Here is a 72,089-nt window from a genome sequence, read left to right on the forward strand (position 1 = left end):
AGCCGCAGTCAAACGACCACCCCTCATCACTGTCAAACGCTCCCTAAAACACTTCTGTGAGCAGGCCTTTCTAATCGACCTGGCCCGTGTATCCTGGAAGGACATTGACCTCATCCCGTCAGTTGAGGATGCCTGGTCATTCTTTAAAAGTAACTTCCTCACCATTTTAGATAAGCATGCTCCGTTCAAAAAATGCAGAACCAAGAACAGATACAGCCCTTGGTTCACTCCAGACCTGACTGCCCTCGACCAGCACAAAAACATCCTGTGGCGGACTGCAATAGCATCGAATAGCCCCCGTGATATGCAACTGTTCAGGGAAGTCAGGAACCAATACACGCAGTCAGTCAGGAAAGCTAAGGCCAGCTTCTTCAGGCAGAAGTTTGCATCCTCCAACTCCAAAAAGTTCTGGGACACTGTGAAGTCCATGGAGAACAAGAGCACCTCCTCCCAGCTGCCCACTGCACTGAGGCTAGGAAACACGGTCTCCACCGATAAATCCATGATTATCGAAAACTTCAATAAGCACTTCTCAACGGCTGGCCATGCCTTCCGCCTGGCTACTCCAACCTCGGCCAACAGCTCCGCCCCCGTAGTTCCTCACCCAAGCCCCTCTCCAGGTTCTCCTTTACCCAAATCCAGATAGCAGATGTTCTGAAAGAGCTGCAAAACCTGGACCCGTACAAATCAGCTGGGCTTGACAATCTGGACCCGCTATTTCTGAAACTATCTGCCGCCATTGTCGCAACCCCTATTACCAGCCTGTTCAACCTCTCTTTCATATCGTCTGAGATCCCCAAGGATTGAAAGCTGCCGCAGTCATCCCCCTCTTCAAAGGGGGAGACACCCTGGACCCAAACTGCTATAGACCTATATCCATCCTGCCCTGCCTATCTAAGGTCTTCGAAAGCCAAGTCAACAAACAGGTCACTGACCATCTCGAATCCCACCGTACCTTCTCCGCTGTGCAATCTGGTTTCCGAGCCGGTCACGGGTGCACCTCAGCCACACTCAAGGTACTAAATGATATCATAACCGCCATCGATAAAAGACAGTACTGTGCAGCTGTCTTCATCGACCTCGCCAAGGCTTTCGACTCTGTCAATCACCAAATTCTTATCGGCAGACTCAACAGCCTCGGTTTTTCGGATGACTGCCTTGCCTGGTTCACCAATTACTTTGCAGACAGAGTTCAGTGTGTCAAATCGGAGGGCATGCTGTCCGGTCCTCTGGCAGTCTCTATGGGGGTGCCACAGGGTTCAATTCTCGGGCCGACTCTTTTCTCTGTATATATCAATGATGTTGCTCTTGCTGCGGGCGATTCCCTGATCCACCTCTACGCAGACGACACCATTCTATATACTTTCGGCCCGTCATTGGACACTGTGCTATCAAACCTCCAAACGAGCTTCAATGCCATACAGCACTCCTTCCGTGGCCTCCAACTGCTCTTAAACGCGAGTAAAACCAAATGCATGCTTTTCAACCGATCGCTGCCTGCACCCGCATGCCCGACTAGCATCACCACCCTGGATGGTTCCGACCTTGAATATGTGGACATCTATAAGTACCTAGGTGTCTGGCTAGACTGCAAACTCTCCTTCCAGACTCACATCAAACATCTCCAATCAAAAATCAAATCCAGAGTCGGCTTTCTATTCCGCAACAAAGCCTCCTTCACTCACGCTGCCAAGCTTACCCTAGTAAAACTGACTATCCTACCGATCCTCGACTTCGGCGATGTCATCTACAAAATGGCTTCCAACACTCTACTCAGCAAACTGGATGCAGTCTATCACAGTGCCATCCGTTTTGTCACTAAAGCACCTTATACCACCCACCACTGCGACTTGTATGCTCTAGTCGGCTGGCCCTCACTACATATTCGTCGCCAGACCCACTGGCTCCAGGTCATCTACAAGTCCATGCTAGGTAAAGCTCCGCCTTATCTCAGTTCACTGGTCACGATGGCAACACCCATCCGTAGCACGCGCTCCAGCAGGTGTATCTCACTGATCATCCCTAAAGCCAACACCTCATTTGGCCGCCTTTCGTTCCAGTACTCTGCTGCCTGTGACTGGAACGAATTGCAAAAATCGCTGAAGTTGGAGACTTTTATCTCCCTCACCAACTTCAAACATCAGCTATCCGAGCAGCTAACCGATCGCTGCAGCTGTACATAGTCTATAGGTAAATAGCTCACCCATTTTCACCTACCTCATTCCCATACTGTTTTTATACTGTTTTTATTTATTTACTTTTCTGCTCTTTTGCACACCAATATCTCTACCTGTACATGCCCATCTGATCATTTATCACTCCAGTGTTAATCTGCAAAAATTGTATTATTCGCCTACCTCCTCATGCCTTTTGCACACATTGTATATAGACTGCCCATTTTTTTCTACTGTGTTATTGACTTGCTAATTGTTTACTCCATGTGTAACTCTGTGTTGTCTGTTCACACTGCTATGCTTTATCTTGGCCAGGTCGCAGTTGCAAATGAGAACTTGTTCTCAACTAGCCTACCTGGTTAAATAAAGGTGAAATAAAAATAAAATAAAATAAACTAGGGTTCTGAGTTCAATTCCCATGGGGACCAGTATGAAAATGTATGCATTCACTACTGTTAATTGCTCTGGACAAGAGCTATGACACATGTAAATTACAATGCCTTGCTGTTGAATGAGCACTGATACACTGTTCTACATAGACCTGTGTTCAGGTAGCCACAATAGTGGAATTTGCAGTTCGCTTTCAAAATAAAAGTCCTCCATTACAAGTAATTAACATAGTTAAAATAGAATCATGCCATATTGGGATGTTGTTATATAACAACCATTAGTTGAAATTTCAGTGTGGATTTATTAGAATTGCATTGGGGGCATACTTATATGCACTGTTGGTTCTGTGAATTGTGGTATCAGCCTACCTGGTGACACCAACAGATTACAGTTCTGAAGAGTTTACACAAATATTAGCGTCGTAGCTCAGATTAGGGAACTTTAACTATGGGCGTTTTGGACTTCTACCACCTTTTAAACACTGTGTGTTGAGCTGCAGAAGGGTCGTACTATTGGATTCATCAATTTCTTCTGCATCCTTAAATACAAACCATTAGTCTGTGTGATTAACGGGGGCTGAGCTAGGGTGGTGTTGTGAGACAAGGGAGGATCCCGAAGGGGCCCAGGGACGGGTCTTTTCCAAATGGGTTGAGCTACAAACTATTGAGAAAAAAAGTGGGACTAAAATTAAATCAAATTGTATTAGTCAAATGTGTTGAATTTCAACAGGTGTATTAGACCTTACAGCGAAATGCTTACTTACGAGCCCCTAACCAGCAATGCAGTTTAAAAAAATAATACAAATAACAGAAAAGAGAGAAATAAGTAACAAGTAATTAAAGAGCAGCAGTAAAATTACAATAACGAGACTATATACAGGGGGGTACTGGTACAGTCAATGTGTGGGGGCACCGGTTATTCGAGGTAATTGAGGTAATATGTACATGTAGGTAGAGTTATTAAAGGGACTATGAATAGATGATAACAGCAGAGAGTAGCAGTAGAATCCGCACACTGCTCTTGATATTATCACTGCTCTTTAATAAGCTTTAAGTATCGGCCTCACGGCCTTCGTGAAATCTCTGACGAAGGCTGTGAGGCCGATACATACAGCTTATTAAAGAGCAGTAATGCTATCAAGAGCAGTGTGCGGGTTCCTTCTTTTTTTCTCATTTTATTCAACTGTTACCATGCACCTGCAAAACATGATAGCTCAGATGTGCGAGTGGCTTTTGAATTTTGAGCTTCAAACGATTAAAAGCTATCTATGAAAAACAGAGACTCTCATGAACATGTGCATGTAACATAGCCACCCTTGTTTCTAGGAAACCATCAATAAAATCTATAATTTAACCAAATATTTAGGAAGAGGTCATAATTCCATGGAGTCTGTGAAGGAAGACACTATAACACTATATTAAAAAGGTGGTAGGCAAAACAAATAGATGTTTACCATGTCAAATGAATGTATTATGTTGGTAGTTTCATTATGCTTGTATCTAAACCAAGGTAGATTTATTTTTATAGAATTTGGAGATTGTTGTGACGCACTAAAGCGTAGTGGGTGTGGAGTCAGGCTCAGAAGGCAGTAAGTACTGAGTAGTGCTTTATTTAGGCACGGTGAAAAATCGTGCGTGCCAAAACTCACGGGCGCATCAAACACGATACCCAAAACCAGGACCTAACAAGTCCAGAGGGAAAAAACCCAAAACGAAACACGCTACCAATACGCTACCACACACCAACACAGTGGGAAAAATAAGACCGCACAAAGAGCAGGCGGGCCAACCAGTTTAAATATCCCAACTAACCGTAAACAAGAAACAGGTGTAACAAATAAGACAAAACCAACAGAAAAGGGATCGGTGGCAGCTGGTAGACCGGTGACGACGACCGCCCAAACAGGAAGATGAGCCACCTTCGGTAGGTGTCGTGACAATTGTTCTACACATCAGTTGGGGTCAAAATGAGTAAGCTATGAGTAATATGAGTAAGCTTCAATATGAGGCCCTAAACCTAGCATGAAAGTGCATCCTTGTACCCATGTGGGCTAATATAGTCAAAATGTTTGCCTTGGGGTAAGTTGAACCAATGGCCATGGGGTAAATTGAGCCAAAGGTTGAGCCAATGGCAAGTTGAGAAATGTAACGTTTTGGGCTACCGGACCAAATTAACATAGAAATGTGAGTTATAGATCTGTCATTCTCATTTAAAGCTAGTCTAAGCAGTAGATATTTTCTATGTGGACTATTTCTATGCTTCCGGTTCTTAACTGTCCATATTTGTGGTTATTGAAAAGATATTTCACAGCAGTTTAGATGGTACAATGATTCTCTACACTGTACATTGATTGTTTTGCCACATACTTAAATTAGGTGTTTACTTATATTATAATTTTAGCAACCAGGAGATGGCAGAGTTTTCTGCATATTGCACCTTTAATGCATGGCATTATTGCTGGGATGTAAGATAAGGCAGTAAGTACATTGCAGTATGAACGTTCAATACATAGTTGGTTTACTGGTGAGCTTAATGTGTCTCATTTCACACCAGTTTCAAAGTCTACCAATAAGTGCTAGGATGCTAATATCTGTGAAAACTCTTCACAGTAGTGTTCTGTGGGTGTCACTAAGTGGGCTGATACCCCATTTCATGGACCTTTTATTTTATTTTATTTCACCTTTATTTAACCAGGTAGGCTAGTTGAGAACAAGTTCTCATTTGCAACTGCGACCTGGCCAAGATAAAGCATAGCAGTGTGAACAGACAACACAGAGTTACACATGGAGTAAACAATTAGCAAGTCAATAACACAGTAGAAAAAATGGGCAGTCTATATACAATGTGTGCAAAAGGCATGAGGAGGTAGGCGAATAATACAATTTTGCAGATTACCACTGGAGTGATAAATGATCAGATGGGCATGTACAGGTAGAGATATTGGTGTGCAAAAGAGCAGAAAAGTAAATAAATAAAAACAGTATAAAAACAGTATGGGAATGAGGTAGGTCAAAAAGGGTGAGCTATTTACCTATAGACTATGTACAGCTGCAGCGATCGGTTAGCTGCTCGGATAGCTGATGTTTGAAGTTGGTGAGGGAGATAAAAGTCTCCAACTTCAGCGATTTTGCAATTCGTTCCAGTCACAGGCAGCAGAGTACTGGAACGAAAGGCGGCCAAATGAGGTGTTGGCTTTAGGGATGATCAGTGAGATACATCTGCTGGAGCGCGTGCTACGGATGGGTGTTGCCATCGTGACCAGTGAACTGAGATAAGGCGGAGCTTTACCTAGCATGGACTTGTAGATGACCTGGAGCCAGTGGGTCTGGCGACGAATATGTAGTGAGGGCCAGCCGACTAGAGCATACAAGTCGCAGTGGTGGGTGGTATAAGGTGCTTTAGTGACAAAACGGATGGCACTGTGATAGACTGCATCCAGTTTGCTGAGTAGAGTGTTGGAAGCCATTTTGTAGATGACATCGCCGAAGTCGAGGATCGGTAGGATAGTCAGTTTTACTAGGGTAAGCTTGGCAGCGTTAGTGAAGGAGGCTTTGTTGCGGAATAGAAAGCCGACTCTGGATTTGATTTTTGATTGGAGATGTTTGATGTGAGTCTGGAAGGAGAGTTTGCAGTCTAGCCAGACACCTAGGTACTTATAGATGTCCACATATTCAAGGTTGGAACCATCCAGGGTGGTGATGCTAGTCGGGCATGCGGGTGCAGGCAGCGATCGGTTGAAAAGCATGCATTTGGTTTTACTCGTGTTTAAGAGCAGTTGGAGGCCACGGAAGGAGTGCTGTATGGCATTGAAGCTCGTTTGGAGGTTTGATAGCACAGTGTCCAATGACGGGCCGAAAGTATATAGAATGGTGTCGTCTGCGTAGAGGTGGATCAGGGAATCGCCCGCAGCAAGAGCAACATCATTGATATATACAGAGAAAAGAGTCGGCCCGAGAATTGAACCCTGTGGCACCCCATAGAGACTGCCAGAGGACCGGACAGCATGCCCTCTGATTTGACACACTGAACTCTGTCTGCAAAGTAATTGGTGAACCAGGCAAGGCAGTGATTCCGAAAAACCGAGGCTGTTGAGTCTGCCGATAAGAATTTGGTGATTAACAGAGTCGAAAGCCTTGGCGAGGTCGATGAAGACGGCTGCACAGTACTGTCTTTTATCGATGGCGGTTATGATATCATTTAGTACCTTGAGTGTGGCTGAGGTGCACCCATGACCGGCTCGGAAACCAGATTGCACAGCGGAGAAGGTACGGTGGGATTCGAGATGGTCAGTGACCTGTTTGTTGACTTGGCTTTCGAAGACCCTAGATAGGCAGGGCAGGATGGATATAGGTCTATAGCAGTTTGGGTCCAGGGTGTCTCCCCTTTGTAGAGGGGGATGACTGCGGCAGCTTTCCAATCCTTGGGGATCTCAGACGAAATGAAAGAGAGGTTGAACAGGCTGGTAATAGGGGTTGCGACAATGGCGGCAGATAGTTTCAGAAATAGCGGGTCCAGATTGTCAAGCCCAGCTGATTTGTACGGGTCCAGGTTTTGCAGCTCTTTCAGAACATCTGCTATCTGGATTTGGGTAAAGGAGAACCTGGAGAGGCTTGGGTGAGGAACTACGGGGGGCGGAGCTGTTGGCCGAGGTTGGAGTAGCCAGGCGGAAGGCATGGCCAGCCGTTGAGAAGTGCTTATTGAAGTTTTCGATAATCATGGATTTATCGGTGGAGACCGTGTTTCCTAGCCTCAGTGCAGTGGGCAGCTGGGAGGAGGTGCTCTTGTTCTCCATGGACTTCACAGTGTCCCAGAACTTTTTGGAGTTGGAGCTACAGGATGCAAACTTCTGCCTGAAGAAGCTGGCCTTAGCTTTCCTGACTGACTGCGTGTATTGGTTCCTGACTTCCCTGAACAGTTGCATATCACGGGGCTATTCGATGCTATTGCAGTCCGCCACAGGATGTTTTTGTGCTGGTCGAGGGCAGTCAGGTCTGGAGTGAACCAAGGGCTGTATCTGTTCTTGGTTCTGCATTTTTTGAACGGAGCATGCTTATCTAAAATGGTGAGGAAGTTACTTTTAAAGAATGACCAGGCATCCTCAACTGACGGGATGAGGTCAATGTCCTTCCAGGATACACGGGCCAGGTCGATTAGAAAGGCCTGCTCACAGAAGTGTTTTAGGGAGCGTTTGACAGTGATGAGGGGTGGTCGTTTGACTGCGGCTCCGTGGCGGATACAGGCGATGAGGCAGTGATCGCTGAGATCCTGGTTGAAGACAGCGGAGGTATATTTGGAGGGCCAGTTGGTCAGGATGACGTCTATGAGGGTGCCCTTGTTTACAGAGTTAGGGTTGTACCTGGTGGGTTCCTTGATGATTTGAGTGAGATTGAGGGCATCTAGCTTAGATTGTAGGACTGCCGGGGTGTTAAGCATATCCCAGTTTAGGTCACCTAACAGAACAAACTCTGAAGCTAGATGGGGGGCGATCAATTCACAAATGGTGTCCAGGGCACAGCTGGGAGCTGACGGGGGTCGGTAGCAGGCGGCAACAGTGAGAGACTTGTTTCTGGAGAGAGTAATTTTCAAAATTAGTAGTTCAAACTGACCTAAGATCTATAGGTAAGCCTGTACATTTCATATACAGTGCATTCTGAAAGTATTCAGACACCTTCACTTTTTCCACATTTTGTGACATTACAGCCTTATTCTAAAATTAATTCCAATATTTTTTTTAGCCATCAATCTACACACAATACCCCATAATGACAAAGCAAAAACAGCACCTTTGGCAGCAATTACAGCCTTGAGTCTTCTTGGCTATGATGCTACAAGCTTGGCATTTGGGGCATTTGGGGAGATTCTATCATTCTTCTCTGTAGAACCTCTCAAGCTCTGTCAGGTTGAATTGGGAGCGTCGTTGCACAGCTATTTTAAGGCCTCTCCAGAGATGGTCGAGCGGGTTCAAGTCTGGGCTCTGGCTGGGCCACTCAAGGACATTCAGGGACATGTCCCAAAACAATTCCTGCATTGTCTTGGCTGTCTGCTTAGGGTCGTTGTCCTGTTGGAAGGTGAACCTTCTCCCCAGTCTGAGGCCCTGAATGCTCTGGAGCAGGGTTTCATCAAGGATCTCTCTGTACTTTGCTCTGTTCATCTTTCCCTTGATCCTAACTTGTCTCCCAGTCCCTGCCGCTGAAAAACATCCCTACAGCATGTTGCTGCCCACCACCATGCTTCACCGTAGTGTGTTAATTATTTTTATTTAACCTTTATTTAACCAGGAAGGGCTCATTGAGATTTTAAATCTGTTGGTATTGGCCAGGTGATGAGCGGTGCCTGGTTTCCTCCAGATTTGACGCTTGGTTTCATTAGACCAGAGAATCTTGTTTCTCATGGTCAGAGAGTCCTTCAGGTGCCTTTTGGAAAACTCAAAGTGGGCTGTCATTTGCCTTTTACTGAGAGGTGGCTTCCGTTTTGCCACTCTACCATAAAGGCCTGATTGGTGGAGTGCTGTCCTTCTGGAAGGTTCTCCCATCTCCACAGACGAACTCTGTCAGAGTGACCATAGGATTCTTGGTCACCTCCCTGACCAAGGCCCTCCTCCCCCGATTGCTCAGTTTGGCCGGGTGGCCAGCTCTAGGACGAATCTTGGTGGTTAGAAATGTCTTCCATTTAAAAATGGAGGATACTGTGCTCTTGGGGACCTTCAATGCTGCAGAAATGTGTAGGTACCCTTCCCCAGATCTGTGCCTCGAAACAATCCTGTCACAGAACTCTACAGACAATTCCTTTGACCTCATGGCTTGGTTTTTTTCTCTGACATGCACTGTTAACTGTGGGACCTTATACAGACAGGTGTGTGTGCCTTTCCAAATCATGTCCAATCAATTGAATTTACCACAGGTGGACTCCAATCAAGTTGTAGAAACATTTCAAGGATCATCAATGGAAACAGGATGCACCTGAGCTCAATTTCGAGTCTCATAGCAAAGGGTCTGAATCCTTTGCAAACATTTCTAAAAACCTGTTTGCGCTTTGTCATTGTGTGGTATTGTGTTTATATTGATGAGATAAAAAGTATATATTTTAGAATAAGGCTGCAATGTAACAAAATGTGGAAAATATGAAGGGGTCTGAACCATTTCAATTGCACTCTAAGTATGGCCCCCATGCAATACTAAAGTCTAATATATTCACAGTGAGATTTCAACTGCAATTAACTCATTTGTATTTTGTTGAATTTATATAACATCCCGACCGTGTTAGCATTATCTAGTCCAAATATGGCATGATTCCACTATTTGTATCCGTTTAAATCGCTTTCAATGAGATACTTTTTTATTCTGAAGCAAAACAGCAATCATCGTTATTGTGGCTAGCTTCAAACAGATTCCGCGCAGATAGGCTACCTACTTTTATAGCCAGTGCTTAATCATTTCTAAATCGGGACGGTCCAGAACAAAAAAAGTGAGCGCAGAATCCTTTTTAATACCGCACAAATAAATGATCGAAATGTCAGACTACTTTGATATTGACAAACTGAGATTAATAAAACGAACTGGTCTTGAATGCATCAATAGCCTAGTCCTACGTGTGGAGACATATTGTTGGCTACAATATGACGAGAAATTATAGTCCTAAAAATGCTTTTCACGTTCACTGACTCACCCAATGATGCGCAGCTCACTTGCTGGTGATGGATGCGCTCGTACAAAAAGCCTATATCTCTTGTTTTACTTTATAACACTATATTTGGAAGTCGATCTAATATTTTGGTAACCCACAGCATAGTCTTCTCTTTTCAGCAGGAGCCATTTGCTTTCCAACCTGTGTTTTCCCTCGATTGTATTTGACAAATGGCTAAAGGCCTGTTTTGTCTGCATGCTGTTTTTTCGCTGAAAGATTTGCCTCGCGTTCCCGACTGTAGGCTATTCCTTGTTATTTGGCTACAATCCACAGCTAGGCTATTTAAAAAAAGAAGCTATAGATCCTCTGTGGCTAAAGTATAGGCCTTCCCATGGTGTAGTAGGCTATTCTGAATTATTTCATTTGTTTCTGAACAGACAGTGGTAATTATATAACTTTGGCAAATGCATATACACTCATCAGGCAGGGGTGCTGCAGTTAAGATCCCTTCGCGCGATTCTATAAGGAAATACATATAGTGCAACACTGGAGAGTTGCAGGCTCATGTCTATCAGAGCAGAGAGGGAGATATCATATGAAGTTAATCTCATTCTAGTTATGTGAGGGATACTGGCACGCTTCTCACACAGCCACCGCCACACGTTGGTCTCAAACATAGGTTACAATGTTGAGCAAATCATAAATCCGACCCAGCCCACCCCGAATCAACTCTTAGAATATTAGGCCCGGGCTGAAAAGCAACTTTTTCATATTACGTTTTTTTGTGGGGGCAGGAGAATTAACGAATTGGCAACTCGAATGAACTTTGATCACTTTTCTTAGAATTTTTACATAGCAAAAAGTGTGAGAATAAAAATGAATGCCTATATGTCAATTCCCTGGCTATTGAGCGCTGCTGGTGCACGATATTAAATGTTGGAGGACCGCGCGTGCGGGCTCCCAATTGCGCATTCGTGGATGGCGTCAGTAACCAAAGAGGGTCGCGGTGTAGAGTAGATCTATATGATATATATCACCTCCTCCGCCCCGCTCAAACCTCGACCAGGGAACGAAACACCGGTACATGAGCGGGAGGACACCATTCAGAAAACCAACCCACAACTGACAGCTTTATCGCCGTTGAGAACACAGGTGAGGAAATGCTGCGAGTTTATTCACCGACGGTCGTTATAATATTGTACATTAGAAATAATTTCACTTTCCGTGAGGTGTGAATTTTTGCAACGGAACAAATACATTGAATGTGCGGGAATCCAAATGAATGGCTTGCTGCTGCAGGTGGTCTTGGAACCATTTCCTTCCATTCTCCTTACATTCACAGCATTATGTTTTAGCCTACTGAAATGACTCTAATTGTCTTGAAATTGAGACATTATTATTTTAATTAACCCAAGATCGTAACCTGCTGACGACAGTTTCCCCTGAAAATGATCGTCCCTGGTCTTGTCTCATGGTCCTGATCATTGTGCATTTAACGAAGATCGGAGTTCTGCATCCGTTCCATAGTGATTTATATAGAGTTCCTGTGCAGGCGGCTATTTAGATTGTCACTGGTTAACTAGCAGGGAGAGGAAAGCTTCAACCCCCCCTCTCATCCTCCCTTCCCCTCATCCCTTCATCCACTATCCTCCCATTCTTATAGCCTGGCTGTGTGTTTCTGTTGTAATGACTTATTTGACCCATTCTCTAATGAGAGCAGCATTCAGAGCAGTCCTGTAAAGCAGGGTTTCCCCAAACACGGTCCTGGGGCCCCACCTGGGTGCACATTTTGCTTGATGATGAGTTGGTTATTTGAATCAGCTGTGTAGTGCTAGGGAAATAAACCAAACCCAGTGTTGGGGAAGCTACACTGTAAAACATTCCCCTGTAAATTTACAGCATTGTACTGGCAGCAGAGTTGCCAGCTAAATTATGTGATTTTACTTGACAGCAGGGATGCTGTAAAAACATTTACAGTAAGAAAAACAGTACTGCATTAAACAATACAGCATTATACATATAGACTCAATGGTTGCAAAAATGGGAAGAGGTCTGTCCATGATAGGGTGTTGCTCTGCCTTCTTGACACCTCAGTTGACCAGATAGGTCCTAAAGGCCCTAGTTTTGTTGCACCTGGACTACTGCCCGCCTGTGTGGTCATGTGTAGTTGCACCTGGACTACTGCCCGGCTGTGTGGTCATGTGTAGTTGCACCTGGACTACTGCCCGGCTGTGTGGTCATGTGTAGTTGCACCTGGACTACTGCCCGGCTGTGTGGTCATGTGTAGTTGCACCTGGACTACTGCCCAGCTGTGTGGTCATGTGTAGTTGCACCTGGACTACTGCCCAGCTGTGTGGTCATGCACCTGGTAGTTGCACCTGGACTACTGCCCAGCTGTGTGGTCATGTGTAGTTGCACCTGGACTACTGCCCAGCTGCTGTGTGGTCATGTGTAGTTGCACCTGGACTACTGCCCAGCTGTGTGGTCATGTGTAGTTGCACCTGGACTACTGCCCAGCTGTGTGGTCATGTGTAGTTGCACCTGGACTACTGCCCAGCTGTGTGGTCATGTGTAGTTGCACCTGGACTACTGCCCAGCTGTGTGGTCATGTGTAGTTGCACCTGGACTACTGCCCAGCTGTGTGGTCATGTAGTTGCACCTGGACTACTGCCCACCTGGTGCACCTACTGCCCAGCTGTGTGGTCATGTGTAGTTGCACCTGGACTACTGCCCAGCTGTGTGGTCATGTGTAGTTGCACCTGGACTACTGCCCAGCTGTGTGGTCATGTGTAGTTGCACCTGGACTACTGCCCAGCTGTGTGGTCATGTGTAGTTGCACCTGGACTACTGCCCAGCTGTGTGGTCATGTGTAGTTGCACCTGGACTACTGCCCAGCTGTGTGGTCATGTGTAGTTGCACCTGGACTACTGCCCAGCTGTGTGGTCATGTGTAGTTGCACCTGGACTACTGCCCAGCTGTGTGGTCATGTGTGCCCAGCTGTGTGGTTGCACCTGGACTACTGCCCAGCTGTGTGGTCATGTGTAGTTGCACCTGGACTACTGCCCAGCTGTGTGGTCATGTGTAGTTGCACCTGGACTACTGCCCAGCTGTGTGGTCATGTGTAGTTGCACCTGGACTACTGCCCAGCTGTGTGGTCATGTGTAGTTGCACCTGGACTACTGCCCAGCTGTGTGGTCATGTGTAGGCAACTAGCCCAGCTGTGTGGTCATAAGCCCAGCTGTGTGGTCATGTGTAGTTGCAAATTGCCCAGCTGTGTGGTTGGTGCACCTGGAAACAAGTTGCAGACATCACTGTGTGGTCTTAGCACCTGGACTACTGCCCAGCGGAGTTGCACCTGGGCCCAGTGGTCAGTGCACATTCATGTCAGTCTCTTCTTGCTCAAAGTTGAGGAGAGATTGACTGCATCATTATTGGTCTTTGTGTGAGGTATTGATGTGATGAAGGTACGGAACTGTCTGCTCAAGCCGTTGGCACACAGTCCAGACACTCATCAGTACAACACAAGACATGCAACCAGAGGTCTCTTCACAGTCCCTAGGTCCAGAGACTGGGAAGCGCACAGTATTAAATATCGGCATGACTACATGGAACTCTGCCACCCCAGGTAACTCAAGCTAGCAATAAAACCAGATTTAAAATACAGATAAAAGAACACCTTACTGCACAAAGGGGACTGTGAAGACACACAGCCATTTTATATATATATATATATATATATATAGCAATAAAACCAGATTTTAAAATACAGATAAAAGAAACACTGCACAAAGGGGACTGTGAAGACACACAGCCATTTTATATATATATATATATTGTATTGTAATAGGCACTGAATTATATATTAGACCTAGATATTGTGTGTACATACTGATATGTAGGCTATGTGTGACATTTTAAATGTACAGCATGTATTTCAGTCCTTGACTAATAGTCAAATCAAATTTTTATTTGTCACATGTGCCGAATACAACAGATGTAGGTAGACCTTACTGTGAAACTTTTTTTACGAGCCCTTAACCAACAATGCAGTTCAAGAAATAGGGTTAATAAAATATTTACTAAATAAACTAAAGTAAAAACCCAGATTTGTCCTTTGGACTGCCAAATGGTGAAATGTGATTCATCACTCCAGAGAATGCGTTTCCACTGTTCGAGAGCCCAATGGCGGTGAGCTTTACACCACTCCAGCCGACGTGGGATTGCACATGGTGACCTTAGGCTTGTGTGCAGCTGCTCGGCCATTGAAACCCATTTCATAAATCTCCCAACGAACAGTTATTGTGCTGATGTTGCTTCCAGAGGCAGTTTAGAACTGAGTAGGGAGTGTTGCAACCGAGGACAGACCGTTTTTACGTGCTACGCGCTTCAGCCCTCGGGGGTCCCATTCTGTGAGCTTGTGTGGCCTACCACTTCGCAGCTGAGCCATTGTTGCGCATAGACTTTTGCACTTCACAAAAATGGCACTTACAGTTGACCAGGACACCTCTAGCAGGGCAGAAATGTGATTAACTGATTTGTTGGAAAGGTGGCATCGTATGATGGTGCCACGTTGAAAGTTACTGAGGTGTTCAGTGAGGCCATTCTACTGCCAATGTTTGTCAATAGAGATTGCATGGCTGTGTGCTCGATTTTATATACCTGTCAGCAACTGATGTAGCTGAAATTACAGAATCAACTCATTTGAAGGGTTGTCCACATGCATTTGTATATGTATATGTATATGTATATGTATATGTGTATGTGTAATTACAGTGCCTTCGGAAAGTATTGAGACCCCTTGACTCTCAACATTTTGTTACGTTACGGCCTTATTCTAAAATTGATTAAATAAAAAATATATCTATTTACGCATAATATCCCATAATGACAAAGCCAAAACAGGTTGATAGATTTTTTTGCAAATGTATTAAATATATAAACTGAGATGCCTTATTTACATAAGTATTGAGACCCTTTTCTATGAGACTCAGAATTGAGCCTAGGTGCATCCTGTTTCCATTGATCATCCTTCAGATGTTTCTACAACTTGATTTGCGTCCACCTGTGGTAAATTCAATTGATTGGACATGATTTGCATGTCAGAGCAAAAACCAGGCCATGAGGTCAAAGGAATTGTCTGTTGAGCTCCAATACAGGATTTGTGTCGAGGGACAGATCTGGGGAAGGATACCAAAAAATGTCCGCAGCATTGGAGGTCCACAAGAACACAGTAGCCTCAATCATTCTTAAATATAAGTTTGGAACCACCACAACTCTTCCTAGAGCTGGCACCCAGCCAAACAGAGCAAATGGAGAAGAGCCTTGGTCAGGGAGGTGACCAAGAAACCGACTGTCACTCTGACAGAACTCCAGAGTTCCTCTGTGGAGATGGAAGAACCTTCCAGAAGGACAACCATCTCTGCAGCACTCCACCAATAAGGCCTTTATCATAGAGTGGCCAAACGGAAGCCGCTCCCCAGTAAAAGGCACATGACAGCCCGCTTGGAGTTTGCCAAAAGGCACCTGAAGAACTCTGAACATGAGAAACAAAATTCTCTGGTTTAATGAAACAAAGATTGAACTGTTTGGCCTGGATGTCAGGTGTCACGTCTGGAGGAAACCAGGCACCATCCCTACTGTGAAGCATGGTGGTGGCAGTATAATGCTGTGGGGATGTTTTTCAGTGGCAGGACTGGGAGACTGGTCAGGGTTGAGGGAAAAATGAACGGAGCAATGTACAGAGATCCTTGATGAAAACCCTATTTCCAGAGCGCTCAGGGCCTCAGACTGGGGAGAAGGTTCACCTTCCAACAGGACAACAACCCTAAGCACACAGCCAAGACAACATGGGAGTGGCTTTGGGACAAGTCTCAATGTCCTTGAGTGGCCCAGCCAGAGCCTGTACTTGAACCCAATCTAATATCTCTGGAGAGACCTGAGCAGCGACGATCCCAATCCAACCTGACAGAGCTTGGGAGGATCTGCAGAGAAGAATGGGAGAAACTCTCCAAATACAGGTGTGCTAAGATTGTAGCTTCATACCCAAGAAGACTTGAGACTGTAATCGCTGCCAAAGGTGCTTTAACAAAGTACAGAGTAAAGGGTCTGAATACTTACCGTAATTGCTGGACTATTAAGCGCACCTGAATATAAACCGCACCCACTGAATTATTAAAAAATATGTATTTTGTACATAAATAAGCCGCACATGTCTATAAGCCACAGGTGCCTACCGGTACATTGAAACAAATGAACTTTACACAGCCTTTAAATGAAACATGGCTTGTAACAAAAATTAAACTGTAGCCTACCAGTAAAGTCATTGGTCACTATCTTCCTCCTCTGTGCACTGAAACCACTGAAGCCATCTCCTTCGGTGTCGGAGTTGAATAGCCTCAGAATTGCTTCATCCGATGTTGGATCGTTTTCATTGTCGCTCTCGTCACTTTCATCCTGAGGCAAATACCCCGCTGAGCTCATGCTGCCCCTTCAACACGCAGCAGTCCAGCCGCCCCTTCCAGCCTTCAACACGCAGCAGTGCCCCTTCAACACGCAGCAGTGCCCCTTCAACAAAGTCCAGCCGCCCCTTCAACACGCAGCAGTCCATCAACACGCAGCAGTCCAGCCGCCCCTTCAACACGGTCCAGCCGCCCCTTCAACACGCAGCAGTCCAGCCGCCCCTTCAACACGCAGCAGTCCAGCCGCCCCTTCAACACGCAGCAGTCCAGCCCCTTCAACACGCAGCAGTCCAGCGCCTTCAACACGCAGCAGTCCAGCCGCCCCTTCAACACGCAGCAGTCAGCCGCCCCTTCAACACGCAGCAGTCCACTTCAACACGCAGCAGTCCAGCCGCCCCTTCAACACGCAGCAGTCCAGCCGCCCCTTCAACACGCAGCAGTCCAGCCGCCCCTTCAACACGCAGCAGCCGCCCCTTCAACACGCAGCAGTTGCCCTTCAACACGCAGCAGTCCAGCCTTCAGCAGTTGCTTCAACACGCAGCAGTCCAGCCGCCCCTTCAACACGCAGCAGTCCAGCCGCCCTTCAACACGCAGCAGTCCAGCCGCCCCTTCAACACGCAGCAGTCCAGCCGCCTTCAACACGCAGCAGTCATCCAGCCGCCCCTTCAACACGCAGCAGTCCAGCCGCCCTTCAACACGCAGCAGTCCAGCCGCCCCTTCAACACGCAGCAGTCCAGCCGCTCAACACGCAGCAGTCCAGCCGCCCCTTCAACACGCAGCAGTCCAGCCGCCTCTTCAACACGCAGCAGTCCAGCCGCCCCTTCAACACGCAGCAGTCCAGCCGCCCCTTCAACTAGCAGCAGTCCAGCCGCCCCTTCAACACGCAGCAGTCCAGCCGCCCCTTCAACTAGCAGCAGTCCAGCCTTTCCAAACCCGTTGATAGTGGATTTTTTGACAATGCTCCACGTTGTCAGGACCCACTGGCAGACTTTACCATAAGTTGCTCTTCGCATGCGGCCCGTTTTAGTGAAGGATTTCTCCCCACTTGTCATCCAAGACTCCCACTGAACACTGAGCACCACCTTAAATGCACGATTTACACTGATGTCGAGTGGCTGCAAATACTTTGGGCCATCTGCTTTTCTTCCCTCTGAAAGGTTTGTCTTTTTGCACTGAGTCAGTTCCTCACGCTGCTGTTTACAAAATCTTATAATCGACTCATTAAGGCCAAGCTCCCATGCAGCAGCTCTATTTCCTTTTCCAACAGCCAGATCGATAGCCTTCAACTTGAAAGCTGCATCATATGCATTTCTCTGTGTCTTTGCCATGATGAGGGTGACAAAATTACTACTGTAATCAGAATGAATGGAAGTTTGAGCACGCTCTATTTACGTCACATTATGTGACGGTGCTCAGTTTTTCGCCGGCATGAATCTTGTGAAAGCGGGAAAAATCCATAAATTAGCCGTGTCATTGTATAAACCGCGAGGTTCAAAGTGTGGGAATAAAGTTTTATATAAATAAATAAATAAAGGCTTATAGTCCGGAAATTACGGTATATAAAAAAATATATATATAAATTGGCAAACTTCTAAAACCTATTTTTGCTTTGTCATTATGGGGTAGTGTGAGGGGAAAAGACAATTTTTAATAAATGTTTTAATAAAGCTGTAACATAACAAAATGTGAAAAAATGAAGGGCTCTGAATACTTTTCGAATGCACTGTATACAGTGACTACGGTTTTATTTTTTTTATTTAACCAGGTAGGCTAGTTGAGAACAAGTTCTCATTTGCAACTGCGACCTGGCCAAGATAAAGCATAGCAGTGTGAACAGACAACACAGAGTTACACATGGAGTAAACAATTAACAAGTCAATAACACAGTAGAAAAAAAGGGGAGTCTATATACATTGTGTGCAAAAGGCATGAGGAGGTAGGCGAATTACAATTTTGCAGATTAACACTGGAGTGATAAATGATCAGATGGTCATGTACAGGTGGAGATATTGGTGTGCAAAAGAGCAGAAAAGTAAATAAATAAAAACAGTGTGGGGATGAGGTAGGTGAAAATGGGTGGGCTATTTACCAATAGACTATGTACAGCTGCAGCGATCGGTTAGCTGCTCAGATAGCTGATGTTTGAAGTTGGTGAGGGAGATAAGTCTCCAACTTCAGCGAAAATTATTATTATTTTTTTTTCTTTCCCATTTCGTTCCAGTCACAGGCAGCAGAGTACTGGAACGAAAGGCGGCCAAATGAGGTGTTGGCTTTAGGGATGATCAGTGAGATGCGCGTGCTACGGATGGGTGTTGCCATCGTGACCAGTGAACTGAGATAAGGCGGAGCTTTACCTAGCATGGACTTGTAGATGACCTGGAGCCTGTGGGTCTGGCGACGAATATGTAGCGAGGGCTAGCCGACTAGAGCATACAAGTCGCAGTGGTGGGTGGTATAAGGTGCTTTAGTGACAACGGATGTCACTGTGATAAACTGCATCCAGTTTGCTGAGTAGAGTGTTGGAAGCAATTTTGTAGATGACATCGCCGAAGTCGAGGATCGGTAGGATAGTCAGTTTTACTAGGATAAGCTTGGCGGCGTGAGTGAAGGAGGCTTTGTTGCGGAATAGAAAGCCGACTCTTGATTTTCGATTGGAGATGTTTGATATGAGTCTGGAAGGAGAGTTTGCAGTCTAACCAGACACCTAGGTACTTATAGATGTCCACATATTCAAGGTCGGAACCATCCAGGGTGGTGATGCTAGTCGGGCATGCGGGTGCAGGCTGCGATCGGTTGAAAAGCATGCATTTGGTTTTACTAGCGTTTTAAGAGCAGTTGGAGGCCACGGAAGGCCACGAAGGAGTGTTGTATGGCATTGAAGCTTGTTTGGAGGTTAGATAGCACAGTGTCCAATGACTGTGTCCAGTGCCAAACAGACCAAGGTAATGAATGGCAAGTAATCAACCATTCATTTGTTTTTTCCTAAAATCATTACAGTTGAAAATGGTCAACAATTAAAAATTCTATCCATTCTCCCCACATTCCAAATAATAAACAATTCAAACAATAAGTAATCAATCATTTCAAATTAGGCAAACCAAATAGTCATCCAATAAAACAAAAACAAAGGCAATCAAGCAGCCAATCAATCAAAAAAAGAATCCCAAAAATGTCAGTCTATTCATACAGTCCGTCAGTCTTGCTGCCACTCCAATCTGTCCCCTATACACATGTGATCGTAGTGCTCCAACAATTAAATATCAGTTAAACTCTCACTCACGGGTGCAACAAATGTAGCCTCTTACAAGGCACGCCTCAGAATATGTTAGAGACAGAAACAACAATACCATGCACCCACTAATGGCCAATGTTTTTGGCTCTAAAAAGTCAGTTGTACAACTAAAATGTGTCTTCCGCACCCCTCTGAATCAGAGTGGTGCGGGGGCTTCCTTAAATGACATCCACGGCGCCCGGGGAACAGATTTTCACCTAGTCAGCTCAGGGATTCAATCCCGCAACCTTTTAAGTTACTGGCCCAACACTAACCACTAGGCTATACTGTATTCTGTGTGGTGGAATTAAATTACATAGTAAAAAACGTAACTTGTTTTTGCGGTAACTTACTGGCAACCAGTTAACTAAGTTACTGTAAGAAAAGGTACAGTATGTTACTGTAAATTCCAAATAAATTTTGGTTTAACAGTACATTGCTGTAACGAAAACACTTCTTTACGGTAATGTACTGTTAAACCAAAGTTTCTTTGAAATCAATATTTGAAATTGCCTGAACAGCACCAGAACATCAGTCTTAAATGTATTTAGAATTTTGTTTCAGCAATATACCGCATTAAAACTAAAAGCAGATTTACCTAGCTCGGTGTACACCCTAGGAACCTCTAGAGGTAGCTATTCCTGTGAACGGGTTAGGCAAAGTCAGGTGTCCATACTTCAACATCAAAGTTAGATAAGTTTATGACGTAGGGCCTTGTAAACAAAAAGGGAGTAATGTAGAGATCTACGAGTCTTTAGCGAGGTCCAGCCAACCATTTGATACAGGATACAGTGATGAGTACCAAAACTGCACTATGGTAGATGGCATCCAAAGGTTTAAGAGTAGGAGCAGCTGCACTTTGATGAATAATATCACCATAATCAAAAACGAATAAAAAGTTTGACTGAATAATCTGCTTCTTTCTGCTTAGAGAAAGGCACAATCTGTTTCTGTAGAAAAAGCTAATTTAACTAAATCAAATCAAATCAAATCAAATTTAATCTAATTTAACTAAAATCCATATCAATCAAAATACCTAAGTATTTTATGTGGGAACACATTCGATTGGAGAACCACCTAATGAGTGAACATGTAGTTTAATCTGAAACATTCTTACAAGAGTTTGAAAATAACATGTATTTCATTTTGCCTATATTAAGCACAATTTTTAAAATCAAGGGATTCCTGCATGGCTATAAAATCTGACACTAGTTTTTACACAGCCAGATCAACAGTCGGGGCAATGGCATCCCTAATACTATTATTCGCATATAGATGAAGTTTACAGTTTAACAGCTTGACCAATGGTGTTTATATAAATGGCGAAGAGAACTGGTCCCAAAATTGACCCCTGTGGTACACCTTTATGTACCTTTATGAAATTCAGACTAAACCCCATCAATCACAAATGGCCTGAGTTCTGTCAACCATGAACAGGTGTCAGAGCTCAGGCCTATCGAGGACAACTTATTCAATAAAATATCATGATCAACAGTTTCAAAAGCTTTTGACAGGTCCACAAACAAAGCAGCACATTTCATTTTAGCGTCTAAAGCTTTGACAAGCTCGTTAACAACTAAAGTGATTGCTGTAATAGTACTATGCCCAGGGCTATACACTCACTGGTTTACATCCAAAATACATTTCTCTGATAAAAGAAGAGCAAAATTGTACATTTTAACAATGATTCTAAAATCCTTGCTTGACAAGGAAGCCTTGAAATGGATCGATATTTATTAAAATCACTACTATCCTCGCCCTTATGGAGTGACAGCCCATTAGCTGCTTTCCATACTTTTTGAATATTTCCTGATAATGTTAAATACAAACGGTGGGTTTTTGAGCCAACAATGATGGGCACTGCACACGTAAGTTAATACTTTGTAGCGCCACCTTTTGCTGCGATTACAGCTGTAAGTCGCTTGGGGTATGTCTCTATCAGTTTTGCACATCGAGAGACTGACATTTTTTTCCCATTCCTCCTTGCAAAACAGCTCGAGCTCAGTGAGGTTGGATGGAGAGCATTTGTGAACAGCAGTTTTCAGTTCTTTCCACAGATTCTCGATTGGATTTTTTTGAACCATTCCATTGTAGATTTTGCTTTGTTTTGGATCATTGTCTTGTTGGAAGACACATCTCCGTCCCAGTCTCAGGTCTTTTGCAGACTCCATCAGGTTATTCCAGAATGGTCACGTATTTGGCTCCATCCATCTTCCCATCAGTTTTAACCATCTTCCCTGTCCCTGCTGAAGAAAAGCAAGCCCAACATGATGCTGCCACCACCATGTTTGACAGTGGGGATGGTGTGTTCAGGGTGATGAGCTGTGTTGCTTTTACGCCAAACATAATGTTTTGCATTGTTGCCAAAAAGTTCAATTTTGGTTTCATCTGACCAGAGCACCTTCTTCCACATGTTTGGTGTGTCTCCCAGGTGGCTTGTGGCAAACTTTAAACAACACTTTTTACGGATATCTTTAAGAAATGGCTTTCTTCTTGCCACTCTTCCATAAAGGCCAGATTTGTGCAATATACTACTGATTGTTGTCCTATGGACAGTCTCCCACCTCAGCTGTAGATCTCTGCACTTCATCCAGAGTGATCATGGGACTCTTGGCTCCATCTCTGATCAGTCTTCTCCTTGTATGAGCTGAAAGTTTAGAGGGACGGCCAGGTCTTGGTAGATTTGCAGTGGTCTGATACTCCTTCCATTTCAATAGTATCGCTTGCACAGTGCTCCTTGGGATGTTTAAAGCTTGGGAAATCTTTTTGTATCCAAATCCGGCTTTAAACTTCTTCACAACAGTATCTCGGACCTGCCTGGTGTGTTCCTTGTTCTTCATGATGCTCTCTGCGCTTTTAACGGACCTCTGAGACTATCACAGTGCAGGTGCATTTATACGGAAACTTGATTACACACGGGTGGATTGTATTTATCATCATTAGTCATTTAGGTCAACATTGGATCATTCAGAGATCCTCACTGAACATCTGGAGAGAGTTTGCTGCACTGAAAGTGAAGGGGCTGAATAATTTTGCAAGCCCAATTTTTCCGTTTTTGATTTGTTAAAAAAGTTTGAAATATCCAATAAATGTCGTTCCACTTCATGATTGTGTCCCACTTGTTGTTGATTCTTCACAAAAAAATACAGTTTTATATCTTTTTGTTTTGAAGCCTGAAATGTGGCAAAAGGTCGCTAAAGGTCGCAATGTTCAAGGGGGCCGAATACTTTCGCAAGGCACTGTAATAGTATTGTAATCAGATTTAGCCTTTCTGATTTGTCCCACAGTGATTCTTCAGTTGCTTAAAAGCTTGCCAGTCTGGGCTTAAGCCTGTGTTTCTGGACTTGACCCAAGCATCATCTCTTTGATGAATGACTTCTGACAATTCTGGAGTGTACCAGGCATTCAATCTACCTTTTAACCCTTATGTTGTTTTAAGGAAGCATGATTATCCACGATAGTATTGAAGACGTCTGCAAAATCAATGTCACTAAAATAAAAAATGTAAAAAAGCCTGGTCAGTTAAACTTTTAAAGTTCCTCTCGGTGATTACACTAGGCTTTGATTTTTGTATTCTCACATCTCTAACACAAACAACTGGGAAAGGGTCACTAATGTCTTGGGCGAAGACACCAGTAGAACTCTGGTGTATTCATTAAAATAAGATCAGAGTTGACTTTGAAGGATCTTTAGGGTTGGGCCGTGTAGGCTAAGTCACCAGCTGGGTTAGGTTTAGATCATTTACACATACATTTTAGATTGGGAAATGCAGGATTCAGACAATCATAATTTAGGTCACCCAGGATAAGGAAAAGAAGACGAATCAGTTAACTCCCTGAGTGCACAAAGGTAAGCCGAGGCACGACAGTAGACCCCTTACCAGCTTCATGCGTCTCACCTGACATGCGTAGTCGCAGTAGTCATCAGCTATTACTGTAAAGAAATGCAGTATGTTAGAGTCATTTTTACAAGAGGCTTCCAATTACAGTTAATAACAGCATTTTTCTGCATTTACCCATAATGCACTTCAATCTGTAGCATTAATTCTGTAAAAAACATTTAAGTTTATTTTTACCATGCATTCTACAGTGTATTCTGAAAATATGGTTTAGCAAGCCACCAATTAGATATGTTGGGAGTGTTAAGCAGCTGCACAGTTCAGAGTCAAACATTATCTGACTACTGTTTTCTCATTAAAGTCAGGCAGACAGTCATGCACTGATACCTCAGCACTCAGCCTGTCAAAAAAACAAACACTGAGGGAGAGAAGAGTGAATCTGGGGTGGTGGGAAGAGGACTTATTTATTGTGCATGTGTGTGTTTTCATGCTCTGTGAAAATCCTTGGTGAAAGTGTGGCAAATCTTTGCTTCAGAGCCATCCTCCCGTTGAGTCTCTCTCCACAGCTCCTCAGCCCACATCCCAGACTAGTCTTCCCTTTTGAGGAGAGCTCTGGGGAAGGTGAGAGCTCTGGGGAAGGTGAGAGCTCTGGGGAAGGTGAGAGCTCTGGGGAAGGTGAGAGCTCTGGGGAAGGTGAGAGCTCTGGGGAAGGTGAGAGCTCTGGGGAAGGTGAGAGCTCTGTGGAACCAGGTTTCCATCACAACTGAATAGGACAGATTGGCACCATGTTGTTTTGACAAACTGTGACTTGACTTCATCTCCTCCCTGCCTTTGGTGATGAGAACAGTTCATATGTAGTCGCTTCTGTTGTAACTGAGGAAGCAGGATAAAGGGAGGGGAAAAGGAAGAAAGTGAGGGAGGGGAATCTGAAACAGACTTTGTACTATTCATCCATCATAGATTCAGGCAATGGCAGGAATATTTTAATAGTTAAGACTAAAGAGTACAGAAGAGCAAATCTCAAACCTAGAGGCAGTGAGGATATTGAATTTTTAAAAGTCAGTGTCTCAGTCAAACCCTGTTGTCTGTCAGAGACAGACAAGAGAGAAATAGAGAGGGAACCATAACTAAACAGCATGATTAGGGAGCCGTTGTTGATCAATGCCATGAAGGGTCAACAGGGTCTTTGATACACCCGAAAGAGAGATGTTTCCTGCCTCGTTTGTGTATAGCTTTGATCCTGTAATTAATGATATTACCCACAAACCTCCTCTGTTCCCGTTATCCCAGACAGACAGCAGATGTCTTATTTAGAGACACTGATGATTAGTCTAAAAGCCTGGAAGCAGGATGAAACAGTGAAGGGATTCTTCTTTTGCCAGGCGAGTAAGAGCGAACAGAAAAGGTTTCATACCTCGACAGGTTACGTCCTCAAACAAATAAAGACTGCTGGAGGAAGATCTTGCAGTCAAATTGAAATGTTTGAGCACCTTAGCATTGTCCCCCTCCTCTCTCCTGGCATCCTACTCTTGAGTTTTTAGTGAAGCACACACCCAGCCAGCCCAAAGGCACCTCTATGGTCTCACTATTAAGTGACTGTTAAAATGTTTTGGTCTAAATGACTCCCTGGGTCCTGTGGCAGAGAGCAACGTGGTGTGAATACTGATCTCTTCCAGGGCCTTTTCCCCCTAAAGCAGCATTCTGCAGTTGCTACATCCATTTTTGGACTTATAAATTACTGATATATATATACCCATTGATTCTTGAAGAATATAACTTAGAAATGCCAATAAACTTAGTTCAACTGTCATATCCCACCATAACCCAAAATAAAAGCTTGTTTTACTCCAATATTTGTAAACCAAAGTTGATTTATACAACACTGTATAACATTGAAACATGGTTAAAAAAAACATTTTGTATATATTGGATGGTCAGTCTTTGCATCCATAGCTCTGTCTGTGAATTTGAGAGTGGTTACATTTCTCCAGGCTTGGCCCCAGTGATGTACTGGGCTGTATGCACTACCCTCTGTAGCACCTTACAGTCAGATGTTGAGCAGTTGCCATACCAGGCGGTGATGTAACCGGTCAGGTGCTCTCGACGGTGCAGCTGTAGAATTATTTTAAAAAAAATAAAAAAATTTGAGGATCTGGGGACCCATGCCAAATCTTTTCAGTCTCCTGAGGGGGTAAAGATATTGTCGTGCCCTCTTCACAACTGTCTTTGTGTGTTTGGACCATGATAGTTTGTTGGTGATGTGGACACCATGGAACTTGATACTCTCGACCCTGGTCTCTGACCTCCTCCCTATAGCCTGTCTCGTTGGTGATCAGGCCTACCACTGTGTCATCAGCAAACTTAATGATTGTGTTGGAGTCATGCTTGGCCACGCAGTCGTGGGTGAACAGGGAGTACAGGAGAGGACTAAGCACGCACACCTGAGGGGCCCCAGTGTTCAGGATGAGCGTGGCAGATGTGTTGTTGCCTACCCTTACCACCGTCAGTAAGTCCAGGATCAAGTTGTAGAGGGAGGTGTAGGAAAGGGCAGTGTGGAGTGCGATTGAGATTGCGTCATCTCTGGATTTATTGGGGCGGTATGCGAATTGGAGTGGGTCTAGGGTTCTGGCATGATTGCATTGATGTGAGCCATGACCAGCCTTTCATGGCTACCGACGTAAGTGCTACGGGGCAGTAATCATTTAGGCAGGTTACCTTCGCTTTCTTGGGCACAGGGACTATGGTGGTCTTTTTGAAACATGTAGGTTTTACAGACTCAGTCAGGGAGAGGTTAAAAATGTCAGTGAAGACACTTGTGAAGTGAAGACAGTTGGTCCGCGCATGCTTTGAGTACACTTCCTGGTAATCCGTCTGGCCCTGCGGCTTTGTGAATGTTGACCTGTTTAAAGGTTATGGAGAGCATGATCACACAGTCATCCAGAACAGCTGGTGCTCTCATGCATGCTTCAGTGTTGCTGGGTTTCCCTTTGTAGTCTAATATTTTTCAAGCCCTGCCACATCCGACGAGTTCCTCCTATAATCCATGAAGGAATGTGTTGAACAGGGATTCGTAATCCAGGCACTATCAGCAGCCAAAGTGAGGAAATCAACTGCATATTCCGCCACACTGCGGGAGTCTTGGCGAAGCTGGAGTATCTTCCAGGTGGACTATCTCCCGGACAACAGAGTCGAAAACCTTTTTCACCTCAGCCACGAAGTCCTCCAGGCTGAAACACACGGCAGATTGTTGTTCCCACACTGCCGTCGCCCAGGCGAGAGCCCTCCCGGACATTAGCGTCAGGCTGCAGCTCGAAAGTGAGGGAACACTGGCAGAGAAGCACTGCTGACTGCGGTGTTGCTGGGGGACTGGGAGGCTACTGTCGGCTGCCTCACAGATTATCCAGCAATGTATTCAAGGCACAGTCATAGCGTTCTGCTAATGTCTGGAATCCATCCAGAAGACTCAAAAGTAACTCTTCATGTCTCTTAATTGTGGCTCCTTCTGAGGAGATGTTGTTGCGGAACTGGTCCGTGTCTGCTGGGTCAGTCATGGCCAGTTCGTACTATCAGACCTCAGGATAAGACCCAGAAAAAACAAAAGTTTATTACAAAAACAGGGGTCAGGCAAACTGCAGGTCTAGGACAGACAGAGGTCAGTAATCCAGAACATAGTCCGAAAGGTACAGAACGGCAGGCAGGGTCAGGGCAGGCAGAATGGTCAAAACTGGGAGAACTAGAAAACAGGTGTACAGGAAAAGACAAGACAAGATAAACTGGCAACAAAGAAACAGAGATCACAGGTATAAATACACAGTGAATAATGGGGCAGATGACACCTGGAGGGGGGTGGAGACAAGCGCAAAGACCGGTGAAACAGATCAGGGTATGACACCCAGTGTCTGTTAGAAAGCAGATTGGACCAGGTTACCCTCTAGGATTTTGCCTGTGCTTAGCGCTATTCTTTTTCTTCATCTTAAAAGCTCCCTAGTCTTTTGCAGATTTTCTAAGCATACCCATAACAGGATGAATCCACCACCATGCTTTAAAATATGAAGAGTGATACTCGGTGATGTGTTGTGTTGGATTTGCCCCAAACAACCTCTTTGCCACATCTTTTTGCAGTTTTACTTTACTGCCTTGTTGTTAACAGGATGCATGTTTTGGAATATTTTTATTCTGTACAGGCTTCCTTCTTTTCACTCTGCATTTAGGGTGGTATTGTGGAGTAACTACAATGTTGTTGCGCTATCTTCAGTTCTCTCATCACAGCCATTAAACTATTTAACTGTTTTAAAGTCACCATTGGCCTCATGGTGAAATCCCTGAGCGGTTTCCTTCCTCTCCGGCAACTGAGTTAGGAAGGGCGCCTGTATCTTCAGTGACTGGATGTATTGATACAGAATCTAAAATGTAATTAATACTTCACCATGCTCAAAGGGATAGTCAATGTCTGTTTTTTTTCTACCAGTAGATGCCTTTCTTTGAGGGGCATTGGAAAATCTCCCTGGCCTTTCTGGTTGAATCTGTGTTTGAAAGTAACTGCTCGACTGAGGGAGATAATTGTATGTGTGGGATACAGAGATGAGGTAGTCATTAAAAAAATAATGTTTAACACTTATTGCACACAGAGCAAAGTTTTACTCCTGAACTTATTTAGGCTTGGGGTTGAATACTTATTGACTCAAGGCAGTTCAGCTTTATTTTTTATTATTTTGTAAAAATGTCTAAACATAATTTGACATTATGGGGAAATGTGTGTAGGCCAGTGAAACAAAATCTCAAATTCAGGCTGTAACAAAACAAAATGTAGGTAAAGACAAGCAGTGTAAATACTTTCTGAAAGCACTGTACATCCACACACAGATACAGACCCTCAGGACAATCTGCATTAAATAAACAATTATAATAATATACAGTGCATCTAAAACAAAATCACAAAAGTAGTGCACTGGGCCTTTACTAGTCCTGTATTAGCAATCAATATAGCCATCTGTAGTGTGGGCAAAACATTTTTCAGCCCAAAAAATCCAGGTTCTACTGAAACAGGCCTGTTAAAATTCATTTTCTACATGCAGCCTGTTAAATTAGTCAGGTTTGCATCTCCATAAGAACACGTCAGTACTTCAATCCACAGTTTATTTTAGTTCACCTTTATTTAACCAGGTAGGCCAGTTGAGAACAAGTTCTCATTTACAAATGTGACCTGGCCAAGATAAAACAAAGCAGTGCAACAAAAACAACAGTTACACAAAAGAAAAGTAAAAGCTATGTACAGTGTGTGCAAATGTAGAAGAGTAGGGAGGTAGGCAATAAATAGGCCCTAGAGGTGAAAATAATTACAATTTAGCATTAATACTGGAGTGATAGATGATGATGTGCAAGTAGAGATACTAGGGTGCAAGATGGTAAGTAATAATATGGGAATGAGGTAGTTGGGTGTGCTATTTACAGATTACCTGTCTACAGGTACAGTGATCGGAAAGCTGCTCTGACAGCTGATGCTTAAAGTTAGAGAGGGAGATATACGACTCCAGCTTTAGAGATTTTTACAATTCGTTCCAGTCATTGGCAGCAGAGAACTGGACGGAAAGGCAGCCAAAGGAAGTGTTGGCTTTGGGGATGACCAGTGCAACGTACCTGCTGGAGCTACGGGTGGGTGTTGCTATGGTGATCAGTGAGCTGAGATAAGGCAGGGCTTTACCTAGCAAAGACTTGTAGATGACCTGGAGCCAGTGGGTTTGGCGACGGATGTAGTGAGGGCCAGCCAACGAGAGTATACAGGTCACAGTGGTGGGTAGTATATGGAGCTTTGGTGACAAAGCAGATGGCACTGTGATGTTTAAATGGCAATCACAAGGACAGGTGAAACAGATCAGTGTGTGACAGCAGGAGTATAGAGTCATGATCTGATTTGCCGAAGAGGGAACGAGGGAGGGCTTTGTATGCTTACTTGTGGGTTGAGTAACACTGGTCTAGGACTTTATCACCCCTAGTGGCAAAGGAGATGTGTTGATAGAAGTTGGGCATCAAATGTCTTAGTTATGCAAATGTTTAAAATCGCCAGGAAAAAGAAAAGCAGCGTCCAGGTGCATGGTTTCCTGCTTGTTTATAGCCTCGTACAGTTCCTTAAATGCCAACTATATGTTGTTGCTGTTGTCCTGAAGTGGAATTTACACAGCAGTCACGGTAACCGATAAACTCTCTCAGGAGGTAGAAGAGTTGGCATTTGACCATCAGGTATTCCAAGATGGGTGAACAATAGGTTGAGACTTCTACTGAGCTAGAGTCTGTTCTCCATCTGTTGTTGATGACGAGACATACCCCTACCCATCTGGATTTTCCTGAATCCAATGACCTGTCTGCTCGGAGAATGGAGAATCCATCAAGTTGGATAGCCATGGGGGTTATCTTGTCCGAAAGCCATGTTTCGGAAAAACAGAGAATGCTACTGTCACGAGAGTCCCATTGATAGCAAATCAGTGATCGGAGGTCATCCATCTTATTATCAAGTGACTCAGTGTTGGCCAATAGAATGGAGGGAAGGGGTGGCCGGTTTTCCCTTTCCCTTAGTTTCACCAGGAAACCAGCTCTCCTGCCTCTTTTTCACCGGCATTTCCTCTTGGGTAGCCAAAGATTGGATTGGAGGTACACAAAAAGCCCAGGGTAGATGAGTTGAGGCTGGAATTGAGATTAGTAACTGCTGATCTAAGGTTCAAAAGATTTTGTTGATCATAAGAAAAGTTGAATACATTTCATGCAAAAAAAGTAAAGATAAATGCCAAAATAATCACAAAATAGCAAAGCCATATAGTACGCCACCATATTGCATCAGGTATCAGCCCTATAATTTCCTGCTTTTGAACCTCACGCAGAATTGTCACTCTCTCTGACTGAGCAGTGCTCCACTGTATGATTGCTGTAAGTGAAAGACTTGAAGGCAGCATGAGGCGCAGGTTCTCCCTTTGCTGCTGCTGGAAGATTGGCTCACTAAAGACTGTCAATCAACATCACACACACACACACTGACAGACTGCCGAAGAGTTTAAATGTACCACTCTGGTGAGAAACACAACATACCGTACCAGTTAAACGTTTGGACACACTTACTCATTCAAGGGTTTTTCTTTATTTTCACTAATTTCTACATTGTAGAATAATAGTGAAGACATCAAAACTATGAAATTACACATATGGAATCATGTAGTAACCAAAAAAGTGTTATCAAAATATATTTGATATTCTTCAAAGTAGCCACCCTTTACCTTGATGACAGCTTTACCTACTTTTGGCATTCTCTGAACCAGCTTCATGAGTTAGTCACCTGAAATGCATTTCAATTAACAGGTGTGCCTTGTTAAGTTTATTTGTGGAATTTCTTTCTTTCTTAATGCGTTTTGAGCAAATCAGTTGTGTTTTGACAAGGTAGGGGTGGTATACAGAAGATAGCCCTATCTGGTAAAAGACCAAGTCCATATTAAGGCAAAAATAGCTCAAATAAGCAAAGGGAAACGACAGTCCATTACTTTAAACCATGAAGGTCAGTCAATCCGGAAATTTTCAAGAACTTTGAAAGTTTCTTCAAGTGCAGTCGCAAAAAACATCAAGTGCTTTGATGAAACTGTCTCTCATGAGGACCGCTACAGGAAAGGAAGACCCAGAGTTACCTCTGCTGCAGAGGATACATTCATTAGAGTTAACTGCACCTCAGCCCAAATAAGTGCTTCATAGAGTTCAAGTAACAGACACATTTCAATATCAACTGTTCAGAGGAGACTCGCGTGAATCAGGCCTTCATGGTCAAATTGCTGCAAAGGAAACACTACTAAAGGACACCAAAAAGAAGAACATACTTGCTTGGGACAAGAAATACGAGCAATGGACATTAGAACTGTGAAAATCTGTCCTTTGGTCTGATGAGTCCAAATTTTAATGTTTGGTTCCAACCGCTGTGTCTTTGTGAGACACAGAGTAGGTGAACGGATGATCTCCGCATGTGTGGTTCCTACTGTGAAGCATGGAGGAGGTGTGATGGTGTGGGGGTGCTTTGCTGGTGACACTGTGTGATTTATTTAGAAAAAGGCACACTTATCCAGCATGGCTACCACAGCATTCTGCAGCGATACACCATCCTATCTGGTTTGCGTTATCATTAGTTTTTCGACAGGACAATGACCCAACACACCTCCAGGCTGTGTAAGGGCTATTTGACCAAGAAAGAGAGTGATGGAGTGCTGCATCAGATGACATTGCCTCTACAATCACCTGACCTCAACCCAATTGAGATGGTTTGGGATGAGTTGGACCGCAAAGTGAAGGAAAAGCAGTCAACATGTGCTCAGCATATGTGGGTACTCCTTCAAGACTGTTGGAAAAGCATTCCTCATGAAGTTGGTGTGCAATGCTGTCATCAAGGCAAAGGGTGGCTACTTTGAAGAATCTAAAATCTAAAATATATTTAGATTTAACACTTTTTTTTTTTTTTTTGCTTACTACATGATTCCATATGTGTTATTTCATAGTTTTGATGTCTTCACTATTATTCTACAATGTAGAAAATAGTCAAACATTTAGAAAAACCCTTGAATGAGTAGGTGTGTCCAAACGTTTGACTGGTACTGTACATAATAAATACAGTGTATTACTATAATACTGTCATAAGAGGTTGGTGGCACCTTAATTGGGGAGGACAGGTTCATGGCTGGAAAGGAATAAATGGAATGGAAACCATGTTTGATACCATTTAATTTAATCCATTCCAGGCATTATGATCTGTCCTCCCCTCAGCAGGTTTCGGGACGATCCACCATTTTAGCAATGTTTCACTGTGTGTGTTTGTGTACTTAATGATATGTGAGTTTATCTGACTTGAGCTGTGCTTTTCTATCCATCCTTCACAAATAGAATGACAGAGTTTCTATGACAACTGTTCTTATTCCTTCCTGCAGAATGGGAGAAGGAATGTACTGTAATGGCATCACACCTATCGCACCCTGAAATGGTTTCTCACAGCTGACTGTAGAAATATACAGCTATACAGCATAGAACAGATGTAGGCTCAGTACATGGTCAGACAGTAGACCGCAGAGACTGGATAATTATGTGTGAAGTAATTATCTTTCCGGTGTTTTCCATATTGAATGTATTATAGTGTACTGGTTTTTTTTTGTGTGTATTTGTATGCTGTCTTCACAAAATGAATTTCCATGTAAACGGACAATAAGGTATATCATATCGTATCGTAAAAGGTAATCAGCATGATGAGTTTCTTCAGGGTCATATGAAAGCTGCTGAATGCACTTAGTTTCCCCTTTTTTGATAAACTAAAACGAAGAGGCAGCTATAGTGATGGCCACGTAGCACAGCTAAATACCCCTATCCTTTGCACTTTATTTTGCACCAAACATTTAATGTCCAATCAAATAATAACCCAACATAGTTGGGTCACAAAGTCTTCATTTGAAATATCAAACAGACACCTTTTATTGAATATTGATATGTATATTGATGTCTACAGGGCTCATCTGTAAAAAGACCTTGGTCAAATCATGTTCATCCAACAAAAAATTGGAATAGATGCTTGATCATTATATGTATCTTTAAAGCCTACCTGCCATTCCCTTTATATTCTGTGTGCTTACCTTATGGCCTGAGTTAACCTGTGGAGGGGGGCCTGTTCTACTGTGTAGACCTCAGTTAAATATGTATCTATGTTTGAGGTGGTAGAACAGTTGAACTTACTTTGTAATCAACGTCAAGTTTGAGAAAATAAAACTCCTAATATTTGCACCCGACTCAATTGTCTCTTGTTGCCTGTTGGTTGTCCCCTGCATAAGAAGATTTCATCCTCAGACAGATGGATAGATGCTTTATGTCTATTCCAGTTCTTAATGGTTGGATGGACAGATGGGGGGGGGGGCAGGGAGAGGGAGGGGACTGGTGCATTCTCCAAGCCTTGGCTGAAACAGGTCTGTTTAAATCCCAGTTCAATCTGCAGTCTGTTAAAATAGTCCCACTCAGTTTTGCTTCTCCATAGGGACATGTCAGTGACTCTACCAGTCATAGCGCTTTAATCCACATATTGACGTTTAAATGGGTACATTCCAATTACACAGCACCAGGTATCGGTCCCTATAATTTCCTGCTTTGTAAACCTCATCCACAAACATGTATCGCTCTCTGACTGAGCAGTGCTCCACTGTATGATTACTGTAAGTGAAAGACTTGAATGCAGCAGGAGGCGCAGGTTCTCCCTTTGCTGCTGCTGGAAGATTGCCTCACCGAAGACTGTCAATCAACAAACACACACACACACTGACAGACTGAAGCTGACCGGTTTAAATGAACCACTCTGGTGAGAAACACTTCATAAGTAAATACAGTGCACTACTAGATTACAGTGCATGCTGTTCATTAACTTTAAATGAGTAGAAGTATTCTATATATTCAGTCAACTCTGGAGGAGCAGATTCACAGACAGCTGATATGCTTACAGACAGGAGAGAGGTCTATACAGCTGTTTGTGTGCGTGCCTGCGTGCATGCATTTAATGATGTGTGAGTTTATCGGACTTTAGTTGTGCTTTTCTTCAGTCTGTCCTTCACAAAAAGTCAGAGTTGCTATGACAACTTCTCACAGCTCACTGTAGAAATATACAGCATCAAACAGATGTAGGCTCAGTACATGGTCAGACAGACTGCAGAGACTGGATAATTACACTTAGTGTACAAATCATTAGGAACACCTGCTCTTTCCATAAGACTGACCATGTGTATCTAAGTGAAAGATATGATCCCTTATTGATATTACCTGTTAAATCCACTTCAATCAGTGTAGACGAGGAGGAGACAAGTAAAGAAGGATTTTTGAGACAATTGAGACATCAGAGGGTGAATGGACAAGACAAAATATTGAAGTGCCTTTGAACAGAGTATGGTAGTAGGTACCAGGCACACCGGTTTGAGTGTGTCAAGAACTGCAACACTGGTGGGTTTTTCACGCTCAACAGTTTTCAGTGTTTATGAAGAATGGTCCACCACCCAAACGACATCCACCCAATTTGACATAACTGTGGGAAGCATTGGAGTCAACATGGGCCAGCATCCCTGCGGAATGCTTTCAACACCTTGTAGAGTCTATGCCCCGACGAATTAAGGCTGTTCTGAGGACAAAACGGGGTGCAACTCAATATTAGGAAGGTGTTCCTAATGTTTTGTACACTCAGTGTAAATGTGCATTAATTATTATGTTTCCAGTATTTTCCATATTGAATGTATTGTTTTTTGTGTATTTGTATGCTGGCTGCACAAAATGAATTTCCATGTAAATGGACAATAAAGCACAGAACATCATATGGAACAAGGAAATTAACATGAGTGTCTTTAGGGTCAATGCTGAATTCCCGTTCAATTCTTAACTGATCAACTCAAAATAAGTGGTAACTAGAATACAGAGATACAAGTATAAACACACACCGATGAGCGTCTGCTTTTGTGTAGAGTGTACCGCCTTTGATCCGTGACTGCACCTTGTGTGTGTTTGTGTGCGTGCATGTGATGATGGTCACGGCTTTGATCAGAGATCACATCAGGTGTGTGTGTGTGTGTGTGTGTGTGTGTGTGTGGGGGTGGGTGGATGGATGGATGGGTGGGTGTTATGAAATCAGCGGCTGGACTCTCATTGGTGATTATTTTTCCACTGACTGTTTCTCTCTCTCTTTCTCTCTCCCCCTCCTTTCCCCCATTTCTTTTTCCAGGTATCTGTGAAATATTGTTTGAGTCCAGAGATACCAGAAAGAAGCTACTGACACAGGTTACTGCTGGAGAGGGCACACCAATAAACACACATCACAAAGGTACACACAGCTTATACAGCTATGGAGGATTACTCTTCATTCATCATCTGCCTGGTCCATCTGAAGTCCTACATGGTTTGAGTGTGAGTACCTTTTTAAACGCTTAAGCATCGTTCATCTATACTGCTAGCCTTGGTGCAGAACCTTTTCTTTCTCTTGTCTCCTCTCCTCTCTAGGATGGACTTGTCTAACTGTACAGAGGGGGTCTTCTCCCTGGGTGGGGGTGAGGAGGGGGATGGGGGTTCTATAACCCCACCAAGTAAAATCATCCTCACCCTCACCCTGTCCCTGCTCGCTGTCATGACAATGGTTATCAACTCCCTGGTGATCACAGCCATCATCGTAACCAGAAAGTTACATCATCCGGCCAACTACCTGATCTGCTCTCTGGCGGTGACGGACCTGCTGGTGGCCATCTTGGTCATGCCCTTCAGCATCCTCTACATACAGAGGTAGCTACAAAGATTCATTATTGCACAATTGTTTGATTTGTTTTGCAGCATAACGTGTCTTACAGCTTTTCAGATGCCCATATAGGCTTAAAAGACATGTTATCAAAGTATACAGTTTGTGATCAAAATAATAATAAAGTGCAGTCACAAATATAATCCCTATCAATATTCTGTCTGAATCCTCAGGGAAAGCTGGGTGATGGGTGAGGCTGTCTGTAATGTTTGGCTGAGTGTTGACATCACCTGCTGCACTTGTTCCATCCTCCACCTGGCAGCCATCGCTCTGGACCGCTACTGGGCCATCACTGACGCCGTGGAGTACTCACGCAAACGCACCGGCCTCCGAGCTGGCATCACTGTCGCCGTCGTCTGGTTCCTGTCCGTCCTCATATCCCTTCCCCCTCTGCTGTGGAGGAACCATGGTGGGGGGCCAGAGGAGGACCAGTGTCTGATAACGCACCACCACATCGCCTTTACCCTCTACTCCACCCTGGGAGCCTTCTATATTCCCCTGCTCCTCATCCTCATCCTCTACTATAAGATCTACAGAGCAGCTCAGACTCTGTACCTCCGGAGGGGGGCCAGCAGAGCCAGCCAGCACTCCTCCATGGTCAACGGAACCTCCCTCCCCTCCTGCCCCACTGAAGGAGACCCCCAGAGCCCAGACACCCTGAACCCCCCGGAAAAGTCCTACTCAGACCCCTCCACGGAGGGCGACCGCGTGCGCATCGCCGTAAAAAGTCCCCAGAGCGAGTCGAGGCGGGAGCGTGAATGTGGGTTGAGACGGCAGCGTATCTCAGGGACCAGGGAGCGGCGCGCTGCATCTACGTTAGGACTGATACTGGGGGCCTTCGTGGTCTGCTGGATGCCTTTCTTCCTGAAGGAGGTGATCGTCAACACATGTGGCTCATGCAACACCTCCATAGAGCTGGCTGACTTCCTCACCTGGCTGGGGTACCTCAACTCCCTTATCAACCCTCTCATCTACACTATCTTCAACGAAGACTTTAAGAAGGCCTTCCAGAGACTGGTCAGGTGTAGGCTTCGCCTCTGACACGGGTAGAGAGGACACACATTTGTTTTTTATTTAACCTTTATTTAGGCAGGGTGGAGTCCAATTTAGACAAAGGTACCTCACACAAACAATTATCTGTAGGGTCGCTAAGTCGAACAGTGAATATCAAACACAGATTCAACCACAAAGACCAGTGAGGTTTTCCAATCTCTCGCAAAGAAGGGCACTTATGGGTAGAAAACGACATTGAATATCCATTTGAGCATAGTGAAGTTATTCATTACAAATACTACAAATACAGGCGTCCTTCCTAACTCAGTTGCCAGAGAGGAAGAAAACCACAATTTCACCACGAGGTCAATGCTGACTTTAAAACAGTTACAGAGTTTAAAGGTACAATATTCAGAAATCACTCCGCCATTTCCTGGTTGCTGAAATTCTAATACTTTGCCTAATTTCAGTTTGTGACAAAACAAGCAATTTATAGTGTAGAGAATCATTGCACCATCTAAACAGCTGTGAAAAATCTTTACAATAACCAAAATATTGTATTTTCAAATGTTTGAAGCTGGTTTACATAACTGAAAGTAAAAGACGCAAAAGCGATACTTAAGAACGAGAAGCATAGAAATAGAACACAGAACAGATCTACCGCTTCTTACGTTTGCTTTCAATGAGAATTAGTCTATAACTCACATTTCTATGTGCATTTTGTCGGGTCGCCCAAAAATGTACGTATTGAAACTTTAATGGCTGTGATAGGAGAAAACTGAGGATGGATCAACATTGTAGTTACTCCACAATACTAAACTAATTTACAGTGTGAAAAAAAGGAAGCCTGTACAGAATACATATATTTCAAAACATGCATCCTGTTTGCAACAAGTCACTAAAGTAAAACTGCAAAAAATGTGGAAAAGAAATTAACTTTACAGTGCCCTCAAAGTATTCATACCCTTTGACTTATTTCACATTTTGTTGTGTTATAGCCTGAACTCAAAATGGTTTACATTTTACTTACATTTTGTCTCACACATCTACACAAAAAAAAACATAATGACAAACTAAGTATCAACCCCCTGAGTCAATACATGTTAGAATCAACTTTGGCAGCAATTACAGTGAATTTTTCTGGGTAAGTCTCTAAGAGCTTTGCACACCTGGATTGTACAATATTTGCACGTTCTTAAAAAAAGCATTCAAGCTCTGTCAAGTTGGTTGTTGGTTGTTGATCATTGCTAGACAGTCATTTTCAAGTCTTCATATATTTTCAAGTCGATTTTAAGTCAACTATAACTAGGCCACTCCAGGAACATTCAATGGCATCTTGGTAAGCAACTTCAGTGTATATTTGGCCGTGTGGTTTAGGTTATTGTCCTGCTGAATTTGTCTCCTAGTATCTCTTGGAAAGCAGACTCAACCAGGTTTTTTTCCTAGGATTTTGCCTGTACTTGGCTCTATTTCATTTTCTTTTCATCCTAAAAAAAACCTATCTATTCTTGCTGATGACAAACATACCCATAACACAATGCAGGCACCACCATGCTTGAAAATATAAGGAGTGGTACTCATTGTGTTGGATTTGCCCCAAACATAACTCTTTGTATTCACATTTTTTGCCGTTTTCCTTTAGTGCCTCACTCTGTCCATTAGGTTAGTATTGTGGAGTAACTACAATGTTGTTGATCCATCCTCAGTTTTCTCCAATAAAACCAATAAACTCTAACTTTTTTTAAAGTAACCATTGGCCTCAAGGTGAAATCCCTGAGCAGTTTCCTTCCTCTCTGGCATTGGAGTTTGGAGGGTGCCTGTATCTTTGTTGTGACTGAGTGTATTGATACTGTCACGTTGGTATGAAGAGATTCGGGAGACAGGCACAGGAATGCGTAATATTTTTTTTTATTAAGCCCAAATTACAGCGTGCTGTGTAAAGGCACGGGAACGAAGACCAAACAAACACGTAACAAAAACAGGGTAGAAACCCAAAACAAAAAATCGAAGAGTAACTTGAATAAATAACACACGCGCACAATGATTAACACACGGGATGAGACCTGTAATCATCTGCGCAATCCACAATGGCACGAAAGCCTAAACACACAGCACAGGCACTCACACGCACCAACGGACATTGTACCGATAATGGACAGCCCAATGGAAACCAAAGGGCACACTTATACAAGTACTAATCAGTGGGAATAGGGGACAGGTGTGCCTAATGAAAATTCCGGAGGGATCCGTGACACCATCCAAAGTGTAATTATGTAACTTCACAATTCTCAAAGGGATATTCGATGTCTGCTTTTTTACACATCTACCAATAGGTAGTCTTCTTTGCAAGACATTGGAAAACTACCCTGGTCTTTGGTTGAATCTGTGTTTGAAATTCACTGCTCAACTGAGGGACATTATAGATAATTGTATGTGTGGGGCACAGAGATGACGTAGTCATTCAAAAATCACAATAAACACTTTATTGTACACAGAGTGAGTCCATGCAGCTTATTATGGGTCTTGTTAAGTATATTTTTTCTCCTGAATTTATTTTGACTTGTCATAATAAAGAGGTTATATACTTTTTGACTCAAGACAGTTAAGCTTTTAATTTAAAAAAAATTGTAAATACTTCTAAAAACATAATTAATCTTTGACAGTATTGTGTACAGGCCATGCACACAAAATCTAATATTAACCAATTCTAAATTCAGGCTGTAAAACAACAAAATGTGGATAAAGTCAGGGGTGTGAATACTTTCTGAAGGCACTGGATGTCCTGAAGTTGCTTACCAAGACATCATTGAATGTTCCTGAGTGGCCTAGTTACAGTTTTGACTTAAATCTACTTGAAAATATATGGCAAGACTTAAAAATGGCTGTCTACCAATGACTAACATCCAACTTGAGAGAGCGTGAAGAATTGAAAAAAGAATGCAAATATTGTACAATCCAGGAGTGGAAAGCTCTTAAAAGACCCAGAAAGACTCCCAGCTGTAATCGCTGCCAAAGGTGATTCTAACATGTCTTAACTAAGGGGGTTGAATACTTATCTAATCAAGAAATATGAGTGTTTTATTTTTTATAAAGTTTTTACAAATGTTTTTATTTTTATCCACCACAGAGTATTTTGGGTAGATCATTGACAAAAAATTACAATGAAATCCATTTTAATCCCACTTCGTAACACAACAAAATGTGGAAAAAGTCCAGGGGCGGGAATACTTTCTGAAGGCACTGTAAATCTTTAGTGACAGAAGGAATTTCAAGAGTTACCATACCCGGTCACAGGGATGGCGAGCTTGTACTTCTATCGGTTAATAACGATGTTAGGTTGTTGTAATGTTACATGCACGCGCACACACACGCAAGCATGTGCACGCCATTCAGTTCAGAGTTGTGTTGGATCCGGGATAGCATCCGACTGCCTGAGATCAGAGACTATCAACAGAATAAACACAAGAGACTTTAAATCTTTACCCGGAGGAAATTACCTGTAATACTCTGCCAAGACTAATGGACACTCCAGCCAGGTCAGTCTAATGGGACTGGCACATTGCTGAGCTTTGGAAGAAAGTTAAGAGGACCTCAGATCCATAAGAGTCTATTTATAGAGAGCCATGAGGTCATCATCTCCTTGATGTTTGATTGGGTTACTGTCGTAGTAGGGATGGTGTTTTAATGACATTGAAGGGACGATGTTTAAATGAACAGACAGAAACTGGTTAAACTGTAGGATGAAACTCTGGACTTAAACCATCAGCCTCGATCATTGCAAGGTCTTAGAATAGCTGATCATGGTGTTTCTGTCTGTTCTATAACTACCAACCTCCCAAAGCTAGTAGACTGAAATATAACATATCAAAGGTTTTGACTTATTCTCCAAACAATATTTGTTGTTATCATTGTTTTTGTTGATGCTACAAAAGTAGTGATTAAAGTTATTATGATACTCAATCAGTGTTGTTAATAAGCTAGATATTCCACTTCTACAGTGCAAATGTTGTGTTATATGCCATATGGGTGCTTTATATTCTGTGTCTTAATACAGAGATCTCTATAGCTGATTAAAGAGAGCTGAGAAAGTTGCTCCACCATTGTCCTCCACGCATAGCACAGAGAGCTCTGATCCAGAGGCACAGCAGGCTAATAAATGTGTCATTAAGAGAGGAGGTGCTAGAATACGGATTATTTAACTCCCACTCATAAACTTAGAATATGGTAGGAATGCTTTTCTTACGGTAAGTACAGAGGGTAATGTTTGTGAGGCAAATGTAAGGAGATTTGTTTTTGAAATAAACAACACAATGACAAGATTTGAAAATGTTAATTTGATACAGTGTGTTCTCTTGAAAAGAAAACGATGCCAGAAAGAGGGGAGTCATGGTGTTCTGGAAGAGTTCCATCAGATTATGCCTCCCCAACAGAACGTGCCTCCACTCTGATGGTTCTGTTACCTCAGTCTATGGTTCCCTCCACACCCAGATGGTATTTATGTATCTATATCAGTCTAAAGATGAGTTATGTTATGATTCATACAGTATTAATCATATCTCACCATTAACCTATATGCATTTAAACACCATCTGGGTGAGGAACTAATACAATTTTACATCATTCTGAGGCAAAGAATAGCTGGTCTTAACAGTATCTTAATAATGTATGCATGTGAATGTATTATTTTACAGAATGTGGAACAGGTTCTTGAACAGGTTGATAGATTCATCCAAGCACTGAGCACAGAAGGCTACAACAGCAGTGACGGTCCCTCAAACTGCAACACGAGCACAACGTCAGAATAGGTATGTGTATATGTATGTATTGTGTAATGGCGCCGCCCTCAGGATGACAGCAGACTTGTAGGTTTTTCATTTCCGGTTTAGGAAAAATGCACCTAATTCAAACTGACAACAAGTTGACTGCTTTTGGAGTTTGTTGAAAAACAATACATCTGTGTGAAACCTCAAGATGAACAACGAATCATCAGGGAGCGAGTTGGACGTTACGGTTGAGAGGCTGAAAAAGAAATATCTGGAAAGGAAACGGGTTAGTAATGTGTATATAGCTAACAAGCAAACTAGCTAAATATTTAGCTAGCTTACAGTAACTAGCTAGCCATGTAGATAACCTTAGTTAGCAGGTTTGATTGTTCCCTTGGTAACGACCCTGAGTGCTCCAGCTAGCAATCTGTGTTTGCTAGCTAGCTGGATCACTCGGAGTCGTTACCAAGAGAACAAGCAAACCAGCTAACTCTAGCTAGCTAACGTTATCGACTTAGTTAGTTAGCTAAATAGTTAGCTAACGTTAGTTGGCTTGTTATTACTAGTACTAGGTTGTGCACGCACGTACGTTGCAGTGACTGAACATGCTATAGCTCATTATTACCTTTTGACAGGTCTCTACAGAGCAGAAAGCACCTGCGCTGAGTGGAAGACACTACCATGGTGGGCAGCAGAGAGTTGTGAAGTCCCCCAGGTCTAGACGCACCACCACCAGGGAGATGAGCGGTTACAATAGAGCCTTACAGGAGCTGTTCCAGGCTGTCACCAACCCTCCAGACAGGTAAGTCTTTCTCCAGGCATTTCTGTCAGACCAACACCTTGTGTTATAATTGATGGGGCCAAGCTACCATATGCCACTGACGTGTACCTGTCTGCTTACCCAGGTTGTACAGTGACTGTAGTCGGGATGACAGTGAGGAGGACCTGAGTGAGAACTATATTTTCAGCCCTCTCCTGGACACACAGACCCACTACACAGAGACAGGTGTGTGTCGGGTCTTCTTATGTTCAGCATGTCTCAACAGATGTAGCAAGAGAATGCATTGTTTTAATGTTGATAATAAAGGTATTATATTCATATTAATAATACTCATATTAATCATACCAATACTGCTTTCTTCAAACTGAAAACACTTGACAAAAAAACAGTGTATGAGTTCTTCTGTTTCAGATGTGACCCTGCCCTCCAGCCTGGCCCGTACCTTGGGCTCCCGGGAGACTGAGTCGACCGTGGGCCTGGCCAGAGAAGAGGAGGTGAGGGGGGAGAAAGGGGGGAGAGGGGTGAGGCAGAAGCAGTCCTCCCCTGTCCTCTCCCCCTCCTGCCCCTCAGTGATGGGACAGGTTTACCAGGAGATGCTGCACATCTACCAACAACTACAGGCAGAACGTTTGAGCCAGCTGCAGTGGTCGGCCCAGCTCCAGGACAGAGAGAACAGACTGCTACAGCAAGAGGAGGTAAACACACATCTTCAGCAATCCCTCAAGGTTGAATATGATCTCTTCACAGTTTTTTAAAAAGTGCATTGTGTGAGCAGTTCTGAAAATGTTTGTATTCCGTCAGAGCCGCAGTGAAGAGGTGAGTCAGCTACAGGAGCAGCTGAGCGAGAGAACCAGAGAGAACAAGAGATTAAAGTCCAGCTTCAACTCCATCAAGGAACTCAATGACAACATGAAGAAACAGGCAAGCATCTGCTTCAGCTGGCTGCTTTTAACCTAAGATCATGTGTCATGAATACTCTCCAAAGGCACAGTATATGTATGTATATTCATATAAATATATATATGTGGGTATGTATGTCTGTGTGATGTGCGTACAGTGTGTGTGTGTGTGTGTGTGTGTGTATATATATATATATATATATATATATATATATATATATATACTCCAGTATAGATTTGGCCTTTAGTTATTTTCCTGCTGAAAGTTGAATTCGACTCCCAGTGTCTGGTAGAAAGCAGACTGAACCAGGTTTTCTGCTAGAATTTTGCCTGTGCTTAGTTCCATTCAGTACATTTTTTTCATCCTGAAAACTCCACAGTCCTTAACGATTACAAACATACCCATAACATGATGCAGCCACCGCTATGCTTGAAAACATGGAGAGTGATACTCCGTAATGTGTTGTATTGGATTTGCCCCAAACATAACCCTTTGTATTCAGGACACAAAGTTAATTGTTTTGCTGCACTTTTTGCAGTAATAATTTAGTGCCTTGTTGCAAACATGATGCATGTTTTGGAATATTTGTTATTCCGTACAGGCTTCCTTTTTTTCACTTTAGGGTTAGTATGCTGTTGATCCATCCTCAGTTTTCTCTCATCACAGCCATTAAACTCTGTAACTCTTTTAAAGTCACCCATTGGCCTCATGGTGAAATCCCTGAGCGGTTTCCTTCCTCTTCGCCAAGTGAGTTAGGAAGGGCGCCTGTATCTTTGACTGGGTGTATTGATACACCATCCAAAGTGTAAATAATAACTTCACCATGATTTTTTTTTACCCATCTACCAATAGGTGCCCTTCTTTGCAAGGCAATGGAAAACCTCCCTGGTCTTTGTGGTTGAATCTGTGTTCGAAATTCACTGCTCGAACTGAGGGACCTTACAGATAATTGTATGTGTGGGGTACAGAGATGAGGTAGTGATTCAACATGATTTGCTAGAGGCGTCACTACAGACCCTGGTTCGATCCTGGACTGTGTCATAACCAGTCGTGATTTGGAGTCCCATAGGGCAGTGCACAACTGGCCTAGCGTCGTCTGTTTTTGGCCAGGATAGGCTGCATTGTAAATAAGAATTTGTTCTTAACTGACTTGCCTAGTTAAATAAATAAATAATAAAGCACTATTATTGCATACAGAGTAAGTCCATGCCGCTTATTATGTGGCTTGTTAAGCAAATATTTACTCCTGATCTTATTTAGACTTGCCATAACAAAGAGGTTGAATACTTATTGACTCAAAACTGTGAATACTTTCTGAAAGGCACTGTATGACTGTCTCAACTGACCACTGGAGGGCGCTGGTTCTGATTGATCACTGAGTTAGAACTTTGTGTTGTGAGTTGCTCTGAATAAAAGTGTTTAACTGTTTGTATTGTATCATTGTATTGTGTTCAGCTGAATGTCCTGAGTGAGCAGAACAAGCGTCTGGAGAACCAGTTCAGGAAGGTCCAGGCTCGGCTAGAGAACCTTCAGGTAGGAAAACAAACAACAAGCAAAATAGACCTGTGTTATTTAGACCCTCAACCCCTATACATACTGTCTGTTCATTTACATGTGATTTTCTCTCTCTCTAGAGGAAGTATGAATACTCCATGGCACAGAAGGGGAGAGAGAACGTTTGTCAGAAGGCCATTGAGTCCAAACCTGAGAAAAAAGCCACCTCCAAGCCAGCCAAGGTGTGTATATGGCATTTCCACTGGGAATGGTGGGTACTAACTACTTATTACTGTGTTAACTGTGATTGTAACTAATGCAGCCCTAACCCCACACATACTCCCTATGAAGACTCATAGACTGGTACCGTAATTATTCTAATCAACAGTGGTGGTGGTTGTTTCTAACTACCTTATAAATTCCAATTTCCTGTCAATGTGGTTGTTTGGAAAACACACAATTTAGCATGGCCAGACTCTAACCATACTGGTAACTGGTTGTCTCATTCTGCAGGGTAGTGTAAGTCCCACCCCTCTCAGGCTGCTGGCTTTGCTATTGGATTGGATTCTAGACAGACAGACGTTTCCTCCAGTAGCAGGAGACAGCAGAACAGCCCAGGGTCACCAGCACACGTCACCAGTGGTCTCTCTCCTCGACAGGTGCTCTAAGGTGGGAGAACTGGACTTGTCCAGGGGGTCGTTTTGGCTTATTACGCAATGTGTTTATCTTGTTATGATGTCCCAGGCTTTGTGTTGATCCAGTGTTTTGTAGTTTATAATGTGTTGTTCATATTGTGTTGTTGTTGACCTCCTGTCTCAAGGTTTTGCCTCTGTTGGTTGAGCAGCTGCATCAGTCCTCTGCATCACCAGACCCCTCTGGTACCCTGTCCCTGATCAAGTTTATATACTGGAGCCTGAGAGAGATAGACAACAGCATACAGGTAATACACAACACCACACAACAACACAACACTACACAACACAAACTGAGAATGCATTCTCTTCCCAGCTGTGAGAAGAAAGTAGAATTTTGTTTTCATGCTGTTAACATTGTTATTGAATCCCTTGTGTTGCACTGTGTCCTGTGCTGGCCTGGCGGCCAGTATGTGGTTAATTAGTGTGGGGTACATTAGAAGTTATCAAGTTTTATTAGCCCTATGTAGAACAGGCTGTGTGTGTGTCTGGAGAACAGACATCGCACTGACAGAGAGAGGCTCAATGGACAGAGAGAGACCCAATGGATAGAATCTCTGTCTGGTTCTCAATGAAAACTCCCAGCCCAGATAGTCAACAACAAACATGGATGCCATCCCGGATCCGACACATCTCAGAACTGAAAAGCGGGGAGTGTGTTTGTTTGTCTGGCAGTGTCAGGGCAACTACTTGATGTTTAAACTGGAATCTCATGCTGTAGTATTATAGCAACGTGTTGAGGGTGAACCACAAGGCCAGAAACATGATCACAATGCTGAACTCCACTGACTAACTGTGAGTATGTGTATCTCTGTATGTAGCCGGTGGCTTTGTCGTCCACTTTGCGGCGTCTGGGGGAGGAGGTGTCCAGGGTTCCGACCCAGCAGCAGGACCCCAGTAGCCTTCTGAAGACCAGGGGCCCTCTACCTCCCTCGCTGTACAGGAGCCTCTGTCCCCACACACGTCTCCTGTCCTCCCTCATCATCCTCAGGACCGTCACACAGGGTAAAACCCTGCTACACTACATATACACACAACGTCTAATGCATACACTTATCCAATAATTCTATATTCTTCCTAAATCCAAGGGATATCCTTTGGTGTATGCACCAATTTGTAAGTCGCTCTGGATAAGAGCGTCTGCTAAATGACTTAAATGTAAATGTAAATGATATGTCTCAATTCGTTCTTGGTGTAGTTATGTGAAGTCCCCAGCAGAGGGCAGTGGGGTTTTCCATTGGTTATGCATACAGGTTTATTTAATTGTCTCTTTCTAGTGAGTGTAACTCATACAGTAGTACTGTGCTCTATAGAGAGCCATGCAGCTATCAATCAATCCCAACCAATCAAATGTTATTTGTTTTGTGATTTTCACAAATACATTTGTAAGCAAGTTCTTAACAGCAACCCAAGCCTAAACCCCCAAAGAGCAAACCTTCTGCCAGGTTGACTCAGCTCTGTCTCTGGATGGACATGAAACTGGTTTGTTCATATAGGAAGAATATTTCTTCTTATTTCTTTCATCAGTACCATGTCAGACTGAGGTATCAGGCTCCAAAAAGCTTTTAACCGTCTACAGAAAAACATCTGAACTAATAACCTGTCGACAGACAGAGACAGAGACAGAGACAGAGACAGAGACAGAGACAGAGACAGACAGACAGACAGACAGACAGACAGACAGACAGACAGACAGACAGACAGACAGACAGACAGACAGACAGACAGACAGACAGACAGACAGAGTTAGAATCTACAGAAAAACATCTGAACTAATAACCTGTCGACAGACAGAGACAGAGACAGACAGACAGACAGACAGACAGACAGACAGACAGACAGACAGAGTTAGAATCTACAGAAAAACATCTGAACTAATAACCTGTCGACAGACACGGACAGAGACGGACAGAGACGGACAGAGACGGACAGAGACGGACAGAGACGGACAGAGACGGACAGAGACGGACAGAGACGGACAGACAGAGACGGACAGACAGAGACGGACAGACAGAGGCGGACAGACAGACAGACAGACAGACAGACAGACAGAGTTAGAATAAGACACTTGGCTGTGGGTCTGGGTCGTGTAAAGAAAACAAATCTTTCTGGAAACTCAGTGCCTTAATGGATTTGGACCAGAGAGAGGGAGGCAGGCAGGCTTTGCGTCAGGGGGGTTCTGGTGTACCCCCCCAGCCCCCTGGCTAGGCCAGTTACAGACTACAGTGCTGTGTATCTGGAGATCATCAGTGACACAGGCCCCATAAAGATGACTTCTCAGTAACCATGATGTCTCTCCTAGCCACTCTCACTCTGTCTGTTTATACTGGGGTGTTCATTATCCACTACTCCTGTCTGTACGGCTCTGACTAGGGGAGAGAGGAGCAAGCAGACATAACAGCAGTTTGTCAGGGTCACATTCAGAGTGTCAGCTCCAGTGTGATTTATCCCTGGGGCTTTAGACAGACCTGTTCACTGATCTCCCAAGTCTAGGTGAGCCTCCAGCTGGGATGGGATAAGTGTTGGTAGCAGAGAGATGTGGGTTGGATTTCAGTGGCAGCGTCCAGGTTGTCTGTGTGACCTAACTCCTCTTTTCCCTCCAGCTGACATCCTAGCCCAGGTGTTGGACTCCCTCCACAGTGACCTGGTGTGTGTGGATGTCCGGGGGCTGTTTCTTCAGTACGGGGGAGTGTCTGTCCTCCTAGCCCTGCTCAGAGGAGGGAAGGGGGGGCTGCAGACCCCCCTAGACATCCTACTGCAGCTCAGCACAGAGTCACGTAAGTATAGATACACTACTTCTCTCACTATTAATCAAAGGTAACCTGTGTGTGGTGTGAAATGCATATCCCACTCCCCCTGAGACACCCTCAGAGAGTGGGGTCACGGCCACTGACGCCGACCCTGGTTAAGTGCCTGGGCCCAAGGGCAGATCGAGAGATTTCACCTGGTCTGCTCGGGGATTCGAGCTAGCAACCCTTTGATTACTGACCCAACGCTCTAACCACTAAGATACCTGCCACCCTCAGTCAGTGCAGCTCAAAGCCCCATGAGTATGGAGACACCCCACAGATTCCCACCACAATATACTCTCTCCATAACAGTTACAGTTACAGTGTGCTCCTATTATGTGCTTCATGTTTGACTAATTTGTGTCATTGGCTGATACTGAACAAAGTGTTTGTGTTTTGTGTGCACATATATACAGTGGGGCAAAAAAGTATTTAGTCAGCCACTAATTGTGCAAGTTCTCCCACTTAAAAAGATGAGAGGCCTGTAATTTTCATCATAGGTCCACTTCAACTATGACAGACAAAATGAGAAAAAAAATCCAGAAAATCACGTTGTAGGATTTTTAATGAATTTATTTGCAAATTATGGTGGAAAATAAGTATTTGGTCACCTACAAACAAGCAAAATTTCTGGCTCTCACAGACCTGTAACTTCTTCTTTAAGAGGCTCCTCTGTCCTCCACTCGTTACCTGTATTAATGGCACCTGTTTGAACTTATCAGTAAAAAAGACACCTGTCCACAACCTCAAACAGTCACACTCCAAACTCCACTATGGCCAAGACCAAAGAGCTGTCAAAGGACACCAGAAACAAAATTGTAGACCTGCACCAGGCTGGGAAGACTGAATCTGCAATAGGTAAGCAGCTTGGTTTGAAGAATCAACTGTGGGAGCAATTATTAGGAAATGGAAGACATACAAAACCACTGTTAATCTCCCTCGATCTGGGGCTCCATGCAAGATCTCACCCCGTGGGGTCAAAATGATAACAAGAACGGTGAGCAAAAATCCCAGAACCACACGGGGGGGACCTAGTGAATGACCTGCAGAGAGCTGGGACCATATTAACTAAGCCTACCATCAGCAAGGGCATTGAAGATGAAACGTGGCTGGGTTTTTCAGCATGACAATGATCCCAAACACACCGCCCGGGCAACGAAGAAGTGGCTTCGTAACAAGCATTTCAAGGTCCTGGAGTGGCCTAGCCAGTCTCCAGATCTCAACCCCATAGAAAATCTTTGGAGGGAGTTGAAAGTCAGTGTTGCCCAGCAAAAGCCTCAAAGCATCACTGCTCTAGAGGAGATCTGCATGGAGGAATGGGCCAAAATACCAGCAACAGTGTGTGAAAACCTTGTGAAGACTTACAGAAAACGTTTGACCTCTGTCATTGTCAACAAAGGGTATTTAACAAAGTATTGAGAAACTTTTGTTATTGACCAAATACTTATTTTCCACCATAATTTGCAAATAAATTAATTAAAAATCCTACACTGTGATTTTCTGGATTTTGTTTCTCATTTTGTCTGTCATAGTTGAAGTGTACCTATGATGAAAATTACAGGCCTCTCTCATCTTTTTAAGTGGGAGAACTTGCACAATTGGTGGCTGACTAAATACTTTTTTGCCCCACTGTATGTGTATATATGTGTGTGTGTGTGGGTGTGTGTGTGAGAGAGAGACACTGAGCAGAGCTAAGCTCTTGGTCTACTAAAGTCTAGTGTGGCAGGTGGAGATCTCAGCACCCCACTATGATTTATGGGAGAGCTGCTGATTAGTGTGGTTTACAGGGGAGTAATGAGGTGAGTGTGAGTGAGGCCATGACGGAGAGTTGGGGTTCACACCTGAAGGTCACCACTAAACCGCCTGACACACCTCCCCTGTCTTGTACTACTACAGGCTTGCTCAGTGTCTGCCTACAATGCAGCCTCCTCGAGCCCTGTACAGTTCGGTATGGCTGGGTTCCTTCATGCAGTTCACACCAGAAGGTCAACTCAATTTCCCCTCTGTGGCTGCCCTGTTGAGACGCCTGCATACTGGGTTCGGTTTGGTCCTAGCAGAACTCAGCTAGGCAAAGTGAACGTCTGTGCCTCGCATACTCCCTTAAGACTTTTGCTTAAATAATCAGAAAAAACTGGCAAAACTATTGTTTGTCCATCTTGAGACGCCATAGCCAGTATACATTTCCTCAAAATGGTCTGAATGAATCTAAGATAACACTAGAAATGTCATGAATTTTTATGTTTTTTGCCTAAGATGTTTGGTGCAGTATTTCTCAAGTAAAAATGTTTGCATGAAAACATGTCTCTCTTTGAATGACAACAAAAACTTCACTGAAGAACCCCTACTGTTGCCTCAAGAAAACATTTTGTGGCACAAACACCCGAAGACAAAACTAACAAAAACGTCACAAAATGTTGTATGTGCACAAACTGTGTTGGATGGGAAGCATGTGGACGCCTTTATACAGTACGCCTGCGTAGTGTCTCACACACACACACACACACACACACACACACACACACACACACACACACAGAGGTCTGGTTCACACCTGCAGGTTACCCTCTCCCCAGAGTGTGTCCTGTCCTACAGTAGGCCTGCTTAGTGTCTGTGCCCAAGGCAAAGCCCCCATATAACGCTCTCAGGCTATATTACAGTAATCCAGTCCATGTGTCCTATAGAGACAGGGGGAGAACCAGGGGGGACCATAAAGAGAACCCCCTCCTCCCTAAATCAGTCTGGACATGGACCATTCTACCACTGACCCATAGTGTTTGAAGTTTCTCTCCCCTGTCCCACATACAGTAAGCCTGAAAGAGCCTGAAGAGAGGAGAGGCTAGGGACCAGATGGAGGTGTCTAGCTCTCTGCTACAGTAACAGGGATGGACCTCCTGGGTCTCTGCCAGTCTGCTAAAGTACAGTAGCTACAGTAACACCATGAGGCTGTCTCTAAAGCAGATTGCTTTTTCATGCACAATTACCCCACAAATTACTCTGCTCCTTTATTCCCTATTGAACCTATCACAGAGAAAATAAATGTTTGAATTGAATCCCCCAGGTCATTTTTGTACTTGTTTTTTTGTGCGAGTATGTCTTCTCAGTCAACTGAACTAGTAAAATAAAATGTGTTGATTGTAAAAATAGAAATGTGTAGTAATTTTGGGGCAGTTCTCTGTTGGTTATGAGAAGTACTGTGTCATGTTGGATCAATGACTTTGTCACATATTCTACAGTCGTGGCCAAAAGTTTTGAGAATGACACAAATATACATTTTCACAAAGTCTGCTGCCTCTGTATGATGGAAATTTGCATATACTCCAGCATGTTATGAAGAGTGATCAGATGCAAAGTCCCTCTTTGTCATGCAAATGAACTGAATCTCCAAAAAAACATGTCTACTGCATTTCAGCCCTGCCACAAAAGGACCAGTTGACATCATGTCAGTGATTCTCTCGTTAACACAGGTGTGAGTGTTGCCGAGGACAAGGCTGGAGATCACTCTGTCATGCTGATTGAGTTTGAAAAACAGACTGGAAGCTTCAAAAGGAGGATGGTGCTTGGAATCATTGTTCTTCGTCTGTCAACCATGGTTACCTGCATGGAAACACATGCCGTCATCATTGCTTTGCACAAAAAGGGCTTCACAGGCAAGGATATTGCTGGCAGTAAGATTGCACCGAAATCAACCATTTATCGGATCATCAAGAACTTCAAGGAGAGCAGTTCAATTGTTGTGAAGAAGGCTTCAGGGTGCCCAAGACAGTCCAGCAAGCGCCAGGACCGTCTCTTAATGTTGATTCAGCTATGGGATCGGGGCACCACCAGTACAGAGCTTACTCAGGAATGGCAGCAGGCAGGTGTGAGTGCATCTGCACGCACAGTGAGGCGAAGACTTTTGGAGGATGGACTGGTGTCAAGAAGGGCAGCAAAAAAGCCACTTCTCTCCAGGAAAAACATCAGGAAAAGACTGATATTCTGCAAAAGGTACAGGGATTGGACTGCTGATGACTGGGGTAAAGTCAATCACAATTTTGCCTAAGAACACAGCCATGAATAAAGAATGGTACCAACACATCCTCCGAGAGCAACTTCTCCCAACCATCCAGGAACAGTTTGGTGACAAACAATGCCTTTTCCAGCATGATGGAGCACTTTGCCATAAGGCAAAAATGATAACTACGTGGCTCGGGGAACAAAATATCAATATTTTGGGTCCATGGCCAGGAAACTCCCCAGACCTTAATCCCATTGAGAACTCAATCTTCAAGAGGCAGATGGACAAACAAAAACCCACAAATTCTTACAAACTCACAGCATTGATTATGCAGGAATGGGCTGCCATCAGTCAGGATGTGGCCCAGAAGTTAATTGACAGCATGCCAGGGCGGATTGCAGAGGTCTTGAAAAAGACTGGGTCAACACTGCAAATATTGACTCTTTGCATCAAATTCATGTAATTGTCAATAAAAGCCTTTGACACTTATGAAATGCTTGTAATTATACTTCATTATTCCATAGTAACATCTGACAAAAATATCTGAAGACACTGAAGCGGCAAACTTTGTGGAAATTAATATTTGTGTCATTCTCAACTTTTGCCCACGACTGTATACTTATGGTTGTGATTGTAGTCTGTCCAGACTTTTACCATACTGCCTGACTGGCTCTGATTTGACTTATCTGAGAGAAACATGCTGAAATCTATGCCTACCTGTAAGACAGAGTTAACACTGACAATATGGACTCTGCTTGACCTGAAATCATGTAGATTTACTCTCGTTTGCTGAGTAGAATTGATTAGCATCTGTACTAGGACTGGAACTCTTCAGCTGGGTTCCTGGTCCATTATGCTCGCAGCAGAGGCTGGTTGTACAGTTATTGGCCCGATGATGGGATGACTAGGCAGGTTAACAGGAGTAGACAAGACTGTGTAGGGTTCTTCAGTGGAACTGTCTGTCTGCCTGTGTGTAACAGTGCCTGTTAACTATCATCAATCATTTGAATAGCCACGCTAGCTTCACCCTCATGTGGGTGCTAGCAAGCATGCTAGATAGTGCTATGCATCAATAGCCAATCCAGTAGAGGCTGGAAGCTATAGTGAGCTTCGATTAGTCAATCGCACCGCAAGATCAGAGTATTTGCATGAAGTTCAGCTTTCCCCAATTTAGGTCCCGCCCTGTTAACCCTCTCTCGCCCATGCTCGCATCTTCCACCTGTCCCCCCGCCTACGTCTCTCCCTCCATATAAAATAAATGGCTTCCGTTGTTTCATCACCCACATCGTCTTCAGTTAACAATTACCGTAAGGTTCTTCAGAGCAACTGTCTGTCTGTCCGTCCTTCTGTATACCTATCTAAGTGTTTCCCTCTCTGCAGGGTATCTGTCTGAGTTCCTGTCTGCTTGCAGCACTGAGGAGTTCTTCCGTACTGCAGCTCTCCTTGTGAAGAACCCCAGACTAGAACTTCCTCTTCTGGAAAAACTCTCCATCATCCTACAGAAACTCTCCAAGATCAGGTGAGACAAACTGATCATGTTCTTCAGTCTGGACTCGGAATCGTGATTAGCTAAATCAGGCGTGTTATTGCAAGGTTGGAACCCCCCCCCCCCCAACACCACACCATTAGCAGAGTTGGAAACCCCTGGGTATTGTGTCCGTAGATGATGTCATGGTTTGCTGTATAGGTTGTGATGAATGTTTGACCAAAGAATATCTAATAATATAGGACCAAAGAATATCTAGTAATATAGGAACAAAGAATATCTAGTAATATAGGAACAAAGAATATCTAGTAATATAGGAACAAAGAATATCTAGTAATATAGGAACAAAGAATATCTAGTAATATAGGACCAAAGAATATCTAGTAATATAGGAACAAAGAATATCTAGTAATATAGGACCAAAGAATATCTAGTAATATAGGACCAAAGAATATCTAGTAATATAGGACCAAAGAATATCTAGTAATATAGGACCAAAGAATATCTAGTAATATAGGAACAAAGAATATCTAGTAATATAGGAACAAAGAATATCTAGTAATATAGGAACAAAGAATATCTAGTAATATAGGAACAAAGAATATCTAGTAATATAGGAACAAAGAATATCTAGTAATATAGGAACAAAGAATATCTAGTAATATAGGAACAAAGAATATCTAGTAATATAGGAACAAAGAATATCTAGTAATATAGGAACAAAGAATATCTAGTAATATAGGAACAAAGAATATCTAGTAATATAGGAACAAAGAATATCTAGTAATATAGGAACAAAGAATATCTAGTAATATAGGAACAAAGAATATCTAGTAATATAGGAACAAAGAATATCTAGTAATATAGGAACAAAGAATATCTAGTAATATAGGAACAAAGAATATCTAGTAATATTGGAACAAAGAATATCTAGTAATATTGGACCAAAGAATATCTAGTAATATTGGACCTAAGAATATCTAGTAATATTGGACCTAAGAATATCTAGTAATATTGGACCTAAGAATATCTAGTAATATAGGACCTAAGAATATCTAGTAATATAGGACCTAAGAATATCTAGTAATATAGGACCTAAGAATATCTAGTAATATAGGACCTAAGAATATCTAGTAATATAGGACCTAAGAATATCTAGTAATATAGGACCTAAGAATATAGGACCGATTATTACAAGATCCTGTGTATTTGCAACACGTGGTGCTAGGTATACTATCATTCATAGACTCAGTGTTACATACACTCTGTTTTCTGGTTTTCACAGGAAGAACAGGCGGCTGTTTGAGTTCTGCTCTCTTCATCTGCTGCTGCAGGAGATGCACAGAACAACTGACCCTACACTCACCTTCTTGTCATTGAACCTTAGCTCTATACTTCTCAATCTGAAATAACACACACTCACACGTATAACCTTATTGTGGTGGTGACTTTTTATTTTTGTCAAGTTTTGTAATATGTTTTTATATGATCTTAACCTATATATTGTACATTGTTTTGAACATGTTTACCATCTGCTATGAAATGAGCATCATGTTGGGAGAGGCTATGTTTGTCTCATGTATTCTGAGGTAAAGATGATTTCACTAGGAAGCTTTTAAAAGCAATAAACTAAGAAATTATGGGAAACAGTGTTCGATTTCTCTGTCTTATAGTTACGAAATACAGAATGGTTCTGTTTGGTGACTGTGAGGAGAATATCACACTGACAGACATTTCTGATCTCTCCTCTGTAAAGAGCCCTGTCAGTCAGTATGTTGAATAAAACATCTAATTGAAACTTTGCTGGTTTGTCAGGGTGTTGGTCCCTGTTCACCTTGGAATTTCAGGCAAAGTGTTTATAGGAAAGTTTGCCTATTATTATACAGACTTTTCTAAAATGTTGGTCTGCTGCTTCGTTTCTTCATCACCTCACAAAATAAAAGTCCTGCATAAGTGTGTGGTGTTGGCAAGCAAGCGCTGGAGAACGGTATTGTGGGGGTGCATGAACCAGTTAATTTAGTAAGGCTCTATAACAGTCCTAAACACTTACTGCTTCAGAACCTGTCACTGATTTATTGACTTTCATTACTTCCATTACTCACTATGGGCCACAGTGGGCCTGCTATATGTCTCACACACACACAGCCCCTGCGCAGTGTCAGGCCCTGAGCTGCGGTCCCTCTAATTTATGTTTGTGTTTCCCAGTGGAGTAGGTCTCAGTGGAAACTTAGTTAAAGATTCCCTGGCCTCCAATCTGGCCAGTCTACCTCATGAGAACATTATTTACCTGTCTAATGTTAGTGGCTATGCTTCACCACCGATATAAAGTCAGTCCATCATGTTGGACGTTACAGACCACCAAATGTATATTATTTCTCTGAGTTGGCTGAGTTATAAGATGGCAGGGTGATGCAGTTAAGGCATTGTGCTTCAGTAATGTACTTGACTGTAAATCTAGTCCTGAGAGAGTGTACTGTGAGTGGAACCATGTGGTTGGCAAAGTGCTTGTTGAGAGAGCGAGCATGACCACAGTGGCCTGTTGGCCTGGGTATTCACTCCTTATTAATGCAGGGGACTGGGTCTTGTCCTGAGCTCTCCCTGTACTATTCAGTGCCTCCCTCTACTCCTACTTTCTTATACACTGTTTATACAAAAGTATGTGGATACCCCTTCAAATGAGTGGATTTGGCTACTTCAGTCACACCCGTTACTGACGTGTATAAAATTGAGCACATATCCATGCAATCTCCATAGACAAATATTGGCAGTTGAATGGCCTTACTGAAGACCTCAGTGACTTTCAACGTGGCACCGTCACAGGATGCCACCTTTCCAACAAGTCAGTTCGTCATATTTCTGCCCTGCGACAGCTGCCCCGGTCAACTCTATGTGCTGTTATTGTGAAGTGGAAAGGACTCAGCCGTGAAGTGGTAGGCCACACAAGCTCTCAGAACGGGACCGCTGAAGTTCGTAGCTCGTAAAAATTGTCTGTCTTCAGTTGCAACACTCACTACCTAGTTCCAAACTGCCTCTGGAAGCAACAACAGCACAATAACTGTTAGTCGGGAGCTTCATGAAATGGGTTTCTATGCCCGAGCAGCCGCACACAAGCCTAAGATCACCATGTGCAAATCCAAGCATTGGCTGGAGTGGTGTAAAGCTTGCTGCCATTGGACTCTGGAGCAGTAGAAACATGTTCTCTGGAGTGATGAATCACGCTTAACCATCTGACAGTACGACGGACAAATCTGGGTTTGGCGGATGCCAGGAGAACTCTACCTGCCCGAATGCGTAGTGCCAACGGTAAAGTTTGGTGGAGGAGGAATAATGGTCTGGGGCTGTTTTTTTATGGTTCGCGCTAGGCCCCTTAGTTCTAGTGAAGGGAAATCTTAACGCTACAGTATACAATGACATTCTAGACGATTCTGTACTTCCAACTTTGTGGCAGCAGTTTGGGGAAGGCCCTTTCCTGTTTCAGCATGACAGCATGCAAAAATCGAGGTCCATACAGAAATAGTTTGTCGAGATCGGTGTGGAAGAACATGACTGGCCTGCACAGAGCACTGACCTCAACCCCATTGAACACCTTTGGGATGAATGTCAATGCCGACTGCGAGCCAGGCCTAATCGCCCAACATCACTGCCCGACCTCACTAATGCTCCTGTGGCTGAATGGAAGCAAGTCCCCACAGCAATGTTCCAACATATAGTGGAAAGCCTTCTCAGAAGAGTGGAGCCTGTTATAGCAGCAAAGGGGGGACCAACTCCATATTAATGATTTTGATTTTGGAATGAGATGTTGATACAGCACTAGTTTAACACATTAGTCCTCAGATGCCCTGTCCTCTGCTGCCTTTGCTTCTAATGTAAACTGTCTGCCATTGTGCTGTATTTTCAGATAAAGGCTTGTTTGGATTATGCAACATGCATGCTAGAAGGCTGTGTATCTGGGGAATGACTTTCCCTCCTATAGTTCTCTCTATGCTGCTGCATATCTTGGTTGGCAGGGGAGAATACATTGTTTCCCATATTTGTCTGACAGTGATTAATAATGAATGACATCCAGTGTTGAATTGTTCCCTGCATGTTCTGGGATTAGACAGCAACGGCCCTTCATTATATAATATACTACTGTACCAACATTAGGATATAGGATGTCACTGTACTAGAAACATAAAGATATTGGATGTACCAGAGATATGAAACAAGCTTGAGCCCTGTTTGGGGAATAAGAGTAAGCAAGTATGTAATGGTGGAAAATGTGTATGTGTGTGCATTCTTGTGTTAGTGAGCAACTGTTGGTGTTCACACTGGTAGGTGTGTGTTAGCAGCTACAGTAACTAGCTGAGCTGTATGAACCTTGACTGTTTGTTGGCACTCCCTGCCCTTAGGAGTCCAGCTCTCTGTCTCACCTCGCTGCGATCACACTAAGCCAATTGCTAATAACTGGCCCTCATGGGCCTGAAACACACACACACCTAAGTAGGGAGGATTCTCTCTAGCTGAGCTATTTGCAATGTGATGATCCACGTCTTCTCCAGCCTAGTCACAGGAGACCGTCTATTCTCTGTACACCTCACATCTCAGGCCAGTAGAGAGATGGACGTCATGATTTATCACAAACGATGGCTGTGTGATATCTTGGCAGATAGACTAGCATGGCAGAGCCTGGTTAGTATGATGCTTCAAGGTCTGATGTCATGATTTCACACACATAGATATTGAGTAACTAGATTTCCACCAGTGCCCGGCTGTGGTGTAAATCTCTCCAGTAATCTGAGATCTCTGGTAATTGGCTGTTCCAGCAGATTCCTCTTATTTGACAGAATAGTTTGATCGACCGCAGAACACATGACATCGTTTATGTTAACTACAAGAGGGAAAATAAGTGGTATTATTATTGGAATAACTGTTGACAAAACCGTTGTTAAACTGTCAAAATATCCTGTTATCTGTTTATCTTCATCAAAATAAATAAAAACATGAACTTTTAAATTTATACTTCTTTATTGATGCATACAGTATGTACAATAATAAGTTATATATACACTTACATTTGTTTCCATGAAAAATAGTTTGTTTCTGTAGTCTAATCAGTGGAGCTTTGTGATACTGAGGTAAGAGAACCAGGTTCTGTACATACAGTACAGTCAATCATCTTCTGTCATTCAGCGGCCTACCTAACCTTCGAGCCTTCCGTTGATGCTGTGTTTGGATGGGAAAGAACAAGGATAAACTAAAAGAAGCCATTATGGATACCTGCTAAATGATGAGCATTGTACATGCACATTTATGATTCATATACACTACCGGAGTCCAGACCCTTTAAACGTGCCTAACTTGAAACACCAGAGCAGTGAAGACACACTGAGAGATGGGATTGTGCCTCCCCAGTCACTCAACAGAAACAATATACATGGAGGTATAGAAAGCCACCGTTTAAACCAGGAACCTCTTGTTCCTGAAATGTCTTTAGCTAGGAGCTTATCACCATTAGCTGATATGTGCTGAATGGCACAATATGGCTGCCGTCCTGTGGCATCACCCAGAATTAGCATCAGAGCCAGGCTGACCATAGTGTAGTGTAGCGCTGGGTCTTCTGGTGTCCTGTTCTCCTGCATTTCTCAGGCTGCAGAAGGCTTAGTCTGTCTATAAGCTAAGCTCTTTAATGGTCTCTGGCATCTGGTATTTACTGGTTCATTGGTTTTAGTGGTTAATTAGGTGCTGAAAGTCTTGACTGTAAACCACAACATTATTAGATCAGACTGCCACAAGTCAACCAATTAGAGCCAGCGGTAGCAGCTGACCGCTGGGGGTGGGGGTGGGGGTTGAGAGGATCTGGGGCCACGGGGATCCTGGCAGAGAGAGGTCCATTATGCCCTTTTCAAAATCTCATATTATAATATGTACAAAATGTAATTTATATAAAATCTCTATATATTTTTTTATCAAAAGCTTTTGTTGAGGCATCCAGCGCAAAGTTAATTGCCAGAGGGAGACAGAGAGACGAAAAAGAAGGAGAGAGATCTGAAATCTAGGAAGGCCTACTGGCATTCTTCATGTGGAGGGGTACGGGTGTTTGATTGTGAATGTATGTGTGCGGGTATGTGCACATGGGTGTACTGCATCTGTGCATAAATGTGTGTTCATGTGTGTGTGGGAGTCAGACGCTTGCACAGCGTGGTGAGGACAGAGGAACAGTGTGTGTGTCTCCTCCTCCCAGCACATCAGAACACAGTGACTCCACAGCATCAAGTCTCTCTATCTGCACTAGTCTGGTGAGCAGGTCTGGGATACTATAGCCGGCGGTACTGATCCTTTCAAACAGCTGCAGGCCGTCACTCATCCCTCCGATCTCATCCCTCTTCAGGCCAAAGCTCTCTGCCAGGTGTCTCCAGGTCTTCACCACAGCTGCCTCGCTACTGTAGGAGGAGCTCAGCATCCGACTGGCCTTCTCCAGACAGTCAAACGGTAGTTCTGTAGGACTCAGACCTGGGGAGAGGAAGGGAGAAGGAGGGTTAGGGATGTGTGTGTTGTAGCAAGAGTTCAGCATACAAGTGTCCTTCGCTAGACAGTTGAAGGGTAGTTCTATAGGGCTGAAGCCCGGGGTGGACGTGTGAGTTCTCACCCTCGGCTACACTGCAGGCTCTAGCATACAGATCCAGGATCTTCTTCCTCCTGCTCTGAATCTGAAGGAAGAGACAGAGTGAAAGGTAGAGTAGGTTATAAAGTAATTACATTGCAATGCATTGTAAAAGTACATAGTTGGATCTGAATGACTGTGTTCTCTCTCACCCCTGTAGCCTTGTTGTAGTTGTTGTTATTGATGATGTTAGCATTGCCATTGCTAATGTTGTTAGCGTTGATAGGACTGGTGGGGTTGGATCCAGTCTTATCCCTGTCGAGAAGCCCCAAAGAGAGCAGGCAGAGGTCCGGCTTGTTGCCCAGGTTCAGAAGACAGAGGCTGGGGTTAGGATCAGCCGCCCCCTGCCTCTCCAACGCTGCCTCCTCATCACTGTCCATACTACGACTCAACAGCTGCTCGTTCTCTGACGATGCATCATTCTCACTAGGGAGGAGAGAGAAAATCAAGTTGAGTTGTCAAAACTCAAAACCTTTTGTTTTGCAGTGTCTAGTTATGGTAATGTGCTGTAGCTTCAACCTTAATGTTATACTGCAAATAGACTCATGTTTTATATTACATATTTAGCTTCAGATCCACAGAATGTTATTAACAGTGTGTGTAAGACTGGGAAGTTCTCCCAAAAACACCTTGTTGACAAAGATTCTCAGAGATAAGCACACAATAGCAATGTTTCACTGACACACACACACACACACACACACACACACACACACACACACACACACACACACACACACACACACACACACACACACACACAGGCATTGTTTCCTAGTCACCCTACACCCACTCAGGCAGCGAAGGCGGTGAGTTAGTACATCCTCTGGCATGCAGCTAGCCACACTGTTTACCACTGCTGAGTCTGGCTAGGTGATGTAATGCTAATGTTAATGTGTGTGTTATTGTGTGTGATGACATGTGAGTAGGTCATACAGACCATATACAGTGTGTGTACATGTGACTTGTGATACTGTGTGTATGACACAAACTCATCCTCTGTGTCTACCCATATTTACGTAAATGTGTATGTATCTTCCCCTTGCTATACCTACCTGTGTCTGTCTGTCTGTCTGTCTGTCTGTCTGTCTGTCTGTCTGTCTGTCTGTCTGTCTCATGAAGAATTTCATTGTCTGCTAGTGTGGGGTTGAGACAGACAGACAAACAGAAAGCGAGGAGAGAACAGAGGCGAAGGAAAGAAAGGGAGGAGAGGACAGAGAGGGGAAGGAGAGAGGGGACAGAGAGGTGAGGGGACAGAGAGGGGAAGGAGAGAGAGGGAAAGGGAGAAGAGGACAGAGAGGTAAGGAGAGAGGGGACAGAGGTAAGGAGAGAGGGGACAGAGAGGTAAGGAGAGAGGGGACAGAGAGGTAAGGAGAGAGGGGAAGGAGAGAGAGGGAAAGGGAGAAGAGGACAGAGAGGTGAGGGGACAGAGAGGTAAGGAGAGAGGGGACAGAGAGGGGAAGGAGAGAGGGGACAGAGAGGGAAGGAGAGAGGGGACAGAGAGGGGAAGGAGAGGGGAAGGAGAGAGGGAAAGGGAGAAGAGGACAGAGAGGGGAAGGAGAGAGAGGGAAAGGGAGAAGAGGACAGAGAGGGGAAGGAGACAGAGGGAAAGGGAGAAGAGGACAGAGAGATATGTAGAGAGGGGACAGAGAGGGGAAGGAGAGAGAGGGAAAGGGAGAAGAGGACAGAGAGGGGAAGGAGACAGAGGGAAAGGGAGGAGAGGACAGAGAGGGTGGAAGGAGACAGAGGGACACGGATGAGAGGACAGAGAGGGGAAGGAGAGGTAAGGAGAGAGGGGACAGAGAGGGGAAGGGAGAAGAGGACAGAGAGGGGAAGGAGAGAGAGGGAAAGGGAGAAGAGGACAGAGAGGGGAAGGAGAGAGAGGGAAAGGGAGAAGAGGACAGAGAGGTGAGGGACAGAGAGGTAAGGAGAAGAGGGGACAGAGAGGGGAAGGAGAGAGAGGGAAAGGGAGAAGAGGACAGAGAGGGGGAAGGAGACAGGGGAACGGAGAGAGGACAGAGAGGTGAGGGGACAGAGAGGTAAGGAGAGGGGACAGAGAGGTAAGGAGAGAGGGGACAGAGAGGGGACAGAGAGGAAAGGAGAAGGGGACAGAGAGGTAAGGAGAGAGGGGAGAGAGGAAAGGAGAAGGGGACAGAGTAAGGAGTGAGGGGACAGAGAGGTAAGGAGAGAGGGGACAGAGAGGGAAGGAGAGAGAGGGAAAGGGAGAAGAGGACAGAGAGGGGAAGGAGAGAGAGGGAAAGGGAGAAGAGGACAGAGAGGTAAGGGAGAGGGGACAGAGAGGTAAGGAGAGAGGGGACAGAGAGAAGGAGGGGACAGAGAGGGAAAGGGAGAAGAGGACAGAGAGGTATGTAGAGAGGGGACAGAGAGGAAGAGACAGAGGGACACGGAGGGGACAGAGAGGTAAGGAGAGAGGGGACAGAGAGGGAAAGGGAGAAGAGGACAGAGAGGGGAAGGAGAGAGAAAGGGAAAGAGGACAGAAGAGGGGACAGAGAGGGGAAGGGGACAGAGAGGGAAGGAGAGAGGGGACAAGAGGAAAGGAGAGGACAGAGAGGTAAGGGGAGAGGGGACAGAGAGGTAAGGAGAGAGGGGACAGAGGGGAAGGAGAGAGGGGACAGAGAGGAAAGGGAGAGAGGGGACAGAGAGGGGAAGGAGAGAGAGGGAAAGGGAGAAGAGGACAGAGAGGGGAAGGAGACAGAGGGAAAGGGAGAAGAGGACAGAGAGGTAAGAGAGGGGACAGAGAGGGGAGAGAGGAGACAGAGGGAAGGAGAGAGGGGACAGAGAGGGAAAGGGAGAAGAGGACAGAGAGGGGAAGGAGAGAGGGGAAGGGAGAAGAGGACAGAGAGGGGAAGGAGACAGAGGGAAAGGGAGAAGAGGACAGAGAGGTATGTAGAGAGGGGACAGAGAGGGGAAGGAGATGAGGGGACAGAGAGGGGAAGGAAGGTAAGGACAGAGGGGAAAGAGGGGAGGGGAGAGGACAGAGAGGGGAAGGACAGAGGAAAGGGAGAAGAGGACAGGGGACAGAGAGGGAAGGGGAAGAAGAGGACAGAGAGGGGAAGGAGACAGAGGGAAAGGGAGAAGAGGACAGAGAGGTATGTAGAGAGGGGACAGAGAGTGGAAGGGAGAAGAGGACAGAGAGGGGAAGGAGACAGAGGGAAAGGGAGGAGAGGACAGAGAGGGGAAGGAGAGGTAAGGAGAGAGGGGACAGAGAGGGGAAGGAGAGAGAGGGAAAGGGAGGAGAGGACAGAGAGGGGAAGGAGAGATAGGGAAAGGGAGAAGAGGACAGAGAGGGGAAGGAGAGAGAGGGAAAGGGAGGAGAGAACAGAGAGAGAAGGGTTTTGGCTGGGCTATAGAGTACTTAGCCCCATCTCTCTTTACTTCTCTTTGCCTCTCTCTACTACCCACCCACCCTCCCCTCTCTCTTTCTCTCTCTTTCTCTCTCTATATATCTCCCTCACCCCCCTCTCCATTCCACCTCCAGGGCTAATCTGTGCTCAGCTAGTTTACCCTCCAAAACCAGAATCACTTTGCTTCAGAAATGACCCACACAAGGGGGCAGACACACACACACACACACACACACACACACACACACACACACACACACACACACACACACACACACACACACACACACACACACACACACACACACACACACACACACACACACACACACACTGTCTCCCCACTAAAAGGGCTAGCAGCGATGGTCTGCTGCAGTGACTTGTCCTGTGGTAGTCTAATTATGGGCAGATCCCGAAAAACAGATAAAAGAGCCTCTCTGTCTCTGAGGCCCCCAGTCAACCCCTACACCCCCCACACACACACACACACACACACACACACACACACACACACACACACACACACACACACATGCACTAAAACACGCTTGCAGACAAGCACTCAAAGGCACAAATAAATACAGACAGACCCAAACATGACCCGAGCGATATTGGTAACCGTTTCACATCTTTTGCGTTTGTCTGTTCAGAGTGTGTTTGATGTGTCATGTGCGCTGGTGATTATGATACCTTACCTTTTCACCGTCTTCGGAGGCGTGGGTTTGAGTTTGTCGAATTCATCCTTTTCAGAGAAAATTACAACGTTGTCTGAAAAAAAATATATAATCATTTATAAAATATATAAATTAGGATGTTTAATAAGTGACATCTCATTCCAAAATCATGGGCATTAATATGGAGTTGGTCCCGCCTTTGCTGCTATCACAGCCTCCACTCTTCTGGGAAAGATTTCCACTAGATCTTGGAACATTGCTGCGGGGACTTGCTTCCCTTCAGCCACGAGCATTAGAGAGGTCAGGCACTGATGTAGGGCGAGTCAGTTAAGAACAAATACTTAATTACAATGACAGCCTACTCCGGCCAAACCCGGACAGCGCTGGGACAATTGTGCGCTGCCCAATCACAGCCGGGTGTGATACAGCCGGGATTCGAACTAGGTACTATAGTGATGCCTCTAGCACTGAGATGCAGAGTCTAAGATCGCTGCGCCACTAGGGAGCCCACATATGAAGGTGCAGTGAAATTCCTGATGGATTGGATGATACTCGTCTCGTAAATTATCTTGAAAACGCATACTTAAAAACTGGATATGAACCAATCCTCCATCTTTAAGACAATGGAAAAAGCGTGCATGACTGAGAGTAACAAAATGTTGCAATTTGAGGACATGTAGTGCAGGCATTGGAGATAGGGGGGAGAATAAGTGGGTCTGGGCGAGAGGTCGACCGATTATTATTATTTTCAACACTGATACCGATTATTGTAGGACCACAAAAAAAACGATCCCGATTAATCTGCCGATTCGTATTTATTTATTTATAATAATGACAATTACAACAATACTGAATGAACACTGTTATTTTAACTTAATATTACATTACATTTACATTTATTATTAAACATCAATAAAATCAATTTAGCCTCAAATAAATAATGAAACATGTTCAATTTGGTTTAAATAATGCAAAAACAAAGTGTTGGAGAAGAAAGTAAAAGTGCCATGTAAAAAAGCTAACATTTCAGTTCCTTGCTTAGAACATGAGAACATTTGAAAGCTGGTGGTTCCTTTTAACATGAGTCGCCAATATTCCCAGGTAAGAAGTTTTAGGTTGTAGTTATTATAGGAATTATAGGACTATTTCTCTCTATACCTTTGACTATTGGATGTTCTTATAGGCACTCTAGTATTGCCAGTGTAACAGTATAGCTTCCATCCCTGTCCTCGCCCCTACTTGGGCTCGAACCAGGAACACATCGACAACAGCCACCCTTGAAGCATCGTTAGCCATCGCTCCACAAAGGCCGTGGCCCCTGCAGAACAACAACTACTTCAAGGTCTCAGAGCGAATGACGTCACCGTTTGAAACGCTATTAGCGCGCACCCCATTAACTAGCTAGCCATTTCACATCGGTTACACCAGCCTAATCTCAGGAGTTGATAGGCTTGAAATCATAAACAGCTCAATGTTTGAAGCACAGCGAAGAGTTGCTGGCAAACCCACGAAAGTGCTGTTTGAATGAATGCTTATGAGCCTGCTGCTGCCTACCACCGCTCAGTCAGACTGCTCTATCAAATATCAGATCATAGACTTAATTATAACATAATAACACACAGAAATGCGAGCCTTAGGTCATTAATATGGTCAATTCCGGAAACTATCATTACGAAAACAAAACGTTTATTCTTTCAGTGAAATACGGAACCGTTCTGTATTTTATGTTTCCTCCATAAGTCTAAACATTGGTGCGCCTGGCTTCCGGGTCGGATGCCGGGTTGGATGTGTTAAGAAGCAGTGCGGCATGGTTGGGATGAACGCAAGAGAGGACGCATTTGGCAAGTTTCGATATTGCCTGCTCCTGGATTTCTTTTAACTAAATATGCAGGTTTAAAAGTTGTAGCGATGAGACAAGATAATAACTACTAACAATTGGATACCACGAAAACGGGGGTTCCTAAAGAATAAAAATAAATAACCAGGGGAACAGAGGTCCCATTATTTTCCAAATAAATCTATTAACAGGACTGTAGTGTTCAAATGCAATCACATCAATGTTTAAAGCCTGTAAATGTCTTGTACTGCCAGCCTAGATAGTGTATGCCTCAGAGACGTCAGACCTACACTCATAGTTCCCAGCTCTACCGGAGATGTGAATCATAGAGTTACGAAACAGCTACTCAATACACACAGACATGCGTGCACACACACTTTTCCCAATACATAAACACACACATACAGTATGCTTTCACCAATTCACTTAGAACATATAAACATACTCTACATTCAGTTTCGTGAATAAAACACTTTTGTTTGATTCTTAATTTGCAAGCCTAAACAGGTTGATTTCTAAACCTAAAGGACTGTATGTATAACTATTACCATACCAGAGGTAAAATGGTAGGCCTACAGTTTGTGAGACGCCAGTAGGTGTATTATTGTCAGGTAGAATGTTGATAACATTCTAGTTAGTGAGAGGGGAACACTGACAGCCTAGAGCTAGGGCCACAGTCTAATCTAAACATTCCAACATGCTACGCTCAATCAGTGTCAAACCCACAGACACCAGGCATGACAGACAGCCACCACGGATGAGAATGCCTTTATGTTAGTTATAGACTAGACTATAGATTAAGGCTGAGGTCCCAGCCGGTACTATACATTATGTTAGTTATAGACTATAGATTAAGGCTGAGGTCCCAGCCGGTACTATACATTATGTTAGTTATAGACTATAGATTAAGCCTGAGGTCCCAGCCGGTACTATACATTATGTTAGTTATAAATTAGACTATAGATTAAGTCTGAGGCCCCAGCCGCTACTATACATTATGTTAGTTATAGACTATAGATTAAGCCTGAGGCCCCAACGGGTACTATACATTATGTTAGTTATAGACTAGACTATAGATTAAGCCTGAGGCCCCAGCCGCTACTATACATTATGTTAGTTATAGACTATAGATATAGCCTGGGGCCCCAGCCGCTGCTATACATTATATTAGTTATAGACTAGACTGCAGATTAAGCCTGAGGCCCCAGCCGCTACTATACATTATGTTAGTTATAGACTAGACTATAGATTAAGCCTGAGGCCCCAGCCGCTACTATCCATTATGTTAGTTATAGACTAGACTGCAGATTAAGCCTGAGGCCCCAGCCGCTACGATACATTATGTTAGTTATAGACTAGACTGCAGATTAAGCCTGAAGCCCCAGCCGGTACTATACATTATGTTAGTTATAGACTAGACTGCAGATTAAGCCTGAGGCCCCAGCCGCTACTATACATTATGTTAGTTATAGACTAGACTGCAGATTAAGCCTGAGGCCCCAGCCGCTACTATACATTATGTTAGTTATAGACTAGACTGCAGATTAAGCCTGAGGCCCCAGCCGCTACTATACATTATGTTAGTTATAGACTAGACTGCAGATTAAGCCTGAGGCCCCAGCCGCTACTATACATTATGTTAGTTATAGACTAGACTGCAGATTAAGCCTGAAGCCCCAGCCGGTACTATACATTATGTTAGTTATAGACTAGACTGCAGATTAAGCCTGAAGCCCCAGCCGCTACTATACATTATGTTAGTTATAGACTAGACTGCAGATTAAGCCTGAGGCCCCAGCCGCTACTATACATTATGTTAGTTATAGACTAGACTGCAGATTAAGCCTGAGGCCCCAGCCGCTACTATACATTATGTTAGTTATAGACTAGACTGCAGATTAAGCCTGAAGCCCCAGCCGGTACTATACATTATGTTAGTTATAGACTAGACTGCAGATTAAGCCTGAAGCCCCATCCGCTACTATACATTATGTTAGTTATAGACTAGACTGCAGATTAAGCCTGAGGCCCCAGCCGCTACTATATATTATGTTAGTTGACTGTCGTGTGGTTTTCTGTTCCCTGAGGTATCATTTTGTAAAGCTGTGTTGTAGTGTCTCACCTGGAACATCTTTCTTGTCCTCCTGTTTGTTGGTCTGAGCCTCCACAGCCTTCACCACCTGACCTGAGCAGCACGCTGCACACGGAGAGAGAGAACGTTTAGTAACTGTGCACACTGACGTCCCATTTAACACAGGGAGGGAACCTAACTGAAACTGTGTGTGTATGTGCGTGTGTGTGATTGTTACCCTGTCCGCTGGGCTTGGCTTTGAGGATGTAGAACATGATAATGAGGACGATGGCGATGGCCATGATGAAGATGGTTGACATGGCAATGATGAGAGCGGTTGCTAGGTGACCCTGTCCTGTGGCGTCTTTGTGAGGGTGAGGGAACATGGTAGTACTGCTGGTTGAGACACTGGGGACTTTGGTAAGCATGCCTGGAACACACAGATACTACACAGTTACTACACAGATACTACACAGGTAATGAATCTAAGGGTAGCCATGACCCTCATGATGTCTTACCCCTCAGGGTTGTGTGCTTAGTCCCCTCCTGTACTCCCTTTTCACCCAAGTTTACCGAAAACACAACGATGGTAGGCCTGATCACTAGCTAGCTAACATTAGCGTTAGCCACCTAGTCACCTAGCTAACTTTAGCCACAACAAATTGGAATTTGTAACATATCATACATTTAGCAAATTGGTAACATATTGTACGTTTAGCAAATTGGTAACATCATATGAATTTTAATTCGTAAACATATCATGATGGACTTCCACAAATTAACACAAACTATATGAGACATATCATACTAAATGGAGTGTCTCAGATTTACGTACAGAATAATATAAAATGCTCTGAGTCCACATTGTTCCTACAGTGAGACATCAGAATAGACCAAGGCTTTCAACACTACAGACAGATGTCAGAATAGACCAAGGCTTTCAACCCTACAGACAGATGTCAGAATAGACCAAGGCTTTCAACCCGACAGACAGACATCAGAATAGACCAAGGCTTTCAACCCTACAGACAGACATCACAATAGACCAAGGCTTTCAACCCTACAGACAGACGTCATCTCCTCTAAAGCTTTTGGACAATTTTATGCTGCTTCAGACTTTATTTATTCACTGATTAGATCAGACTGACGAGGTCTATCATTGCATGAGACTGCTGCAGTTACATTAGACAAACCTGGGTTCAAAGTTTAAACCCAGTCTGTTACAGTAGATGGTGGTAAACAGAGGCCAGACAGAGGTTGTATAGATATGTATAGATGCATATAGCCTGGAGAGATGGTATGACAGGCTGCTGTTGAAGAGACGACCCAGTGCATGTGGAAACATGTTAATCATCTTTTTCATGCCCTCCAAACTTTTTAATTATCACACCGCGCCATGCTGGGAGCTAGCTGGGCTCAGCGGTAACACACACACACAAACACACACGCATACACACGGAGCTGGAAGCCGGAGTAATTGACAGATTACTTGGCGAGTGCTAGCCTGTCTTGACCCTGAGCTAGTAACTCTATGCTTCAAGTACATATTTCAAGCATTCATTTGAAACAGTTAATTAAAATGTACCCTCACACGTTCCCTCCCTCCCTCTCTTCCTCCCTAACTCACTCCCTGCCTGGAAGAAACAATTAGACACTTGTTAAAACGTTTGTGTTTGTTGGTATACACTCATCTGTCCTCCTCCCTCCTTCCCTCTCTCTCCCATCCTCCTCATAGCTGCTTACAATCTGTTTGAGGTTTTCATATTTCAAAACACAGTCATTCAAATTACACATATATATTAATTTCCGGTCAAAACAATGTGCCAGTGAGTGTTGGTTTGAGCGACGGACACAAAAACAATTCCTGGGTTTGAGCATTAACACGAGGAAGCAGTTCCAGACGCTGGCGGGTTAACATCCTGCTGCCTCGCCCTGTGCTCTGTCTGTCTGTGTTCATTAACTGGCCCTCACTCGCCTGACCTTACAGTGATCGCTCTCCGTCCCTCTCGGCCTGTGCTCTGTCTGTCTGTGTTCGTTAACTGGTCACAGCCCTCACTCGCCTGACCTTACAGTGATCGCTCTCCGTCCCTCTCGCCCTGTGCTCTGTCTGTCTGTGTTCGTTAACTGGTCACAGCCCTCACTCGCCTGACCTTACAGTGATCGCTCTCCGTCCCTCTCGCCCTGTGCTCTGTCTGTCTGTGTTCGTTAACCTGTCACAGCCCTCACTCGCCTGACCTTACAGTGATCGCTCTCCGTCCCTCTCGGCCTGTGCTCTGTCTGTCTGTGTTCGTTAACTGGTCACAGCCCTCACTCGCCTGACCTTACAGTGATCGCTCTCCGTCCCTCTCGCCCTGTGCTCTGTCTGTCTGTGTTCGTTAACTGGTCACAGCCCTCACTCGCCTGACCTTACAGTGATCGCTCTCCGTCCCTCTCGGCCTGTGCTCTGTCTGTCTGTGTTCGTTAACTGGTCACAGCCCTCACTCGCCTGACCTTACAGTGATCGCTCTCCGTCCCTCTCGCCCTGTGCTCTGTCTGTCTGTGTTCGTTAACTGGTCACAGCCCTCACTCGCCTGACCTTACAGTGATCGCTCTCCGTCCCTCTCGCCCTGTGCTCTGTCTGTCTGTGTTCGTTAACTGGTCACAGCCCTCACTCGCCTGACCTTACAGTGATCGCTCTCCGTCCCTCTCGGACTGTGATTCGGTGAAACGGTGTGTTTGTGTTGTAGAAGTAGTAAAGTATAGTAGAACGTACACTCTTTAGTGTTGCGCGGTGCGTTCTGACACGAGTGACAGACCATCCCATACAGGTTCCTGGGCCGGTTCTCCTGGATGTAATACCTGACAGAAAGGAAACACAGAGAGAACCTTTAGAGAACAATACTGATACAGTACCTAGTATTGTCTTCTTATATTCAGAGATGTTAGATATATTGTGAATATGTACATATTTGACAGGAGAAGTGTCACAATAACAGCTGAGGTGAAAAGGCTAAACTGACTGCTGTATTGATGCCCAGAGGGGAAGGAGTGATACTGTATACCATTAGGTTAGATAAGGTATTATATAGCCCTGAGCTGTGACAGAGGACGAGAGGGGAAGCTGCTTCAGAGCGTGGCGTCCTCTAGGCCTCTAGGGCAGAGAGGCTATCATTAATCAGAGATGACTATTAAACCAAATTCAATCAAACACCAACACCCGATCTCCAGGTTAGAGCACCGACAAAAGCATTAAACGTGAGATTAATAAAGCCTAGAGGAATTTGGTGAGTATTTTGATTCCATCACAGCAGCAGTCAGACAGTGTTCAGTATTCCTGCCCCCAATACAGTACAGCTGAAAGAGTGTATCTATTAAAGCAGCCAGTAATGTTATGCTAAAACACTCCAGTCTGTATATTGACTTTAAACTCAATTGAAACCAGAGAATGCCTTTGAGGTGGTCCAGCCACTGAATGATATCATATGGTGGAAAGGGAGGAAAGGGGTAGAGAGAGAGAGAGGAGGGAGAGAGAGGGAGAAGGAGAGAGATCAGACCTTT

At 44.0% G+C, this 72,089-nt stretch overlaps 3 protein-coding genes across 4 annotated transcripts in view; 2 read left to right on the forward strand and 1 right to left on the reverse strand.

The window, feature by feature from the left end:
- The first annotated feature begins 10,314 nt into the window (after positions 1-10,314).
- LOC118371331 (5-hydroxytryptamine receptor 1F-like) lies at positions 10,315-41,752 on the forward strand. Its single transcript, XM_035756746.2, has 4 exons — positions 10,315-11,339; positions 35,507-35,688; positions 35,782-36,057; positions 36,244-41,752. Exons 3-4 carry the CDS (start codon positions 35,783-35,785, stop codon positions 37,109-37,111), a joined length of 1,143 nt encoding a protein of 380 aa, XP_035612639.1. The 5' UTR covers positions 10,315-11,339; positions 35,507-35,688; position 35,782; the 3' UTR covers positions 37,112-41,752.
- Positions 41,753-41,886: 134 nt separating this feature from the next.
- On the forward strand, positions 41,887-55,765 carry LOC118371340 (coiled-coil domain-containing protein 138-like). Of its 2 annotated transcripts, XM_035756757.2 has the most exons (13): positions 41,887-42,112; positions 42,462-42,628; positions 42,732-42,832; positions 43,019-43,302; positions 43,409-43,528; positions 44,963-45,040; positions 45,142-45,243; positions 45,515-45,670; positions 45,822-45,941; positions 46,515-46,698; positions 48,297-48,470; positions 53,857-53,995; positions 55,248-55,765. In XM_035756757.2, exons 1-13 carry the CDS (start codon positions 42,035-42,037, stop codon positions 55,372-55,374), a joined length of 1,830 nt encoding a protein of 609 aa, XP_035612650.1. In that variant the 5' UTR covers positions 41,887-42,034; the 3' UTR covers positions 55,375-55,765. The 2 variants fall into 2 exon arrangements, with proteins under 2 accessions (XP_035612650.1, XP_035612651.1); XM_035756758.2 differs by lacking the exons at positions 53,857-53,995; positions 55,248-55,765 and adding an exon at positions 50,379-53,848.
- Positions 55,766-58,950: 3,185 nt separating this feature from the next.
- The window catches only part of LOC118371341 (tumor necrosis factor receptor superfamily member EDAR), a 54,796-nt gene continuing 41,657 nt past the window's right edge, over positions 58,951-72,089 (reverse strand). The window contains exons 5-11 of the mRNA XM_052493482.1: positions 71,305-71,390; positions 68,791-68,982; positions 68,604-68,678; positions 64,666-64,738; positions 60,758-61,031; positions 60,591-60,651; positions 58,951-60,454 (exon numbers count right to left, since the gene is read on the reverse strand). Of these exons, the coding sequence (XP_052349442.1) occupies positions 60,126-60,454; positions 60,591-60,651; positions 60,758-61,031; positions 64,666-64,738; positions 68,604-68,678; positions 68,791-68,982; positions 71,305-71,390 (1,090 nt within the window). The 3' untranslated portion in view covers positions 58,951-60,125. The remainder of the gene's footprint in view (positions 60,455-60,590; positions 60,652-60,757; positions 61,032-64,665; positions 64,739-68,603; positions 68,679-68,790; positions 68,983-71,304; positions 71,391-72,089) is intronic.

Source organism: Oncorhynchus keta, chromosome 34, assembly GCF_023373465.1.
Source record: "Oncorhynchus keta strain PuntledgeMale-10-30-2019 chromosome 34, Oket_V2, whole genome shotgun sequence".
NCBI lineage: Eukaryota > Metazoa > Chordata > Actinopteri > Salmoniformes > Salmonidae > Oncorhynchus > Oncorhynchus keta.

Bases quoted from the DNA above. Each gene is read 5' to 3' on its own strand.
- LOC118371331 (XM_035756746.2), top strand. From the start codon at position 35,783: ATGGACTTGTCTAACTGTACAGAGGGGGTCTTCTCCCTGGGTGGGGGT. The intron at 36,058-36,243 runs GTAGCTACAAAG...CTGAATCCTCAG, and splicing joins AGCATCCTCTACATACAGAG to GGAAAGCTGGGTGATGGGTG.
- LOC118371340 (XM_035756757.2), top strand. From the start codon at position 42,035: ATGAACAACGAATCATCAGGGAGCGAGTTGGACGTTACGGTTGAGAGG. The intron at 42,833-43,018 runs GTGTGTGTCGGG...CTTCTGTTTCAG, and splicing joins GACCCACTACACAGAGACAG to ATGTGACCCTGCCCTCCAGC. The intron at 45,671-45,821 runs GTGGGAGAACTG...TCCTGTCTCAAG, and splicing joins TCCTCGACAGGTGCTCTAAG to GTTTTGCCTCTGTTGGTTGA.